General features: G+C 38.8%; 1 protein-coding gene and 1 pseudogene across 1 annotated transcript; both read left to right on the top strand.

Annotated features, from left to right (window-relative positions):
* The first annotated feature begins 16181 nt into the window (after positions 1-16181).
* On the top strand, positions 16182-19582 carry LOC717442 (ribosome-binding protein 1-like; annotated as a pseudogene).
* A 2754-nt stretch (positions 19583-22336) lies between these two features.
* Positions 22337-48523, top strand: POM121L12 (POM121 transmembrane nucleoporin like 12). Its single transcript, XM_077998173.1, has 3 exons — positions 22337-22380; positions 23880-23949; positions 47154-48523. The coding sequence occupies exons 1-3, from the start codon at positions 22337-22339 to the stop codon at positions 48159-48161; spliced, it is 1122 nt and encodes a 373-aa protein (XP_077854299.1). The 3' UTR covers positions 48162-48523.
* The last annotated feature ends 23566 nt before the right edge of the window (positions 48524-72089 follow it).

Below are 72089 nucleotides of genomic sequence, written 5' to 3'. Positions count from 1 at the left end.
ATTCTGATTCAGAGTTGTTCCACTGAAAGGGAGCCTTCTTAGAAGCAGATCACAAGGTCAGGAGATCAAGACCATCCTGGCTAACATGGTGAAACCCCGTTTCTACTAAAAAATATAAAAAATTAGTCAGATGTGGTGGCGGGCACCTGTAGTCTGACCTACTTGGGAGGCTGAGGCAGGAGAATGGGATGAACCCAGGAGACGTAGCTTGCAGTGAGCCGAGATCATGCCACTGCACTCCAGCCTGGGTGACACAGCAAGACTGTCTCAAAAAAAAAAAAAAAGACCTAATCATACTTAACTTACGCATTGAATTAATTTATATCAAACAAGTGCATATTTTACTTTCATTCTACCTACAAGTGTCCACACATCATCATGTAAGATAAGGGCATGGAAAATGAATAATAAAGAGGTCTTATTCACAATGAAAAAGATATAGCTAGGTAACGTTAAAAGGATGTAGAAACTGATGGCTCTCATGACACCCGAATATTAGTATTCCTGATAAATTATGCAAGTCAAAATATTGCACAGAAGACAAAAGCACCAAAGAAAGAAAAATCACTTTTCAGTATGGAAATTCATGAAGGTTCACATTGCCCTATTATTAAAATCTAATAATCAACCAGCAGAAAAATGGAAATGGCCAACCACGAATAGGCAAGCAGTAGGAAGAAGACACAGAGCTCTTAGGGAAAATTCATTGAGAGGTCTACCTGTGGCTATCATGGATTAATTAGTTGTGGGAAAATATTTCTGCTAAGACACAAACATAATGTTGTTTATATATATATATATATATACACACACACATACACTAGAAGGCAGTGGGGACCTGCTGAAGCTTTTGGAACCTTGAGAGACCAAGATCTTTGAGAACTGGGGAGAGACGAGGCTATATTTTGTAGCCATTTTCCCTAAGTATATTTTTTAATTCTGAGCATATAAATCCAGGCAAAACATACAGTTAGAGGATCATCTTTCTGAAACAAAGAAACCAACTAAAATTTTGGCAGTCTGGAAGGCTTCATAGACAAATTTAGTGATTTTGGAAGAGAAAGACAGAGAAATCAATCCAATCCTCAGTTGCTACTTGCCAAAATTTAAAACTGGATGGCATAGGATGACAAAAAGCAAAGCAGAAAAATCTAAAGAACACTGGAATTTATAGCAGTCTTGTGGTACTGGGGAAATAAATATCAGGGTTTGGGATTTACAGCAGTGGGGTCAAGGACTGGAAGCACCCCATGCTCTCAGTTGGAAAATTGAGGAAGCCGCACAATAGCAGAAGAGGCATGGGTGAAAAAAAAAAAAAAAAAAAAAGACAAAAAACAAAAAAAAACAAACAAAAAACCTGTTACTAGAATTGCAGCACAATCTTAACTTAGTTCTATCTAGCCTAATCTTTCTACCAGGCAGAGGACAAGTAAAACATCTTTGGGGAAAGATGAGAGCCTCTTCAATTTGTAAACAATGGTTGTCACTGTACAAATTGTACACAAGGGACATGACATTGTGAAAATTGTGGTTTAGCATGAGCAAAAGTCAGGATCTGGCTTGAGATACTGTAGCTATGTGGAGAATTAACCAAGCAAAGGAAGAGAGTGTCCTGAGGGAGGTAGGAATAATTTTACTGTAAAATGTTTCAAAATAGTTAAGCAGCTGTTAAATGAATGCAAGTTAATAAAGAAGCCACAGAACTATATATAAAGTCTGTCCTCATTATTCATGAATTTTATGTGTAAATTCACCTACTCGCTGAAATTGAGTTGTTACTCCAAAATCAATACTTTCAGTGCATTTGAGGTCATTTGTGAACATGTGCAGAGGAGCGAAAAATTTGGAGCCATTCAATATGCACATTCTCAGCTGAGCCTGAACAAAGTGGACACTGTGTTCTTGTCTCAACTTTCATACTATAAACAAGCATCTGTGCCGGGCACAGTGGCTCACACCTGTAATCCCAACACTTTGGGAGTCCGAGACAGGTGGATGACTTGAGGTCAGGAATTTGAAACCAGCCTGGCTAACATGGTGAAACCTCATTTCTACTAAAAAAAAAAAAAAAAAAAAAAAAAAAAAAAAAAAAAATAGCTGGGCGTGGCGGTGGGCACCTGTAATCCCAACTACTTGGGAGGCTGAGGCACGAGAATTGCTTGAATCTGGGAGGTGAAGGTTGCCATGAGCCAAGATTTTGCCACTGCACTCCAGCCTGGGTGACAGTGGGAGACTCCATCTCAAAAATAAAAAATAAATAAGAATAATAAACAAAGAAACAAGTGTCCACTTTAAGTTCATTTAGTGCCACATTTTAAAAGTTTTGTGCTTCTTCTTGGTCATTTTGCCATTTAAAATGTTCCTATGTATAGTACTGAAGTGTTGTCTAATGTTCCTAAGTGCAAGAAGGTTGTGATGTGCCTTATGGAGAAAATACCTGTGTTAGAAAACACTTCACTTAAGTATAACTTATAGGACGGTTGGCCGTAAGTCCAGTGTTAATGAATTATCAATATATATTAGATACGGTGTCTGTAAACAGAAAAACACAAAAAGCAAGAGAATATCTTGATTAGTTGATAAAAATGTGGTGACCAGAGACTCACAGGAGCTCAATCTTTTCCCCAGGAGCATGACTGTGTTTGGAAGGCTGGGTTCAGTAGCAATGAAGAGGCCCTGGTAAAGTATATAAGGCTGAGTAACACTTTGGAAAATTGAGTAGCCTGTGGCCCAAAGTACAGTTGGTCCCCACATAATTCTAATTCAATGGCAACCACACTAAACCTATTTTTATCAAAATGGCTCAGAATCTACATTTGCATGTTGTCCAGGAAGATAGACCCTGTGCTTTGAATACATAGTCAGGTATTGTTTAATGACAGGAATATGTTCCAGGAAATATATCATTAAGCAATTTCATCATTGTGTGAACACCTTGGAGAATATTTACATAACCATAGATAAGAGAGCCTGCTACACACCTACGCTGTATCATACAGCCTATTGCTCTCAAGGTACAAACTAGTACAGCAATTATAACACAATGTGAAGTATGTGTGTGTCTAAACATACCTAATCATGAAAAAGTACAGTAAAAGTATGTATCATAATCTTATGGGACCATCATAATGTATGTCATCTGGTGACAAAATGTTGTCAAGCAGCACATGACTGTAATTGCTAGCAGGACATTTAAGTTTAAATGGTTACCAGGTGATGAGTTCAAAGAATAAAACATGTAGAAGAAGGGAGAAGACAAAGGGAGTGAACAGCAAGTCAGTCTATGGCTCATTCTAACAGTTGGGAGAAGGATCTCTTTAGCTAAGAACACGCGGGCTTTATAGTTTGTTAAGAATAGAGCGCTTGAGGATCATGGCTGCAGAGCATGTTTTGAACCACAAATAAGGAAAGCAATCTCACCGGAATGGTAATGGCAGAAATGAGATTGTCATTAGTTAAGGATCAAAATAGTAATGAAAAAGGGATATACAGGGAGAGATTAGAATTGTGGGGGCAGGGCAGGGAGCGGTGACTCACGCCTGTAATCCCAGCACTTTGGGAGGCCGAGGCGGGCGGATCACGAGGTCAGGAAATCGAGACCATCCTGGCTAACACGGTGAAACCCCGTCTCTACTAAACATACAACAAAATTAGCCCGGCTTGGTGGTGGGCACCTGTAGTCCCAGATACTCAGGAGGCTGAGGCAGGAGAATGGCATGAACCCAGGAGGCGGAGCCTGCAGTAAGCTGACATCAGGCCACTGCACTCCAGCCTGGGCAATAGAGTGAGACTCTGTCTCAAAAAATAAATAAATAAATAAGTAAATAAATGTTGGGGCAGGAGAGATATTTGAAAGGAAAGCATGGGAAGATCATTTTACCTAGAAGCAGTGTTAAGAAAATATGTTTTCTCAACATGAAAAGAAGGGAAAATATTTTTAGACAAAAAACATAAAGTAGAATGATATGGTATATTATTCCAGAGGTGGAAGTGGATTGAATCAAAAGCAAATTGCACTGCTATAGCAATGAGTAAAGATTTGCCATTTCTACAATGAGAAAGAGGGAAAAGTGCATGGGGGATACAAAAGAAATGGATTAAAAAAGAAAGAAAAAGATAAATGTAGCAGAAATAAAGGAAGTGAGATACTAAAACAATCCGGAAGTTTCAAGGTGGCTGTCAATAACGTTCAGGACATTTATTTTTGAAAATATATTTGTAACAATCTATTTGGCATTTATTGTGTGTTAGGCAGTGTGATTGGCTTGAAGAAAAAAGTTGTTAAGTGGATACTAGTCTTGGCTCTCAAGTTGCTTAAAGCACATTTGACAGATATGTAAGAGAGGTATGTTCAAGTTGGTTTTGGAACAAAAGGGCTGGTGTTACAGGGAGCTGCCCTTAAACTAGCTTGGGGAAGGAGTCCAGAAGAAGGTGAATTTTAAAATGTGTTCAGAAGAGAGATAAATGAAGAAAAGGGCAAATAAAATTCTAGGCAGAGGGTAGGCAGGGGCAAGGATGCATGAGAAAGCAAGGATAAGTTGAGACATTGAAGAAGTTAAAAAAAAAAGGTAGAATCCATGAGTGTCTAAAAATCATCAGCTGGGAAGATATGCTGAAGACAGATAATGGCACTGGAAAGTCATATGATGGGTTTTGTTTTTATTTTAGAAACATCATACAGATGGTAGATTGCAGAATGTCATCTATCTCCAGAATGACAAAGGAACCAGAGCCTTCACCCTAGAGTGGAGTGTGGAAGTAGGTTGGGGATATGAAGGCTGTGGAAAATATTTTCAACAGCTGCTAAAAGAAGAGTTATAATGAGTCAGTCAGAGATGAGGAAAATCATTCCCAAGTATCTCTAAAACCTTGACCAAAGTTGCTTAGCATGAAATTGTGGTGAAGCTAGTAATCACATGTATGGCAACAACAGCCTAGGTTGAGCAGCAAAACAATGAAGAAATAAAATATTGTTGAATAATTGTGAGTGAGATATGTCTCATTGACTTTGTGGACAAAGGACAATGAAAGACATTGACTTAGGGCACAATTAAATTGGTAAACCTTCAATTCTATTATGGGTATGCTTGCAAAAACAAAACCTTGAGTGGACTCAGAACACAAGAGAGAAGAGAAGATGAATGGGATAACTGTCTAACAAGTGTAGAATGAAATAAGAGAGAGAGAGATATGTAAGAATATACGTCAGTCAGTTAAGAGAATCATAGAGTTCAAAAAACTCGGAGGTGGATTAATTCCTGGTAATAATAAGGCTTAGGGTGTAAGTCACTGATAGTCAATGAAGTATGCTGGAGTTGAAGGTCAAAATAAATGAGTCAGAAAAGGTGGATAATTAAACTCAGAATGGGGGAGATAACTCAACAGTGCAATTATTGATTGGAATACTAGAGTCATGTCACCTATCACAAGACCACATGGAGAAATCTTTTTTTATTTTCTTTTTAAAATGAGAGGCTACTTGAAAAAGTGTTTAATGGATGAAAATTTGACTCAGTAAGAAAATAATATGGCAGAACTTGGGGATAATTTTAGACTTTTGAGTTTTAGTAAGTTGGAGACATTGCAGATTTAGTATGAAGTTTATTCTTTAAATTTTCCACATAGAAATTATTGAAAGTGTGAATGAAAGTAAAAGAAAGCCCTCCCCTCATTTTTCCCATTTGTGTGTTTTGTATTATATTAAATATCATTGGCACGATTTATAAGCTCTAAGCTTAAGGAACATCACCCATAGATTGTTGTCTGTCCAAAAATGAAATCTCATTTTCTGGTGTGGACTGTGGCGTACTAAATGCTCAATCAATGCTTGTGGAATAAATCTATTGGTTTTAGAATTAAACTCAAGTAATATGGAATTAAATCTCTATTTTTTCTTTTCCTACCTTGTGATCATTGACAAATTGCTTATTTTCAGTTTTGATTCTTTACATATAATATTGATTGTGTAAAAACAAAACATAAGGCATATTCGGAAGACAGTAAAATAAAATATTAAAATGCCTCATAATTATAATTTTTTTTGTTTCCCATTTTACATCTTATTTTCCTGTATAAAATATTTCAAGTTTAGTTACCTCAATTACATAAGCAAATGCACGTTTTCTTTCCTTCCTTCTTCCCTTCCTTAAAAATGTATTGAATGTCCCACCATTTTATTGAAGACACTATGCTAGATTCAGATAATATAGAGACAGAATGTCCTATAAGGGACCAATTCATTAATTATGATAAAATTAAGTTGATTACTAAGAATATCATTATTTTAAAAATTTTGGCTTGAATGAATGAATAATTTTTAGGTGTTATTTATTGAGTCATTCTGCTCTTTATTTTCTTTTTTTCTTTGTTTAAACTATATTATGAATTTTTATTTATTTTTATTTTTTATTTTTTATTATACTTTAAGTTCTAGGGTACATGTGCACAACATGTAGGTTTGTTACATATGTATGCATGTGTCATGTTGGTGTGCTGCACCCATCAACCGGTCATCACTCATCAACTCATCATTTACATCAGTTATAACTCCCAATGCCATCCCTCCCCCCTCCACCCTCCCCATAATAGGCCCCGGTGTGTGATGTTTCCCTTCTCATGTCCAAGTGATCTCATTGTTCAATTCCCACCTATGAGGGAGAACATGCGGTGTTTGGATTTCTGTTCTTGTGAAAGTTTGCTGAGAATGATGGTTTCCAGCTGCACCCATGTCCCTACAAAGGACACGAACTCATCCTTTTCTATGGCTGCATAGTATTCCATGGTGTATATGTGCCACATTTTCTTAATCCAGTCTGTCACTGATGGACATTTGGGTTGATTCCAAGTCTTTGATATTGTGAATAGTGCCTCAATAAACATACATGTGCATGTGTCTTTATAGCAGCATGATTTATAATCCTTTGGGAATATATCCAGTAATGTGATGCCTGGGTCAGATGGTATTTCTAGCTCTAGATCCTTGAGGAATAGCCATACTGTTTTCCACAATGGTTGAACTAGTTTACAATCCCACCAACAGTGTAAAAGTGTTCCTATTTCTCCACATCCTGTCCAGCACCTGTTGTTTCCTGACTTTTTAATGATTACCATTCTTACTGGTGTCGGATGATATCTCATTGTGGTTTTGATTTGCATTTCTCTGATGGCCAGTGATGATGAGCATTTTTTCATGTGTCTGTTGGCTGTATGAATGTCTTCTTTTGAGAAATGTCTGTTCATATACTTTGCCCACTTTTTGATGGAGTTGTTTATCTTTTTCTTGTAAATTTGTTTGTGGTCTTTGTAGGTTCTGGATATTAGCCCTTTGTCAGATGAGTAGATTGCAAAAATTTTTCCCATTCTGAAGGTTGCCTCTTCACTCTGATAGTAGTTTATTTTGCTATGCAGAAGTTCTTTAGTTCAATTAGATCCCATTTGTCAATTTTGGCTTTTGTTGCTGTTACTTTTGGTGTTTTAGACATGAAGTCCTTACTCATGCCTATGTCCTGAATGGTATTACCTAGGTTTTCTTCTAGGATTTTTATGGTGTTAGGTTTAACATTTAAGTCTCTAATCCATCTTGAATTAATTTTCGTATAAGGAGTAAGGAAAGGATCCAGATTCAGCTTTCTGCTTATGGCTAGCCAATTTTCCCAGCACCATTTATTAAATAGGGAATCCTTACCCCATTTCTTGTTTTTCTCAGGTTTGTCAAAGATCAGATGGTTGTAGATGTGTGGTATTATTTCTGAGGACTCTGTTCTGTTCCATTGGTCTATATCTCTGTTTTGGTACCAGTAACATGCTGTTTTGGTTACTGTAGCCTTGTAGTATACTTTGAAGTCAGGTAGCATGATGCCTCCAGCTTTGTTCTCTTGGCTTAGGATTGTCTTGGCAATGTGGGCTCTTCTTTGGTTCCATATGAACTTTAAAGCAGTTTTTTCCAATTCTGTGAAGAAACTCATTGGTAGCTTGATGGGGATGGCATTGAATCTATAAATAGCCTTGGGCAGTATGGCCATTTTCACGATATTGATTCTTCCTATCCATGAGCATGGTATGTTCTTCCATTTGTTTGTATCCTCTTTTATTTCACTGAGCAGTGGTTTGTAGTTTCCTTGAAGAGGTCTTTTATATTCCCTGTAAGTTGGATTCCTAGGTATTTTATTCTCTTTGAAGCAATTGTGAATGGAAGTTCATTCATGATTTGGCTCTCTGTTTGTCTGTTACTGGTGTATAAGAATGCTTGTGATTTTTGCACATTGATTTTGTATCCTGATACTTTGCTGAAGTTGCTTATCAGCTTAAGGAGATTTTGGTCTGAGATGATGGGGTTTTCTAAATATATATAATCATGTCATCTCCAAACAGGGACAATTTGACTTCTTCTTTTCCTAACTGAATACTCTTTCTTTCTCTCTCTTGCCTGATTGCCCTAGCCAGAACTTCCAACACTATGCTTAATAGGAGTGGTGAGAGAGGGCATCCCTGTCTTGTGCCAGTTTTCAAAAGGAGTGCTTCCAGTTTTTGCCCATTCAGTATGATATTGGCTGTGGGTTTGTCATAAATAGCTCTTATTATTTTGAGATATGTTCCATAAATACTAAATTTATTGAGAGTTTTTAGCATGAAGCGCTGTTGAATTTTGTCAAAGGCCTTTTCTGCATCTATTGAGATAATCATGTGGTTTTTGTCTTTGGTTCTGTTTATATGCTGGATTACATTTATTGATTTGTGTATGTTGAACCAGCCTTGCATCCCAGAGATGAAGCCCACTTGATCATGGTGGATAAGCTTTTGGATGTGCTGCTGGATTCGGTTTACCAGTATTTTATTGAGGATATTTGCATCGATGTTCATCAGGGATATTGGTCTAAAATTCTCTTTTTTTGTTGTGTCTCTATCAAGTTTTGGTATCAAGATGATATTAGCCTCATAAAATGAGTTATGGAGGATTCCCTCTTTTTCTATTGATTGGAATAGTTTCAGAGGGAATGGTACCAGCTCCTCCTTGTGCCTCTGGTAGAATTTGGCTGTTAATCCATCTGGTCCTGGACTTTTTTTGTTTGGTAGGCAAAACTATTGCCTCAATTTCAGAGCCTGCTATTGGTCCATTCAGGGATTCAACTTCTTCCTGGTTTAGTCTTGGGAGAGTGTAAGTGTCCAGGATATTATCCATTTCTTCTAGGTTTTTTAGTTGATTTGCATAGAGGTGTTTATAGTATTCTCTGATGGTAGTTTGTATTTCTGTGGGGTCAGTGTTGATATTCCCTTTATCATTTTTTATTGCGTCTATTTGATTCTTCTCTCTTCTTCTTTATTAGTCTTGCTAGTGGTCTTCTATCAATTTTGTTGATCTTTTCAAAAAAACCAGCTCCTGGATTCATTGATTTTTTGGAGGGTTTTTTGTGTCTCTATCTCCTTCAGTTCTGCTCTGATCTTAGTTATTTCTTGTCTTCTGCTAGCTTTTGAATGTATTTGCTCTTGCTTCTCTAGTTCTTTTAATTGTGATGTTAGGGTGTCAATTTTAGATCTTTCCCACTTTCTCTTGTGGGCATTTAGTGCTATAATTTTCCCTCTACACACTGCTTTAAATGTGTCCCAGAGATTCTGGTATGTTGTATCTTTGTTCTCATTGGTTTCAAAGAACATCTTTATTTCTGCCTTCATTTTGTTATGTACCCAGTAGTCATTCAGGAGCAGGTTGTTCAGTTTCCACGTAGTTGAGCGGTTTTGATTGAGCTTCTTAGTCCTGAGTTCTAGTTTGATTGCACTGTGGTCTGAGAGACAGTTTGTAATAATTTCTGTTCTTGTACATTTGCTGAAGAGTGCTTTACTTCCAACTATGTGGTCGATTTTGGAATAAATGTGATGTGGTGCTGAGAAGAATGTATATTCTGTTGATTTGGGGTGGAGAGTTCTGTAGATGTCTATTAGGTCTGCTTGGTGCATAGTTGAGTTCAATTCCTGGATATCCTTGTTAACTTTCTGTCTCGTTGATCTATCTAATGTTGACAGTGGGATGTTGAAGTCTCCCATTATTATTGTATGGGAATCTAAGTCTCTTTGTAAGTGTCTAAGGACTTGCTTTATGAATCTGGGTGCTCCTATATTGGGTGCATATATATTTAGGATAGTTAGCTCTTCCTGTTGAATTGATCCCTTTACCATTATGTAATGGCCTTCTTTGTCTCTTTTGATCTTTGATGGTTTAAAGTCTGTTTTATCAGAGACTAGGATTGCAAGCCTTGCTTTTTTTTTTTTTTTTTGTTCTCCATTTGCTTGGTAAATCTTCCTCCATCCCTTTATTTTGAGCCTATGTGTGTCTTTGCATGTGAGATGGGTCTCCTGAATAGAGCAAACTGATGGGTCTTGACTATTTATCCAATCTGCCAGTCTGTGTCTTTTAATTGGACGATTTAGTCCATTTACATTTAAGGTTAATATTGCTATGTGTGAACTTGATCCTGTCAACAAGCTGCTTATTTTGCTTGTTAGTTGATGCAGATTTTTTCCTAGCATCAATGGTCTTTACATTTTGGTATGTTTTTGCAATGGCGGCTACCAGTTGTTCCTTTCCATGTTTAGTGCTTTCTTCAGGGTCTCTTGTAGGGCAGGCCTGGTGGTGACAAAATCTCTAAGCATTTGCTTGTCTGTAAAGGATTTTATTTCTCCTTCACTTATGAAACTTAGTTTGGCTGGATATGAAATTCTGGGTTGAAAATTATTTTCCTTAAGAATGTTGAATATTGGCCCCCACTTTCTTCTGGCTTGGAGAGTTTCTGCTGAGAGATCTGCTGTTAGTTTGATGGGCTTTACTTTGTGGGTAACCCCACCTTTCTCTCTGGCTGCCCTTAACATTTTTTCCTTCATTTCAACTTTGGTGAATCTGACAATTATGTGTCTTAGAGTTGCTCTTCTCGAGGAGTATCTTTGTGGTGTTCTCTGTATTTCCTGAATTTGAATGTTGGACTGTCTTACTAGGTTGGAGAAGTTCTCCTGGATGATATCCTGAAGAGTGTTTTCCAACTTAGTTCCATTTTCCCCCTCACTTTCAGGTATACCAATCAGATGTAGATTTGGTCTTTTCACATAATCCCATATTTCTTGGAGGCAGAGCAAGATGGCCGAATAGGAGCAGCTCCAGCCTCCAGCTCCCAGCATGAGCTACACAGAGGATGGGTGATTTCTGCAGTTTCAACTGAAGTACTGGGTTCATCTCACTGGGTAGTGCCAGACAATCGGTGCTGGTCAGCTGGTGCAGCCCGACCAGCAAGAGCTGAAGCAGGGCGAGGCATCACCTCACCTGGGAAGTGCAAGGAGGAAGGGAATCCCTTTTCCTAGCCAAGGGAAACTGAGACACACAACACCTGGAAAATCCCGCTCTAATACTGCGCTTTACCAAGGGTCTTAACAAATGGTACACCAGGAGATTATATCCCACACCTGGACAGGAGGGTCCCATGCCCACGGAGCCTCCCTCATTGCTAGCACAGCAGTCTAAGATCTAACTGCAAGGCAGCCACGAGGCTTGGGGAGGGGTGCCCACCATTGCTGAGGCTTAAGTAGGTAAACAAAGCTGCCAGGAAGCTCGAACTGGGTGGAGCCCACCACAGCTCAAGGAGGCCTGCCTGCCTCTGTGGACTCCACCTCTGGAGACAGGGCGTAGCTAAACAAAAAGAAGCAGAGACCTCTGCAGATGTAAATGTCCCTGTCTGACAGCTTTGAAGAGAGCAGTGGTTCTCCCAGCACGGAAATTGAGATCTGAGAATGGACAGACTGCCTGCTCAAGTGTGTCCCTGACCCCTGAGTAGTCTAACTGGGAGTCATCCCCTACTAGGTGCAGACTGACACTTCACACCTCACATGGTGGGATACGCCCCTGAGACGAAGCTTCCAGAGTGAGAATCAGACAGCAACACTCACTGTTCAGCAATATTCTGTCTTCTGCAACCTCTGCTGCTGATTCCCAGGCAAACAGGGTCTGGAGTGGACCTCAAGCAAACTCCAAAAGACCTACAGCTGAGGGTCCTGACTGTTAGAAGGAAAACTAACAAACAGAAAGGACACCCACACCAAAACCGCATCAGTTTGTCACCATCATCAAAGACCAAATGCAGATAAAACCACAAAGGTGGGAAAAAAGCAGGGCAGAAAAGCTGGAAATTCAAAAAATAAGAGCGCATCTCCCCCTCCAAAGGAATGCAGCTCATCACCAGCAACGGATCAAAGCTGGATGGAGAATGACTTTGAGGAGTTGAGAGAAGAAGGCTTCAGCCGATCAAACTTCTCAGAGCTAAAGGAGGAACTACGTAACCAGTGCAAAGAAAGTAAAAATCTTGAAAAAAGAATGGAAGAATGGATAATTAGAATAATCAATGCAGAGAAGGCCATAAACGAACTGACAGAGATAAAAACCATGACACGAGAAATACGTGACAAATGCACAAGCTTCAGTAACCAACTCGATCAACTGGAAGAAAGAGTATCAATGATTGAAGAGCAAATGAGTGAAATGAAGTGAGAAGAGAAGTCTAGAAAAAAAAAAAGAGGAAAAAGAAATGAATATAATTATAATTATTAAATAAGTTTACCTGAATTTAACACTTCTTTTGTCATGATGTATAGTGTTCAGTATGCTGTTTAGAGATAACTAATATCTGATATTTTTAATGTGATGGCTTTTTCTTCCACACACAGTAATTGGTGATGCAAATTCTTTTCCGGTTTTAATCTTAACCAATCTCTTTTTTGTTCATTGCCTTTAAAAAAAGAAATATAATTTTCAAGTAGTCAGAGTACAAACTGTAAGCATGTATCTCTTAAAATTTTTACATATATTTCTAGAACCATCACTGAGATTATAATATAGAACATTTTTATCTCCCCAGAATAGTTTGCCCTGTGCTTTTCCAGCCAATGGTACCTCAGTCAGAATAGTTTAGCCCTTTATTTACTTTTAATGCCTTTGAGATCCATCCCTGTTGTTAAATTTATCAGTAGTTTGTTCTTTTAAAATTATTCTTTAGTATTGCATTGTAAAAACCATGGACCTTTAGGTATTCTATCGTTGACGGATATTTCAGTAGTCTCCCACAGTGTTTGTTGTAAAGAATGTGCTTTCACCAGTCATTTTGTAAACATATTTACAAAGTAAGTAGAAAATATTTTAAACACAATGGTAGTGAAATTAAGACAGCCTAAAAATTGAGTGTTCCATCTAAACTATGCTGAAAGTTAATGTGTAGCCTTAAATGTAAATATAAAAAAATCAAAGCCTAAAAGTAAGTAATCTAAATACCCAAAGACACAGAAATCAACCATCAGGGCATTAAATATGCAAGAAGTGGTATTAATAGGGTTGCCAAATAAAATACAGGCTACTCTGGTCCAATTGAATATCAGATAAACATATATATTAGAGTAAGCAAGTGTCAAATATTGGAAGGGAATATACTGACACTAAAAAAAAAAAAAAATGGCATATCTGAATTCATATTTACCTGAGCATCCTGTTTTCCTTTTTTCCCCTGTCTTACATTCCTAAGTGGAAAACTGGTCACCATGGTAAGAGTAATAATAATGAAATGAAAAACAAGTCTATAGTATAAGCATCAATAAAGATAAAAATTTGTTCTTTGAAAACACTAATAAAATTTATAACACCTTGACAATATCAGAGATAGCACACACAAAAGTACATAATATAAGACATAAGAAAACAGAACATCACTATAGATATTAATGACATAGAAATTAGAAGGGAATACTATGGTCTACTTTATGCCCATAAATTCAAAATCTTAGATATAATACAAAATTGCTAGAAAAATTATAATAAAAAACAAATAATATAAATGAAAAATTTATATTTCCTTTTTTTAACATAAAACATTAAAATTCAAACCATAATTAAATAAGTTACTCAAAATGTAAAGCACAGATGAATCCTATGAAACATTTAAAACAGAAATAACACAAATCTTAGGCAAACCCTTTCATAAACTAGAAAAAGAAAAGACACTCTAATTTATTTTCTGAGGAAAAAGAGACCTTGATACCAAAATCAGACATGAATACAGGAAAGAAAATTTCCATTTCTGACTCTTTTATGGACTTGGATGAAAACATAAAAAAATAGCAAAAAGAATTAATATATCAATGAAAGGAATATGAAAAGAATACTGCCTTATAATCAAGTTCATTTTACTTTAGGGATTCTAGTTTAGCGGTAGGATATTAGTGTAACAAAACAAAGGGAAACAGGTGACACAACTTTTCATTTTTTTGGACAAGGTCTCACTCTGTTGCCCAGGCTGGAGTACAAGGGCATCATCTCGACTCACTGTAACCTCCACCTCCTGAGTTCAAGCGATTCTCCTGCCTCAGCCTCCTGAGTAGCTGGAACTAGAGAAGCCTGCCACCACACCCAGCTAATTTTTGTACTTTTAGTAGAGACGGGGTTTCACCATGTCGGCCAGGCTGGTCTCGAACTCCTGACCTCACACTTACGGTCAGGAGGTCTGCCTTCCTTGGCCTCCCAAAGTGCTGGGATTACAGACATGAGCCATTGTGCCCCACCATAAGTGATACAATTACCTCAATAGGTGTTAATAAAACTGTCGCAAAACTAGGATGGTAGAAAGAAATATTCAACATTCAAAAAAATAAAAGTAAACCCGTTATTTTAAAAATTTCAATATATTTCTGTTGTAAGCAAAATAATGCTCCCTACAATTATTAGAAGGTCCTGAAAAATATAATAAAGCACAAAATAGGAACACAACAGGACTGAAAATGAAACAATGATGTCCTATTACATAGAACGTGTATTTACCTATTGACAAAAGAATTCGTACATGAATTTTAGACAAGTGACTTCATCCAATGTGCTTCCTGATGGGATTGGTTAAGAACTACAAAATATCACTTCATTTTTAGTTTTTCCAAATATGTTTCTGCTGCATCTAATCACAGACAAATCCAGAACATAGGGCATTCTACAGATAAACATGTCTGCATATTTTTCCAATGTCAGGGAAAAGAAAAAAAAGGAGCCGGAATAACCCATTTTAGACTTTTAAAAAAGCATAAAAAAACATGGAAACCCACTGAAATGAATGAACCAATGTTGGGTGTTGACTAAAAAAAGACAGTCCTAAAACATTTTTGGAACACATGAAGCTATATTAGGTGATGTAATTAATGCTAACATACTTAGGTGTAAAAGTCATCACATGGCTAAATAGGAGGAGATACTCGTTCTTAACAGCTTTTTGAGAATTCTTTCTAAGCAACTTTGGCAAAAATAATTCTATCTTTCTACCTATCTATCTACTCAGAGAGCAGATATAGCAAAATTTACCTATTGGTAATTTAGGAGAATTGAAATTTTTTCAAACTTTTCTAAGAACAATGTTTTAAGAACTCTAAGAACTTGTATGTGATCATAATAAAAATAACAAAATATAACTCGATATTGGGAAGATAGTAAAATGTTAAAATAATTAAATGTTAAATATTAAATAATATTAAAATAATTAAAATATGATCACATAAAAATTCCTTATGATAGTTATATGGCAATTACACCATAATGTTATTAAACATGTGTGACTATTTTTTTTTCCTGTGTCCTCCATTGACACAACTACCATATTAGTGGATTGACAAAAATCTATCAAGAGTTTTGTGCATAATTTAAACTAGCTCAAAAGATTTGAAATATTAGGGCCAACCTCACAAAAGAAAAAAATTGTATATAACATATATTACATATAAAGTATATTAGATGACATATATAATAAAATATATATGTTTATTATACACATATCCATTTATGTATGTAAGTTATATACATAAAAATCACACACTTCTATACAGAAGTACAAAACAACAGAAAATAGTATGTTAAACAATGCTATTTATAATAGTTTCAGAAACATCTTTCAAGAAACAGATACATAACACATGGACAAGATTCCACTCAAAACGCTTTAAAAATATATTGATAGAAACTAAATTAAAACCTATATACATATCAAATTTCATTGATTAAAAGGTTCAGTATTATACACCACACCAAAGCAGATATACAGATGGAAAATAAAGGTAGGAAAAGATGTTTCACATCACATATGGCATCAGGGATGTGGAAATTAAAGTAAAAATGAGGTACCACTATGCACCTATTAGAAAGGCCACAATCCAGAACACTGACCGCACCAAGTTCTGATGAGGATGTGGAGCAACAGGAACTTTCATTCAATGGAGGTGGGAATGAAAATGGCATGACCTCTTTAGAAGATAATTTGGAAATTTCTTATAAAACTAATGTTAACAAAAGACCACAAGGTTTGTAGAGGAAAAATAAAGAAGTGTTTTATTTTCTAATAATAATAACAAATCTGCTGATCAGAGAGATGCTGCTTCCAAAGTAAAACAAGAGTGCACTCTGGAGATAAAGAGGGTGTCTGGCTTTTTTTTTTTTTTTTTTTTTTTTTTTTTTTTTTGAGACGGAGTCTTCGTCCCAGGCTGGAGTGCAGTGGCGCGAACTCGGCTCACTGCAAGCTCCGCCTCCCGGGTTCACGCCATTCTCCTGCTTCAGCCTCCAGAGTAGCTGGGACTACAGGCGCCTGCCACTACGCCTGGCTAATTTTTTTTTTTTTTTTGTATTTGTTTATTTTTTTTTCGTTGTTGTTTTCTTTCTTTCTTTCTTTCTTTTTGAGACGGAGTCTCGCTCTGTCGCCCAGGCTGGAGTGCAGTGGCCGGATCTCAGCTCACTGCAAGCTCCGCCTCCCAGGTTTATGCCATTCTCCTGCCTCAGCCTCCCGATTAGCTGGGACTACAGGCGCCCGCCACCTCGCCCAGCTAGTTTTTTTGTATTTTTTAGTAGACACGGGGTTTCACTGTGTTAGCCAGGAGAGTCTTGATCTCCTGACCTCGTGATCCGCCCGCCTCCGCCTCCCAAAGTGCTGGGATTACAGGCCTGAGCCACCACGCCCAGCCAGGTGTCTGCCTTAAAGAGGGAAAGTTCCTGCTCCACCTCTCAATCAGGTCTGTATATGCAAATGAATAACTCAAATTCATTCAGTCCTGATTGGTTTGGTATTTTCCAACCCCAAACCAGAAGTCTGTTGGAAGCCTTTCAGGAGGCTAGTGGGAGGAGTTTTCTGCCATGTTATTTCAGCTCCAGACACAGGGTTACAGGAACCATCTTAGCTCCGAGGTGCAAATAGGATATTCCTCTGGAGCTGCTCTCCTGGGAATAATGGAAAAAATTAACTCATTGGACACAGTGAGTGACCCTGTGATCACTCACTACAGCCAGTGTGTTCATTTTACTTCACACTAAACATATTCTCATCATGCAATTCAGCAATCACACTCCTTGGTATCTACCCAAAGGAGCTGCAAACATTTATCTACACATAAACCTACACAAGATGTTTACAGCAGCTTTACTCATAATTGCCAAATGCTGGAAGCAATCAAGACGTCCTTCAGTAGACAAATGGATAAACAAACTGCGGTACATTCAAATGATAAAATGTTCCTCGGATTTTAAAATAAGTAAGCTATCAAGCCATGAAAAGAAATGGGGGAAACTCAGATTCATGCTATTAAGTTAAGCCAATCTGAAAAGGATACATACTTTAAAATTCCAACTATATGACATTCTGAAAAGGGAAACTATGGAGACAGTAAAACAATCAGTGCTTGCCAGTGGTCAAGGAAAGGGAGAGATGAGTAAGTGGAGCACAGAAGAGTTTCAGGGCAGTGAAGCTGCTCTGTACAATACTTTAATGGTGGATATATGACCTTATAAGTTTGTCCAAATATACAGAATGACTACAAGAGTGAAACCTACATAACCATGAACGCTGCATGATAATGATGTGTCAGTGTTGATTCACATCAGTTGCGATGAATGTACCACTCTGGTGGAGGATGTTGACAATGGGGAAAGTGTGCATATATGGGGTCAGGAGGTATATGGGCAATTTCTGTAACTTGTCTAAATTTTGTTGTAAACCTAAAACTGCTGCTTATAAAGATGTTTGTTCTCCCAGAATTGATTTGTACACACAATGTCATTCTATGAAAAGTCCAGGATTCTCTTTGTATGTGTGGACACTGGAAACCGATTCTAAAATCTATCTGGAAATCGAAAGGACTAAGAATAGTTAAGACATGCATGAAGAATAAAGACAGAAGATTCAATCACTTGATAGTAAAACTTATTTTAAGCTATGATAATTTACTGTGCTGTTGATTCAAAAAATAAACCAATAAAATCAAAGAAAGTCCAGAAATAAACGCCTCCATGTAAGTACTCTATTTAGGACAAACGTGAAAGTGTGGACCAGTGTAACCAATGTTCTTTTCAACAAATTATGGTGGATTTTCGCACAACAGAATTACACCGAGTGACTGTAGGAGCTCAAAGAGAAAGGCCCAGGCTGCTGAAGATGCCCCCGGCCCCCGCGGGCCCTCCTTGGACCTCGTCTCTAAGTTGAGGGAGGCTGAGGAGACACCGAGCACGCTGCAGGCCAAATGTGACCAGCACCACGGCATCCTGGTGGAGATGGAGGGGATGCTCAGAGACCTGCAGAAGAGCCTGGAGGAGAAGAAGCAGGTGTCCAGGGCCAAAGTAGGCACCACAGAGGAGGTACTCGAGAAGTCACCTGTCAGTGAAACATCTCAAAAATACTGTAGAGAAGCTAAAAGGAGAACTTGAAAGTTCAGACCAGGTGAGGCAGCACAGGTCGCATTTGGAGGCAGAGCTGGAGAAGTACATGGCAGCCCCCAGCTCTGTGCCAGAACTATGCCATGGAAGTGGTGGGGTTGAGGCAACTTCTACTAGAATCTCAATCTCAGCGGGGTGCAGCCAAGAGCGAAGCCCAGAAACAGAAGGATGTGCTCGTCCTGCTCAGGCAGCAGTTGAGTGAAATTAAGAGCCACGTGGGGGATGGTGACCTAGCAGGGGCCCCAGTTGCCTCCCCAGACTTACCCCCAAACCTCCTAGCCGAGCACGACCCCGTTCAGCTAAAGACGCAGCTGGAGCAGACAGAAGCCAACCCGGAGGACAAGCAGAGGCAGCGGCAGAAGCTCACGGTCGAGTTTGAGGCTGCTCAGGCCTCAGTGTGTTGGTTACAAGAAGAGTTGGAAAAGCTCCGCACGGCCTGCCACCTGGAGTCTTCGGAAATGGAGGAGGCCGTGCAGCTGAAGGAGAGATTTGGTGGCGGGCGCCTGTAGTCCCAGCTACTCAGGAGGCTGAGACAGGAGAATGGCCGGAACCCGGGAGGCGGAGCTTGCAGTGAGCTGAGATCCGGCCACTGCACTCCAGCCTGGGCGACAGAGCGAGACTCCGTCTCAAAAAAAAAAAAAAAAAAAAAAAAAAGGGATGTAGTTAACGACTGACCTGGGCTGTACCGCCACCAAGCTGCAGGAGCTTCTGAAGATGACCCAGCTGGCAAGGGATGACCAGCTGGCAAGAGGGAAGGACACAGTAAAGAAGCTGTAGGAACAGTTGGAAAAGACAGAGGACAGCAGCAGCTCAAAGGAGGGCACCTCTGTCTGAGTCTCCTCTGTGGAAAAAGAAGTTACTGTCGGACTTACCAAAATGCCGTACACATTTCTTACATATCAGCCAACCAACCTACAGTGTTATCCAGGCCCAACTTTCCGTAGCTCCGAAAGAATGAATTAGAGACTTGAGAGTGTCTTGAAGTCAGAGAAGTAGACCTTCCTGATCCCCCATTTGTAAACAAACCTGTGTCACATTTGATAAACACGATCTTGGGCACAGCCCAAGGCCACTGCTGAGTGACGCCAAAGCCCTCGTTGACTCTGACAGTCCCTGCAGGGTGTGTGGGAGGCCAGGAGCTCTGGGGTCTGTCTGTTGATGCAATCATTTTGTCTTTTTACAGTGGAGCGGAGTGGGAGGTGGGCAGGACCGGGCAGCGAGTTCTGGAAGTCTGCGGGACTGACTGGAGGCCACAGCCACTCACCCCTAGACATTGCAAACCAGAACTGACCTGCGACCTCCTGAGTGTTGATGCCATTAAAACCAACGTTGGTGACCGTGGTGGCAGGGGGTAGGGGGGGCAGAAAGTAGGAATACTGTGTCCAGAATTGGTGGGTTGTTGGTCTCGCTGACTTCAAAAATGAAGCCACAGACCGTCGCGGTGAGTGTTACAGTTCTTAAGGATGGTGTGTCTGGAGTTTGTTCCTTCAGATGTTCAGATGTGTCTGGAACTTCTTCCTTCTGGGGGGTTCATGGTCTCGCTGTCAGGAGTGAAGCCACAGACCTTCGTGGTCAGTGTTACAGTTCTTAAAGGCAGCACGTCTGGAGTTGTTCATTCTTCCAGGTGGGTTTGTGGTCTTACTGCCTTCGGGAGTGAAGCTACAGACCTTCTGGCACAGCGTTGGGGGTTGCCATGTGCTTCTCCAGCTCTGCCTCAAAATGCACGACGTGTGCTGCCTCACCTGGTCTGAACTTTCAAGTTCTCCTTTTACCTTCTCTGCGAGATCTTTGAGATGTTTCACTGACAGGTGACTTCTCGAGTACCTCCTCTGTGGCGCCTACTTTGGCCCTGGACACCTGCTCCTTCTCCTCCAGGCTCTTCTGCAGGTCTCTGAGCATCCCCTCCATCTCCACCAGGATGCCGTGGTGCTGGTCACATTTGGCCTGCAGCGTGCTCCATGTCTCCTCAGCCTCCCTCAACTTAGAAACGAGGTCCAAGGAGGGCCCGCGGGAGCCGGGGGCATCTTCAGCAGCCTGGGCCTTTCTCTTTGAGCTCCTGCAGTCACTCAGTGTAATTCTGTTGTGCGAAAATCCACCATAATTTGTTGAAAAGAACATTGGTTACCACTGGTCCACACTTTCACGTCTGTCCTAAATAGAGTACTTACATGGAGGCGTTTATTTCTGGACTTTCTTTGATTTTATTGGTTTATTTTTGAATCAACAGCACAGTAAATTATCATAGCTTAAAATAAGTTTTACTATCAAGTGATTAAATCTTCTGTCTTTATTCTTCATGCATGTCTTAACTATTCTTAGTCCTTTCGAGTTCCAGATAGATTTTAAAATCGGTCAGTGTTACAGCTCTTAAAAGCAGCACGTCTGGAGTTATTCATTCTTCCTGGTGAGTTTGTGGTCTTGCTGCCTTGCGGAGTGAAGCTGCAGACCTTCATCGTGAGTGTTATAGCCCTTAAAGGCAGCGTGGACCCAAAGAGTGAGCAGCAGCAAGATTTATTGCACAAAGCAAAAGAACAACCGTTCCACAGTGTGGAATGGGACCCAAGCGTGTTGCCACTGCTGGCTAGGACAGCCTGCTTTATTCCCTTATCTGACCCCACCCACATCCTGCTGACTGGTCTATTTTACAGAGAGCTGATTGGTCCATTTTACAGAGAGCTGATTGGTCCATTTTGAGAGAGTGCTGATTGGTGTATTTACAATCCTTGAGCTAGACAGAGCCACAGAGTGCTAGCTAGCTAGATACAGAGTTAACTAGATACAGAGTACCAATTGCTGTATTTACAAATCTTGAGCTAGACACAGAGTACTGATTGGTGTATTTACAAACCCTGAGCTAGACACAGAGTGCTGATCAGTGCATTTGCAATCCTTGAACTAGACACAGAGTCACAGAGTGCTAGTCCTTCAAGTCTCCACCAGGTTAACTAGATACAGAGTACCAATTGGTGTATTCACAAACCTTGAGCTAGACACAGAGTGCTGATTGGTGTATTTACAAACCCTGAGCTGGACACAGAGTGCTGATTGGTGCATTTATAATCCTTGAGCTACATACAGAGTGCTAGAGGGAAAAGTTCTCCAAGTCCCCACTAAGTTAGCTAGATACAGAGTGCTGATTGGTGCACATACAATCCTCTGGCTAGATATAAAAGCTCTCCAAGTCCTCATCAGGTTCAGGATGTTGGCTTCACCTAGTGGATCCTGCCCCGGGCTGGCAGGCGGAGCTGCCCGCCAGTTTCCAGCCGAGCCTGCACTCCTCAGCCCTTGGGCTGTAGATGAGACTGGGCGTCATGGAACAGAGGGCGGCGCCCTTCTGGGAGGCTCAGGATGCACAGGAGCCCACCACAGCAGGGGAGCTCAGACATGGCGGGCTGTGGTCCCAAGCCCTGCCCGTGGGAAGGCAGCTAAACCCCGCTAGAATTTGAGTGCAGTGCCAGTGGGCCAGCACTGCTGGGGAACCTGGCCTTGCAACCTCAGCAGCTGCTTGCCTGGGTGCTAAGCCCCTTACTGCCCTGGGCAGGTGGTGCCAGGCAGCCGCCCTGTGTGTGGCCCATCAAGCCCAAGCCCATGCCCGTGACTGTGGGAACTCACACTGGCACTGGCACTGGCCGGTGAGAGCCACCTGGAGCCCCGGTTCCGCCTGCACCTCTTGCTCCACACCTCCCGGCAAGCAGAGGGAGGTAGCTCCAGCCTCAGCCAGCCCAGAGAGGGGCTCCCACAGTGCTGTGGCAGGCTGAAGTGCTCCTCAAGCACCACCAGAGTGGATGCAGAGGCCAAGGAGGCACTGAGAGTGCTAGTACATTGTCACCTCTCAATACAGAAAAATTAAAAAAAAAAAAATGACAGTAGATCCCTTACATAATATTGAACACAAAAATCAATTAAACCTGAATTAGTGGCCAGGTGTGGTGGCTCAAGCCTGTAATCCCAGCACTTTGGGAGGCCGAGAGGGGCGGATCAGGAGGTCAGGAGATTGAGACCTCCCTGGCTAACACGGTGAAACCGTGTCTCTACTAAAAATACAAAAAAAAAATTAGCCGAGCATGGTGGCAGGCGCCTGTAGCCCCAGCTACACCGGAGGCTGAGGCAGGAGAATGGCGTGAACCCGGGAGGGCGGGGCTTTCAGTGAGCAGAGATCGGGCCACTGCACTCCAGTCTGGGCGGCAGAGGGAGACTCCATCTCAAAAAACAAAAACAAAAACAAAAACAAAGAAACAAAAAAAACCTGAATTAGTAATCCAAATGTGAAAAGTAAAACAATAAGAAAGATAATATTGGAGCATACCATCATTAATTGTATTAAGGAGTTTTTAAACAGAGTTAAGCATAACAAAATAACCCACCAACTATAAAGAAAAGGAGTAATAAATAAGATTACATTAAAATTAGAAACTTCTGTTAATCAAACTTCATTTTCTAGAGAGTGAAAAGGAAAATTATGGACTTAAAAAAATGGTGAACATGAAACTAACAAAAAATTACATTCAGAGTTTAGAAATGAGCAAGAAATGTGAACAGAAACTTTGCAAAAATAACATACAAATGGTCAATGCCCAGTATCCTCATGCTTACTAAAACTCTTAAAAATACAAATGAAAACCATAACTTAATGTCACTTTATATGCATCAAAATGTCAAAAAGATCGACAGTACCAAATAGGCCAATAATAGGAAGCAACTGAAAGCCCATATATTGCTGGTGACTGTATAAATTGATATAAAATCACTGAGAAAAATCATTTGGCATTATTAATCAAAGTTGACTATAACACAGCAATTTCACTTATTTGTCTACATTTTTTTTAAGAAAACACCATATATGTGTATTTCAAGAGATACATACAGAAATACTCATAGCTCCTTTAGTTCTAATAGTCCCAAGTGAAGATAATCTAAAAGCCATCACCAATAAAATATTTAAATAAGCCGTGGAATATTCATTCAACAAAATTGTATACAGTATTTAAAAGGAACGGATTATTGTTATATGAAATGCCACAAATGAAAGGTACAAACATAATATTAAGCAAAATAAAGTGGACAGAAATGAGTACATGGTATATGATTTCATTTATGTAGAAATATAAAAGAACAATTATTAATGTGATAGGACTCAGAATGATGCTCACATTGTGGAGGGCCAGGGTAATGATCATCACTGTAAATCTGCAGAAGAGCTGGTATGTTTTATTTCTCTACTAAGATGATAATCACATGTTGTTTTCACTTCGTAATCATTTGTCTGTTTTCAATTTGTACATTATCCTTTATGAACATTTTAGTAGGGGTTGAGAGGTCATTTCAAAAAATGCTCTGATACTGCCTGTAATGTCATGCTATGTGTTAAAAACTCAGAACATACACCCAACAACTCTATGAGCTTTCCCAAACAGTTAGTGTTTATTAACCACAAGTACACAGTGGTACAAATTTCTAATAAAAATATGTCTAGATCGCTATTATAAAAACGTATATGTTTTTTAATGAAATCTGCATGCCTTGATTATTTGTTATCTGGGAGTTTCAACAATGAGCCAGTGTTGAAACGGAGGAAGCTGCCTGAAAAATTGATGAAATGATGTAAGATACATGATTTAAAGGGACACCTTAATCACGTTATCAAAACACAGGAGGTTCTGTCTAGGTCCTGCTGCCTGCCACACAGAAAGCTAATCACTGAGAAGTCGAGTATTGCCAAGGAAGAAGGCTTTAATTGGGTGCTGCAGCCAAGGAGATGGGAGTTCAAGTCTCAAATTCATCTCCTTGACCAACTAAAGCTAGAGGTTTGTGTATCAGGCAAGAAATGTAACAACGTGTAAGGAAATAGAAACTCTGGAGGGGCAAGCAAGCAACCATGGTGAGTGAGGGCTCTGGCATCTGGTGTGGTGATCTGGTTTCAGCTCTTTGATACTTTTTAGGAGAGGCCTGAAGGTCATTTCCTGAGGAAGGAACTCAGATAAAACAAATGTAAGTTTCAAGCTTTAACAGCAGAAGGGTCTCTGCAGGATGTACAGGTTTGTTACATAGGTAAACATGTGCCATGGTGGTCATGGCAGTGGTGGCCTAGCTGGAGTAGCCACTGTCATGATGCTGGCTGCAGTGGAGGATGCGTGCCATGGGCTATGTTCTCCATGGAGCCAGAGGGAGCAGAGAACAGGTGGCAGCTGATCCCCTTTCTGAATTGGTGAGTTGGGAGACCCAGCCTCCCAGATGCAGCAGCAGCTGTCTAGCTGTGGCTGCAACTGGGAATCTCTGCACTCTTGGAGACCCGGGAAGTCCTCCTGTCCCACAGGCTCAGAAGTGCCCGCTCCTGCTGCCTGACCTCTCCCTGCTCCGGTGCCTAGTCTGATTTTGGAGCAAAGTTGAGGCCTAGCACAGGTACCGTCATGATCTGCCCAGGCGTGCACACTCTCGGGACAGTGCTGACATGACAGACCCCTGCTCCCTCTGTCCCCCTCCGGACTTTGGGCATTGACAAGCATAGGAGGGAGGCTGAGGTGGGGCTGAGGTAAGCTTGGCGTGAGCCTGAAGGCACCTCTCAGCACCAAGAGCCTGGGCACCATGGACAGCAGCTTGATGGCGGCAGAAGGCAAACAGGGTCCTGGGTGAAAAGAGGCAGGTAACCAGTGAAGCCCAAACCTTTAAAGCAGGAATGGCCTGTAGGCAGCCTGGAGGCTGGGCTGTCAGTTCTGCAGACTGAAGTGAGAACTTATGGTGTTTTTTTCTGGGCCCACCTGTGGCCACCCATGGACCAATCAGCATGCACTTGATCCCCTCTGAATCCCATAAAAATCTGGACTGAGCCAGAATCCTGTAGACAACAGGACAACCTGCTTGCAGATAGGAGCTACCCACTCTGGGTTTCCTCTCTGCTGGGGGTTGTAGAGATGACAGACTGACCTGCCTGCAAATAGGATTTACCTACCCTGGGTCTCCTCTTTGCTGAGGGCTGCAGAAACTTTGAGACCACCTGCCTGCAGAAGGAAGCAAACCGCTGCAGGTCTCCTCATAATTATGCTGCTCAGTGAAGCTCTTCTCTGCCATGTTCACCCTTCAGTTGTCTGTGTACCTCATTCTTCCTGGATGTGGGACAAGAACTCAGGACCAACCAAAGGGCAGGACTAAAGGAGCTGTAACAGAACAGGGCTGAAACATGCCCCCAACACTTGCCACATTGTGGGCGACAAGGAGAGAAGAGTTGCAGCCCTTTCAAGAGCCCAGACCTAGAGGCTCCCTGAGCCAGGGCTTTTGCATTCTCTTTGGGGTTTTACAGTTCCTGATGTCTCCAAGTCTCTGGGAGCCACTGCATTCTCCTCGTCCAGATGTGGGTGCCCACAGCAGATGCTACGTGCAGTACATCTGGTCCACCTGCAGCCTTACATGGAGCTAGCCTGTGTGCCAGCATCTGGAACTGCCTGCCCCACTGCGGCAGCCAGTGTGCCTGGCTTTGTGCAGTGGCGGCACCCCATGCTCAGTTACTCACACACCCCTCACTACTCCGCACATGGCTTATCCTTGGCAGGGGTGAGATCTGGGCCAGTAGTTCAAGCCAAGCACAGCCTGTCAGGCCAAGTAGGTGGAATGGACCCAGGAGGCATAAGCAATACTCAGGCAGAAGGCGCCACTGCCACAGTGGTTTCCAGCTGGTGAAGTGGGGACCTGTGACAGTAGTTTGCTGTACCAATCAACCCATCACCCAGGTATTAAGCTAAGCATGTATTTGCTATTTTTCTTGATGCTCTTCTTTCCCCTGCCCCCTGACAGGACTCATTGTGTGTTGTTCACCTCCCTGTGTTTTTGTGTTCTCACTGTTCAGCTACCACTTATAAGTGAGAACATGTGGTGTTTGGTTTTTTACTCCTGCATTACTTTGGTGAAGATAATGGCTTCCAGCTCCATCCATCTCACTGCAAAGGACATGATCTCATTCCTTGTTTTGGCTGCATAGTATTCCAGGGAATATATGTACCACAATTTCTTTATCCAGTCCACCATTGATGGGCACCTAGGTTCATTCCATGTCTTTGCTATTGTGTATAGTGCTACAATGAACATATATGTGCTTTTATCTTTATAATAGAAATATTTATATTCCTTTGGGTTTATATCCAGTAATGGGATTGCTGGGTCAAATGGTATTTCTAGTTCTTGATCTTTGAGGAATTGCTACACTGTCTTTCACAATAGTTGAAATAATTTACATTCCCACCAACAATGTAAAAGCATTCATCTATTATTTGTTGACTTTTTAATAATCTCCATTCTGACTAGTGAGAGATGGAATGTTGTTGTGGTTTTGATTTGCATTTCTCTAATGATCAGTGATGTTGAGCTTTTCTTCATGTTTCTTGGACACATCTTGATAAGTGTCTGTTCATGTCCTTTGCCCACTTTTTAATGGGGTTATTTGTTTTTTTCTTATAAATTTGTTTATATTCCTTATAGATTTTTGACATTAAACATTTGTCAGATGGATAAATTGCAAATATTTTCTCCCATTCTGTAGGTTGTCTGATCACTCTGATGATAATTTCTTTTGCTGTAGAGAAGCTCTTTAGTTTAATCAGATTCCACTTGTTAATTTTTGCTTTTGTTGCAATTGCTTTTGACATTTTCATCATGAAGTCTTCACCTGTGCCTATGTCCTGAATGATATTGCCCAGATATTTTATAGGGTTTTTATAGTTTTGGGTTTTACATTTAAGTCTTTATTCCATCTTGAGTTAATTTTTATATAAGGTGTAAGAAAGTAGTCTAGTTTCAATTTTCTGCATATAGCTAGCTGGTTTTCCCAGCACCATTTATTCATAGGAAATCCTTTTCTCATTGCTTATTTTTGTCAGGTTTGTCAAAGATCAGATGGTTGTAGATGCATGGTCTTATTGCTGAGTTATCTATTCTATTCCATTGATCTGTGTGTCTGTTTTTGTACCAGGCTATTTTGGTTATTGTAGCCTTGTATTATAGTTTGAAGTCAGGTAGTGTAATACTTCTTGAATTTGCTGAAGAGTGTTATGCTTCCAATTATGTGATCAATTTTAGAGTAAATGCCATGTGGAAATGAGAATAATGTATATTCTCTTGTTAGGTGGAAAGTTCTGCAGTTATCTATCAGGTCCACTTGATCCAGAGCTGAATTCAAGTCCTGAATATCTTTGTTAATTTTCTGTCTCAATGATCTGTCTAATTCTTTGACAGTGAGTTGTTAAAATCTCCCACTATTATTGTGTGTGTGAGTCTATGTCTCTTTACAGGTCTCTAAGAATTTATTTATGAATCTGGGTGTTCCTGTATTTGGTATAAATATACTTAGGATAGTTAGCCCTTCCTGTTGAAATGAACCCTTCATGATTAGATAATGCCCTTCTTTGTCTTTTTTGATCTCTGTTGGTTTGTAGTCTGTTTTGTCAGAAACTAGGATTGCAGCCACTGTTTTTTTTTCTATTTTCCATTTGCTTGGTAAAGTTTCCTCTATCTCTTTATTTTTAGCCTGTCTGTGTTTGCACGTGAGATGGCTCTCTTGAATACAGCATACTGATGGGTCTTGAGTCTTTATCCAGTTTGCCATTCTGTGTATTTTAATTGGGGCGTTTAGCTTATTAGCATTTAAAGTTAACATTGTTGTGTGTGAATTTGATCCTGTCATCATGATGCTAGCTGGTTATTTTGCAGATTTGTTGATGTAGTTGATTAATAGTGTCGTTGGTCTGTGTACTTCAGTGTGTCTTTGTAGTGTCTGGTAATGGTTTTTCCTTCCCATATTTAGTGATTCCTTTGGGAGTTCTTACAAGGAGGCCTGCTGATGACAAATTCTCTCTGCATTTGCCTGTCTGAAAAGGATTTTATTTCTGCTTTGCATATGAAGCTTAGTTTGGCTGGATATGAAATTTTGAATTGGAAATTCTTTTCTTTAAGAATGTTGAATATTGGCCCCCAATCTCTCTGGGATGCTAGGATTTCTGCTGAGAGGTTCACTGTTTATCTAATGAACTTCCCTTTGTAGCTGACCTGGCATTTCTCTGTAGCTGCTCTTAGCCTTATTTCCTTCATTTTTACCTTGGAGAATCTGATGACTAGGTGTCATGGGGTTGATCTTCCTTCTCAAGGAATATCTGATTGAGATTCTCTGTGTGTTCTGAATTTAAATGTTGACCTGTCTTGCTAGGTTGGAGAAGTTGTCCTGCCTTATATCCTGAAGTGTGTTTTCCAACTTGGTTCCATTCTCACCGTCTCTTTTAGGTACTCCAGTCAGTTACAGGTTTGATCTTTCTATGCGATCCCATAGTTTTCAGAGGTTTTGTTTGTTTCTTTTCTTTCTTTTTAAATCTAATCTTGTCTGCCTGCCTTATTTCAGCATGATACTCTTCAAACTCTGACATTCTTTCCTCTGCTAGGTCTATTTGGGTATTGATACTTGTGGTTGCATTGTGAAGTTCTTGTGTTTTCTGGCTCCATCAGATCGTTTATATTTCGCTCTACACTGATTATTCTGGTTACCAGTTCCTGTATTGATTTATCATGGTTCTTAGCTTTTTTGCACTGGGTTAGAACATGCTGCTTTAGCTCAGCAAAGTTTGTTATTACCCACCTTTAGAAGTCTGCTGTTGTCAGTTCATCCATCTCAGTCTCAGTTCAGTTTTCTGCCCTTGCTGGAGAGGTGCTGCAATCATTTGGAGGACAAGAGACACTCTGGGTTTTTGAGTTTTCAGCATTTTTGTGTTGATTCTTTATCATCTTTGTGGATTTATCTACCTTTGATCTTTGAGTCTGCTGACTTTTGGATGAGGTTTTTTCTCAGGTCTTTTTTGTTGATGAGGTTATTGTTGCTGCTTTCTGTTTGTTTTTCTTTTAACAATCAGGCCCCTCTTCTGTAGGGCTTCTCTGGTTTGCTGTGGATCCACTCCAGAGCCTGTTCACTTGGGTCTCTCCTACACCTGGAGGTATCACCAGTAGAGGCTGCAGAATGGTGAAGATGGTTGCCTGCTCCTTCCTCCTGGAGCTCCATCCCAGAGGCGCACTGACATGATGCCAGCTGGAACTCTCCTGTATGATGTGTCTGGCAACTCCTGTTTGGAGGTCTTACATAGTCAGGAGGCAAGGGATCAGGGGCCCACTTAAAGAAGGAAGCTGGCTGCCCCTTGGCAGTGCAGGTGTGCTACAATGCGGGGAATCCCTGTCATCTAGACTGCCCAGACTCTTCATAGCCAGCAGGAAGGAAAGACTAAGTCCACTGATCCACAGAAACCACAGCTACCCTTCCCTCCCAGGGCTCCGTTCCAGCCTCTGTTCATAAACTCCTGGCTGGAGTTGATGAAATTACCTCAGGGAGGCCCCACCCAGTGAGGTGGGATGGATCTGGTCTTACCTGATGAAGCAGTCTGGTCATGATCTGCCACAGTCACTGTGTTGTTCTGTGGGGAACTCCTCTTGGGCCCTATAATTTTAAAAATGAATAAAACATGGACCCTGAGCATGCTAGCCAGTGAGAAGGGAAAAAATAGTATAAGATACAGTAGGAGAAAAAGAGTATTGTAACATCTGCCCTGGTTCTCAGGCTGTGACTATGAGAATAGAACTCATGGGGAGCCCTGGGCAATTGAGTAATAGAGAAAAAAAATTAAATAAAATAATTTTTAAAAAATTCAGGAAAGAGACACATTAGTTTTTTTCTAAGATTTATATAGCATGTTTTTCAGAATATATGTCTATAAATTTTAACCTTATTACTTTTCTTGTACCTAACCAATTAGTGGTAACTTAATCCTGCTGAATGTGTGCCTGTGTGTATGGGGCGGTAGGAAGCAGGGGACACTGAGGAATTGAAAATTTCCTCTATAGAAAGTAACTAGATGCAATCTACTTTAAACTGAAACAGTTCCTGTTTAGTAAGCAAAAATGTCTCCACTTAAGGTAAATAACCCAAACCAGTTGGGAGGTAGAACCAGTTCATATTTGTTCTATCCGTTTCGAGAAAGATTCCATTAGGTGGCTGAAAATTTAGGATAAGATTTATTTCTCAGAGAAAATAGACAATAAGGACATTGGGAGTCAGGGCTTGAGAAAAGCAAATACATGCTCAAGCATAACAAGCTATGAGGTCATATGCTTTCAATATGATTTGTATCTTGTTCAGAAATGGTATGGGAACTGTAGTTGCTTTTTGTTTTGCTTCTTTTGTTTTTTGTATTTTTTTTTTTACTTAATGCACTCTGTGTACCTTTACAGGTTGCCTTGTTTTGTATCTTAATCATAAAAGACCTTTTGTACTATGTATCCCTGATCATTAAATGTGTTTACTGATTTATTATTTTCTCAGGATTTCATTAATCTCTCACTGACTCAGTTCATTAATGAAGATGTGAAATTAGATTTTAATATGTGCTTTTCCTGGCAGCAGCTCCGTGTAGAGCAATGTGTGATGACTTGGTAATAACATTTAATTTTTTGCCCCTATTACAGTTTGTGTATCTAAATCAATTTAAATTAATGTCATAATATTAATATTTCATGAAATAATGTATTAAACTGTGTACTCAGATGCCTAAATACTGCATCTCCTGCTGTTGAATCATGCATTAATTTGGGCAATTCCACTTTCAAATATCAATTTGCAAATGTGTGGTATTTCCTTAAGAATTGGCTGTGAATAAGTTCTTACTTCTTTGATCTTTACTGGTTTTGAATATAATGTAAATTCCATGCATTCCAGTCAGTAGGTGGACCTCAGAAGCAGATCACTAAAAACCAATGCCCTTCTCAGATCTTTCTTAGACAGCCTTCTGTGCCAATCAGAACACAGCCTATTGCCTGGCATGGATTTTATTATCGATGGCCCTCTCCTTGTCCCATCCAGCAAGGTTCAAAATCCATTAGACTGATAACATTGTCTGTTTATCATTGCTACGTTGTTGGTTTTTTTTAAAGGAATCATATCATAACTTTCTTATAGCTTAAGAAAGTTCCATTTTATGAAGGTAAAACTTTCACTCAGTGGCATTTGCAGTTTAACAAGTGCTTTCTCTTCAATGTTTTCGTTTGGCCCTACAGTGAATATCAAAGCCATGTGCAAACTGGAAAATTTAATGCAGATACCATTTAAGATTGGTGTTATCCCCACTTAATTATAAAATCTGAGTTTAAAAATGTGACTCTTACAACATGAAATAATGACAGGAGATACCATTTGACTCTGAAATCTCTGACCATGTCTCAGAATTCTTTCATGCTTGGAACATTGAATCAAATTCCAAACATCTTGGTCTCATTGCTGACATAAACAGAATCCTGAAGCAAAACGTATTCCTTCCTTGATACTTTCAGCTTCCTTTCTTTCTTTTCTTTTCTTTCTCTCTCTCCCTCCCCTCCCCTCCCCTCCCCTCCCCTTCCCTTCCCTCTTTTCTTTTTTCCTTTCATCTCCCTCTATCACCAAGCTGCAGTGCAGTGCCATGATCTTGGCTCACTGCAGTCTCTGCCTCCTGGGTTCAAGTGATTCTCCTGCCTCAGCCTCCCAAGTAGCTGGGACTCCAGGCGTGCACCACCATGCCTGGCTAACTGTTTTGTATTTTTAGTAGAGACGGGGTTTCACCGTATTGGCCAGGATGGTCTTGATCTCCTGACCTCATTATCCGCCCACCTCGGCTTCCCAAAGTGCTCGGATTACAGGCATGAGCCAGCACGCCCGGCCAGCTTTCATTATTTTGTATGTCCCCTATTTAAGTAAAAAAAAAAAAAAAAATTATAACTTATCCAACTGACCCAAGCCAAGAATGTAAGCATTCTCTTTGACTGTTTCATCTCTTATCTCTTCCTCCATCCTGTGCAATCTACTATAAGGTTAAGCTTATCTTTTTTTCTTCTTTCCAACTTTTATTTTAGGTTCAAGAGGTACATGTGAAAGTTAATGACATGGGTAAATTGTGTGTCGTAGGGGTTATCTTATCTCTTAAGTCTAGTCACTTAGCACCATCCCCACCATTACCTGCACAGTTTATTTGGTTGTATCAGTGAGAGTTCTCCAGAGAAACAGTACCAGTAGTATGTGTAAATGTATAGAAATACATTTACAGAATTGTTTCATGTGATTATGGCGGGTGGCAAGTGCAGAATCTTCAGGATGGGCCAGCCAGTTAGAGACTGAGGAAGAGCTCATATTGGAGCTCAAAGCAAAAGGCAATCTGATGGCAACATTTCCATTACTGGAGTATGTCAATCTTTTGTTCTGTTCAGGCCTTCACCTGATTGGTTAAGGCCCACCCATATTGTAGAGGGCAGTTTTCTTTACTCAAAGTCTACCAACTTAAATGTTAATCTCATCCAAAAGCACCTTCAGAGAAACATCCAGAAGAATCTTTGACCACAGAGCTGGGCACTTTTAATTTTATTGACACATAAAATTAATCATCACATTGGTCATGATCTCATTGGAATAGTTTCATTTGAATAACTCAAATAACCTCACTAAATATTCTCTCCCCTCTCTTTAAAATTTTGATGATAATTCAGAACCACCTTAATTGTCATTTCCTTGAAGAAATCTCTGAACTACTTAGAGGCGATATTATCGCATGTGTTTCCATAGCAATTTGATTGTTCCCTTTAAAGTCATCAATTTTTCTCCCATGTAATTTCTAATTTCCTTGTCTTGCTCTCTCATGATAATTAATACCCAGGAAGGCAGTGTGTTCTCTAATGCATCATTGTAGGCATCACCAATAACTAAGTTTGGATCACAATTTGCATTTGTTCACAAAATTCATTTCTGAATGAAAGAATGAATGATATTCTAAATAATTGCTGGGTGAGAGTTCAAGCATAACACTTAGGACTCTAAAATTAGTGATGTTTACAAATATACCATATTACCTCTATTTAATTCTATAGAACAAATAAATTAAGGATATCTAGAGCAGAGGTATATGTTTGAAAACAAGATATATTTTATGAGCTAGAGTACATATTCAAACACATATGACCATCTGAAAAAGTATACCTCTGATCAGAAGCAACTTGCATTATTAAGCTGTAAAGAGTGGTATGGGCATTTTTAACTATTTTCTTTTCTATTGGTTTTCTGATATTACTTTTAAATTCCTCAGATGTGTCGTGTCAGAAAATGTGATCTTAGCCAATCTTAGTTTTATTTTTTCTCCAGTCATTTCTGATTTAAACTCAGTCATTTTATCTAGCATGCCCCTCCACCCTCCCAAGCCACCATATATATTCTTTGGTCTTGGGTAAAATCATGCTATTGGGAGAGAAATTAGGTTTCCAGTTCCAGACAATTGTCAACTCTCATCCAATTCGATTCACCTAATTCCAAGTGACAGCTGGCCCTCAACAAGTCTGCTCATTGTCACTCACTCAGCTCTCCTTAATGTCATCACCGTTTCTGGGCCATCGTTGTTGGTCACTTTTTTTTTATCTGTATCATTCTCATCCCAATTAGTTTTTATTGGTCCACAGGCCCCCTCTCACAAATACAACGTATCTAACTTGATATACAAAGTGAAAATCTTTTTTTTTTGAGATGGAGTCTCACTCTGCCTCTAGGGGGCTAGAGTGCAATGGCGCAATCTCTGCTCACTACAAGCTCCGCCTTGGGTTCACGCCGTTCTTCTGCCTCAGCCTCCTGAGTAGCTGGGACTACAGGTGCCTGCCACTAGGCCCGGCTAATTTTTTGTATTTTTAGTTGAGACCGGGTTTCACCGTGTTAGCCAGGATGGTCTCCATCTCCTAACCTCGTGATCCACCCACCTTGGCCTCCCAAAGTGCTAGGATTACAAAGTGAAAATCTTAAAAATCAGTGACAAAAGGCACATTGAGTACAAAAAAAAAAATCAATTGAATGGGCTCAGCAATCTGATGCCTGTTTTTGTGAACAAGATTTTATTGGCTGGTTGTTTTTGTGCTGCAAAGGCAGATTTGGGTAGTTGTGGAAGAAACCATTAGACCTGCAAAACCTAAAATATTTACTGTTTATGTCTTTATGAGAGGTGTTGCTAGCTGGACTTCCCAGTCCCAGGGGGACTTAGAGAGCTTTTCTGTCTAGCTCCAATCAGCGCTCTGTGTCTCCAATACTCCAATCAGCGCTCTGTGTCTAGCTAAAGCTTTGTAAACCCACCAATCAGCACTCTGTCAAAACGGACCAATCAGCACTCTGTAAAATGGACCAATCAGCACTCTGTAAAATGGACCAATCAGCTGTCTGTAAAATGGACCAATCAGCAGGATGTAGGTGGGGCCAAATAAGGCAATAAAAGCAGGCCACTTGTGGCAGAGGGGGGCGGGGGCGTCTTTCCAAAATAAGAATAAGTTTGTTTTTTTCCTTTTCTAAGTAAATCTTGATGCTGGGGATTTTTGGGGTTTCTAGGGAGATGATTAGGAGCCGTAACATTCACCACGGAGGTCTGCATTTTAACTTCTGAAGCTAACGAGACCACGAACACGCTTGAAGCAAGAAACTCCGGATACACTTGAATATCTGAAGGAATAAACCTCGGCCGCACTATCTTTAAGAACTGTAACGCTCACCGCGAGTGTCCGCAGCTTCATTCTTGAGGTCAGCCAGACCAAGAACCCAGCAATTCCAGAGACTTTTACACAAAGTTTGCTGACCCCTGAATTAGACTGATAGAATACTCCTCAAGAGAGTAGTAGCAGAAGAAATGGAACTTTTTTTTTTTTTTTGGAGACAGAGTCTGATTCTTGTCCAGGCTGGAGTGCAACGGCATGATCTAGGCTCACTGCAGCCTCTGCTTCTTGGGTTCAAGCAACTCTCTTCTGCCTCAGCCTCATGAGTAGCTGGTACTATAGGTATGTGCCACCACACCAAGCTATTTTTATTTTTAGTAGAGACAAGGTTTCACCATGTTGGCCAGGCTGGTCTCGAAGTCCTGACTTCAGGTGATCCACTTGCTTAGGCCTCCCACAGTGTTGGGATTACAGGTGTGAGCCACTACGCTTGGCCGGAGGAAAAAGTTTGTGTTCAAGAGAGAGAATGCTGTTTTATGAATTTATGACTGCATAAATTATCTTTGAATAGAACAAGTATAATAAAAGCATTTTTAGATAACAAACACTAAGAAAATTCATTACACACATACATATGCTTGCTAAAATAAGGAGACAAGGATTTATCTAAGAAAACAGAAAAGTAAACCCAGATTGGAATGAACTGAAATAAGCAATGAACTATTAAATAGTAAAAACTGTAAGTACAATTAAGAATTGACTGCATAAGTAACATGATGCATAATTTTTGGTTAATTATATTATAAAGAAAGAAAATACTTGACAATAAAATGTAAGGTGGATGGTAAAGTATTAGCTTTATTCTGGAAAAAACACTAGAAATGTTGGTTTGCTTAAAATTTATTTTTCTGGTGAAGTAATGTTTAAATTTAAGATTCACCTTGGACAAGGAAAAGTATACTTAAGAACAAGGTGAGGAGAAGTATAATTTTTATTAAAAATGAAAGTATAAGTATATTGCAAATAAATACAAATATATTATCAATAAAATGTGCAAAGAAATCAGTGAATCAGAATAGAAAGCTCAGATATAGATACATACAAATAGAGTAAATTTATCATTAAGCAGCAAAGGCAACTCAGGACAGTCATTTCAACAAGTGATGCTGGAACAACTGGCATCCACTTCCAAGAAAGTGAATCTAACACAAAAATTTCTAAAAGAAAAATTAACAGTCTCAAAATTAACAAATTTACAAAAAGTAAAGTTAATTACAAAAATTAAAAACAAATTGAATCATAGAACTAAAAGTAAGGCACAATATTGTAAAACTTCTAGTAGATAACATAGGGGAAATTGTAGGTGACCAGTAGGTATGATGCTGACTTTTAAGGTACAACACAATAATAATAAGATACAATACAAGCAATAATAATCTCTGAAAGAAAAAAGGTTGATTTTATTCAAACTAAAAACTACTCTGTGAAAAACTGTTAAGAGAATGAAAAGGCAAGTCACAGAGTGGAAGAAAATCTGTGCAAATATAAAATATTAAAAGAACGCTTAAAAGTCTAATTTAAAATTGAGCAAAAGTTCTGAGCACACACTAAAGACCATACACAGATCAAAGGTACACAGATCACAAGCACATGAAAGGATTCTCAAGTCATATTTAATTAGGAATTGGCAAATTGAAACAATGAAGTGCCACTATATGCCTATTAGATTGGATAAAATCCAAAACATGAATACCACCAAATATTGGTGAGGATGGTGAGCAGCAGGATCCCTCATCATGGGTGTAGGAGTGCAGATGACGCAGGTCCTTTAGAAACAGTCTTACCATTCAGCAACCATACTCTTAGGTATTTATACAAATGAGTTGAAAACAGATGTGTCCATGTGAAAACCTGTGAATAAATGTTTATAGTTGCTTTATTCATAATTGCTAAAAATTGGAAGCAACGAAGGTATCCTTCAGTAGGTGAGTAAGCAAAGTGTAGCACACCCATAAAATGTAATATTATTTATTGTTAAAAAGAAGTGAGCAATTAACCCATGGAACACATGGAGGAACCCCAAATGCATAGTGCTGTGTGAAGGAAGCCAGTTTGAAAAGGCTACACTCTGTTTGATTTCAACTAAAAAAGCAAAACTATAGAGAGTAAAAAGATTAGTGGTTGCCAGGGTCTAGGGGCAGGGAGAGATGAAGAATAAGTGGAGCATAGGGAGACTTTAGAGCAGTGAAATTATCTGTATGATTTTGAAATGGTTGATATACAACATTATATATTTGAAAAAACCCATCCTTGTACAACAGAAAGTATGAACCCTGGTGAATACTATGAGCATCAGTTAATAATTTATCAGTATTGGTTCATCAGTTGTCACGAATGTACTGCACTCTTGCAAGATGTTAATAAACGGAAAAATTACATATAGAGAGAGTGCATATGAGAACTCTACCCAACATTACATTTAACTTAAATACATTTAAAACAAGAAAAAATTTTGTGAGAGAGCATTTGAATGACACTATTGGCAATCCGAATTTGAGGGGTAATACATTTTTTATGCAAATAAACAGTATTTACCAAAAACTCACCACATGAAAACTACAGATTAAGTTCTCAACAAAAAAGGAAACAAAATTATAGAACATGTTTCTGCCAACAATACAATAAAATTAGAACTCAATAAAAATGAGACAGCTAAAATAAAAAGAAAAATAACCCATTTTTTAAAGTTTAAAGTCTTTTTTGTTTGTTTGTTTTAAACAGGATCTTACTCTGTCACCTCAGTTGCAGTGCAGTGGCATGATTATAACTCACTGCAGCCTCAAAATCCCAGGCTCAGTGAGGAGTCCTGCCTCAGCCTCCTAAGTTGCTGGGACTACAGGCACACGCTCCTGTACCTCGCTAATTTTTGGATTTTTAGTTTTTAGAGAGACTTGAGTCTCACTTTGTTCCTCAGGTTATGCCAATCATTCTTAAGAGAACAAGAAATGTGATTGACCCTGAGAAACAAAACATGTATTACAGTATATTTTTAACATACTGATACAGACATGTATTAAAAAGTGTAGATGAAAGTGCTCATATCAGGCCGGGCGCAGTGGCTCATGCCTGTAATCCCAGCACTTTGGGAGGCCGAGATGGGCGGATCACGAGGTCAGGAGATCGAGACCATCCTGGCTAACACTGTGAAACCCCGTCTCTACTAAAAATACAAAAAAAAAAAAAAAAAAGGGGGGGGGGCGGGCGCGTGTAGTCCCAGCTGCACAGGAGGCTGAGGCAGGAGAATGGCGAGAACCCAGGGGGCGGAGCTTGCAGTGAGTGGAGACCGCGCCACTGCACTCCAGCCTGGGCGACAAAGCAAGACTCCGTCTCAAAAAAAAAAAAAAAAAAAAAAAAATTGCTCATATCATTAGAGTATAGGAAGACAGGTTCACAATTCAATTTAGAAAGTTAGAAAAGCAATTAAGCAAATATAAAGTTAGAGAAAACAAAAATGCCACAATATGTAAAATATAAAAGATCAAAATCAAATGCAAAGCTTTAGATAACACTTTTAAAATAATATTTTTCAACATTATAAATAGACAAACCATAAATTATTAGAGAATGAAAAATATATCACAATTATGAACTTTAAGATCATGCTAAATGCTGTAATCTGCTTACTTTTATTAAATTTGAAATTATTAAAAAACGGGAGTCTAGAAAGGTATACATTATTAGAATTTATTCATGAGGAATAAAAATATGACTAAGCCTCTATATATTTTTCAAATATGATTCAAATTTTGATATATGCAATGTTTCAGAAAATGGAAAAAGAATGAGAGCTCTCTGGCTTATTTGATTGTGCTAGGGTAACTTCGTCACCAAATCTCGAGGTTTCTGAGTCAATTTTGAGGTTGACTTAAGGATAGTATAAAGGAGAAAACACTCAAGGATAATACAAGAAAGAAAAAACAAAAAGTTGATATTTACTTATAATTTACATGCAAATATTTTTGTTAAAGTATTAATAGTCCAGTGAATTAATTAAAACAATCCAAGGATCAATCTTGTTCTTCAGAAACATGTAAAGATGATTCAGCAGGGGCATATCTGCATTAAGTATGGCCTAGTGTAGGAGTACCACATAACTCTGCTCAGAGATCAAGATTTCATTCAAAGTGCTCAATAATTTTTGAGATAATTATTTTTTGAACAAAATAAATCAATTTTTTAAAGTTTGATTTCAAGATGTAATTTATCAACAAATTACTGTTTAGAATATATTAATGTATACTTCCTGGTAGATTTTCATAAAATGTATTTGTTGTAAGACACATTTTAATTCACTCAAAACATATTGTAGGAGTTTGGTTGAAACTCAGTATACTATTTTTTTACTTAATGTACTTTCCAGTAATAATTCGAAGTCAAATAGATTTTACAAATACTGTAATTCTAAGTTATAGCTATATTTTATCATTTTTATTTTGAATCAGGAGTCAGACACTTTCACTACATATCTTCCAAAATGTATAAAAATGCCTCTCTTTTTTACATAAATATATAAACATGCTTCTTTCTCTGTTGAAATAACAAAAGTTAACCTGCAAACGTGATGCAAATAATTTATCTGCTAATCAAACTAGTATGGTGATCAAACTAGTATTCTGATGAGCTTGGAAAAAAAGAAAAGTGATTGCATGAAGTTACGTGTTAAATGGAATTATTTTTCCTAATGCATTTGTTCTGGTCAACAAAGGTTGATGTTTCCTAACAAATAACACTGGCCTGAAATTGCTGAATGAATTGTTTTCAGTAAAGAATACAAAATTAAGTATGTAGGCATTCAGGATGACTTGTAAACTGAATCAGCATAGCCGATACCTCCATATTCAGTCACCTATTTAGTTACATTTAGACATAACCATAAACTCATAAAGTTTTGCATGTATTTATTCTTTTGTCTTTGTCATCATTAACCTGATAATGACAAAACACTACCTGGCACAGATTCTTGAACCTTCACATTTTTACATGATCTAATCTGTTAATTTCCATCATCTTTTCAGTAGAGAGCGACTTTATTGATGTAATACTTAGATGTGGTCCAGGAAGACACCATGCTGCGTTCTGAATGGTAGGATTGTTTTCAAATCGAATGAGTCATTCATGAGGATGCTTATTAAAAGCCGGAACAACAAGAAACATGCTTGCTTTGTAAGGGTTAATCTTTCTTCATTTTCATTATTTTTAATACATTTTAGAATAACTTTCCAATTTCATTTGAACCCAAGACTACCTGAAATGTCCTAATAAAAGAAGATCTGGTTGCCAAAGAGAACACGCCATCATGCCAGTTACCTGTGGCGTTCATCCTTCTTAAAAGCTACAAAAATATGTTTCCTACTGTGTCATCCAGTACACCAAAGAGCTTTCCCTGGAAATCACTCTTTCATTATGTTTTTGTAATTACTGTTTCCTGTCTGATAAATCTTATGCAAGCTGTGAGACTTTGAATTATGGATCTGGGAGAGTTACAAGAACATAACTAGATGCAGCTCAGTCAGCTGTGCATGTCGATCCTTGCTTTCCAGGCAGAGCCTGTGCGGCTATCCACTCTGTCATCTGTATTCATTTTCAGTGAGTTGATCAAAATCCTAACTTACAGAACCTTGGGGTGAATTTCTCATTTAACAAGTGTTGAGCATCCATGGCAGGAAAGTTATTGTATACAGCAGCACTCAAGAGACATAATCTTTGCCCTTAAAACTTTCATTTTCGAGAGGAAATAGTGCAGCATAAAAATGTCACCTCTATTTTCATTTTATGGCCTTAAAGTTTTGATTATAGAATTATATCTGAACAGGACTGGAGCAACTACACATTTTGTCTCATATGTATGTAACAAAACATTGGAGACGTTGTAGGAGCTCCATCCAGAAAGAATGCAATAACATGAAATTATTCTCTCAAACACTCACCAGAAGTGTAAGTCTAAAAGAAAATTTTCTTACGGAAGCAGAGTTTATTTATGAAGGGTGAAAGCTGAATGATTCCACACTACAGGAAATATTCTGTCAATAAGCATTTGACTGCCAACACATACACCACCTACTGTGTTCTTCAGTGCTGGCTTTATGGTCTGGTAATAGGAGCTTCACTTTGAGTTATATTACATTTTTGAGATTTAATCACCTTATCTAGTAGAAAAGCAGACAGATGTTATTTTCTTGATGAAAGGTGTGGTCTTTTCCAAAAGGAGCATAATTCTCTGAGAGAGCCGACTCGTAGAAAGGGGAACATGGGGAAGAATGGAAGGAAGCAATTGCACACTGGGCATATGGACTCAACCAGTGCGGGCTAAATGGCATGTTAGAGTCTGCAAAAGGCTGTGCGCACAGGCTGTGCGCACATGCCAGCCCAGCTAGCCCAGTGCTTCTCTACCAGGCTGACAATCACATCCACTGGAGAGCTCTAAAGATTATTTAAATGAGAATAGCAGGGCACGGGGCACGTCATTCTAACGTGCAATTTTGTTTCTAGACCTGTGCATCCTAAACTTTAAAATGCATGTGAACCACCTGGGAATCTTAGTAAAATGCAGCAGCTGATTTAATTAGTCTCGGTGCCTGAGGTCCTGCATTTTTGACTTACACCCAGGTTATGACCAAAATTGCTGGTACTTTGTCACCTTTTGAGCTGCTAGAAATGCAGAATTTGGGGCCACATGTCAGACCTACTGAATCAATATTGGCATCTTACCACCGCCGGTTGATTTGAATGAACATGAAATATTGTGAAATGGTCCTCAAAAATCTTCACTTTTTTTTCCAAATAAGGAAAACGATATTAAATATAACGTAGATGTCAAATGATATTCTGTTCCTTTAAGATCTAAATTAAATTTGTTCAGTTCCCACAAATTTCAGATCGTAACCAGAAGATAGACAATCCTATAGCAGTGGTTCTCATTGTTTGGTTCCCAGGTAGGCATCATGGCATTACCTGGAAAGATGTTAGAAATGAAGGTTGTTGGGACCAACCCACACCTAGTAGGCGTGAGTCTCAATAGTTTGTTTAGAAATTCCTCCAGGTGACTGTGGTGCCACATAAGCAAGTTTGAGAATTACTGGCCTATAAAATTATTGTAATACTGTAACCAATTACAATATAGAAGCTAAAATATTTTAAAAGGACACACAAACTGAACTCATATTGACTATAATACTCTTAAAATGAAGTGTGAGAAATTTAAGGAAATAGTATATCGATAGCAGTATTGGAAAATGACATGGGATCATAAGTGGATCAGATATTTTATGGAATTCCCAGATGAGAGAAAAAGAATAGGATGAATTGTTACAAATGTGCATTCATGCATGGGCATATAGGAGAACACACAGGAGTCAATATCACAGTAAAATCTAGAAAAATCTCAGAGTGAACAAATAAAAAGTTGTCGGATGTTTTATGACAAACTTTAGAACAATAAGCATATTTATTCCTAGCTGCAGAACCAGTTGGAATTTTCTTACCAGATCCCTTAAAATAAAGAGAGGAGTTGGGATAGATACATAGGTTCATCTCCTAGATAGACAGTAGTTCAGATAGATTTCTGAAGTTTCTCGTCTAAACAGTAAACGACCTATGAGGACAGAGTGGAGATATATATATATACACACACACACACACAACACACACACGCACATCAACACACTGATAAACATAATTTTATTACATTTTTAAGGAACGCACAAGTCATAGTCATAATGTACCCCTGCTTTGGTTCTCAGACATACTTTTTTTTTTTGATAAATATGGTAGATAAAGGAGCTCAGAAATAACTGAATATCGGTACTTCTTATCTAACACTGACTTCATAACCTCCAAGACAAGCCCTCCCAAATAAGTAATTATATCTATCTCTTTTTCTATCTATTTATCTATCTATCTATCTATCTATCTATCTACCTACCTATCTCATGACCAAAAATTTTAAATTGGATTTTATTAAAATAAAAAAACACATTTTTGCTTTAAAGAAAATGACCAGACAATCCACAGAACAGGAAAAAGTATTTGCAATCCCGCGTATCTCATAAGAAACTTGTAAGCAGAATATTTAATGAACATTTAAACCTCAAAAATAAAAAGACAAATAACTCCATTAAAAATGAATAAAGAATCTGACTAGACATTTCTCCAAGGAAGGGATGCCAATGGCCAGTAAACACATGAAAAGATGTTCCACATCATTAGCCATTAGCAAAATGCAAATCAAAACCACAATGAGATACCACTTCACACAAACTAGAATTGCTAGAATCAAACAGTCAGATAATAATCAGCATTGGTGAGAATGTGGAGAAACTGGAAGTCTCATACATGTGGTGGGAATGTAAATGGTATCCCCAGTATGGAAAACAGTCTGGCAGTTTCTTCAGTGATTAAATATAGTTATCAAATGACCCAGAAGTTTTACTACTATGTATAATTCAAACATAAATAAAAACATTTATCTACAAAAATTTCATACATGAATATTTAGAATATCATTGTTCATAATAGCCCAAATGTCTATCAGCTGACAAAAGGATAAACAAAATATGATATAACCATGAATTGAAGCATATTTCGCATATCAAAAGGAATGAAGTACATGCTGTAACACAGATAACCTTAAAAATAGCATACTAAATGAAAGAAACCAGTCACAAAATAATGCATATTATATAATTCCATTTATATAAAAGTGCACCATATGGAAATCTAGAGACAAGGTGTAGATTAGTGGTTCCTGGGGCTGAGAATGGGGTGGAGAGGTAGGAGGTCATGACTATAGGGTCCAGGGTTTCTTTTTGAAATGATGAAATATTACAATTTACTGGGCTGATAGCTGCCCATATCTGTGAATACACTAAAAGTGATTGAATTGTGCACTTTAAGTGTGTAAATTACATGGTATAAGATTTATCTCAAAGTTGTTTTTAGAGAGTTTACTGACAAATAGTCTTGAATAAAAAATAGATCAGAAGGAAAGAAAACCATGATCAAAATTTAGCACCAAGTTATTGAAAATAATGAAGCTATCAGCTCTACAAACATGAGAAAATGTAAAGATCTCAGAGCTCAGGCAAAACAGAGCAACAGAGGACAGAAAGAGCTAATGTATAGGTAGCAGTGCTCAGGGAAAGAAAATCAGCTTAAAAAATGGAAAACCATGAAACCAGATTTCTCTGGGTAATAAAATAGGATAAATGGCGTATCTTTTCAATAAGAATTCTAGAGTGGTTTAGCACTTTAAGCTATCTGAATGGATAATTTGGTTGACAGGTAAATAATAATTAAAGTGCTAAAAATAAGTTTTAAAAAATTGAGCATTTCTAGAAAATACTTTGTCCAGTATTGTTCAAAAGTATCAAGATCATGGGACATATGAAAAGACAGAGCAAGTCTCACAGACTACAAGAGACTAAAGAGGATTAATTCTTAGAAAAGAAAAGTGAGTTAAAAGAGAAACCAGTGAAATTTAAATACAGTCTGGAGTTTACTTAATAGATGGAACCAATGTTAATTTATTAGTTTTGATAAACATAACATAAGTATTATGTAATTTAGTAACTTTAGGAGAAGGGTATGAAGCAGGGTTTCTCAGTCTCCATAGTGCTCACATTTTTGGGCAGGTCACTCTGTGTTGTGGGAGTGTGTTTCAGCGCTGTAGGCTGTTTAGCAGGGCTACTGGCGACCTCACTTACAGACATTCTCCAATGTCCTCAGATGGGTAGGTGGGGGTGAGAGGGTACAGGTACAGCAAAGTCATCTCTAATTGAAAACTACTGTTCTACCTTAATCTCTAATATTATCTAACCAAAAGAAATCAGTTGTCTCTTAGTGTGTGAGAAGGAAAAGAAACAGACATGTTCAATGTTTATGAAAATAACTTTTTACTCACCTTTGCCTTTGAAGGTATAATTAGACTTGACTACTAACCTATGGCTGCCTGCACTTCACCAGCAGGAAGAATGTGATTTTTTGAAGGGTCTTTAACCAAAAACAAACCAAAATGGCACCCATTGGGTTGTACTTCAAATAGGACATGGAAAACTGTGTAGATACTAAGAAAACATACATTTAAAAAAAATATAGACCCCTCACTGCATTAACTGTCCACTCCAATGATAATACCATCTAAAGAGGCTTTTTAGCTATAAAAATTATTGTCATCTTTATCAAGAAATGAATTATTAAGAAAAAAGTTATAGCATAGGAGATTTGTTTTTAAATTTTATACTGGAGGATTCTTAAGAAATCTGGGGAAATGAAAATGAATGACTGACTGAGCGGAAAGTCCTGGGGCTGTCATCCTGCTGCTCCCCTTGGCTGACAGTGCCTTTGATAATCAGCCCCTTTCTGAACCACAGAACTTTCATGAAGACTTCTTATTAAACATTTTTTTCAGTGTCCTCACCATTCACTTCTTTGTCTCTCAAATCCCGAAAGAAAACCTGTTGTGGATTATTGGCTTTGGTATTTTGTTAGTCTCTACTTTTTGCCCCTATGATTGGACCCACTCAGGTGTTGCCTTCTGCAATGCTCTTGAGAGGCTTTCCAGAGCAGTTTGTCTTACACCTCCTTGAACAGACCTTCAAATGAGATGGCTGTAATCAATTGCCCAATAGCCTTCAGATAATGTTTTTATAAGCAGATCTTTTCACCTGGTAGCTACAGTAGTGAATCATTCTACTCCATATACACATATTAGGAGAAAATGGAAAAAAGAAAAACTACTTTAATGTCTGAAGGGAAGAAATCTATATACGAATGTATAAAAGCTTAAAATTACAGGAGTCTACATAAAATCATCGTCAGTTCTCAAACATAAGTTGTGGTGTACAACCACCATTTCCTTAAAAGGTAAATTGCAGGATGTAACATTAATAACCATTCTAGAAGAATAAAACATGTATCTTGTTTACTAAAACTAGCTGTTTTTCTTAAAAGTATTTCAGTGAGTTATGTTTGTTTTTATGATAATGAAAGAGAGGGTCCTTCTGTCAGTAGTCTATCTGCAGTTTTCTGCAGGTATTATTATACATTCTCTTTCTAAATGTCAAGTATAAAATAGAGCAACATTACTGGTGAGGACACAACACCCTACAGAGGCAGAGGAGAACAGTTTGGTGGTTCCCCTTAAACATGGACTAACCACAGACCCAGAAATTCTACTCCCAGCTACATACTACATAGAGATGAAAATATTTGTCTGCACAAAATCTTGCCCCACCAATGTCTATGACAAAATTCTTCATGATATCCCAAACATTCAGACAACCCAAATGTCCATCAGCTGATGAAAGGCCAAACCGATGTGTTATATCCATGCAATGGAATAGGTTTTTGGACATGAAAAGGAAGGATGTGCAGGTCCCAGCAAGGATGAACCTAGAAATCATCATGCTAAGTGATGTCATAGGAGAGCCCACAGGAGGGAAATCTACAGAGACAGAAAGTGCATTCCTGGTTGTCGCAGCTGGGGAGACCGGTGGATAGGAAGGTGACAGCTACAGGGTACAGAGCTTCTTCCTGAGGTGATGAAATTTTTTTCTCATTTACTGTGCTGATGGGTGCACATGTGTGGCTGTACCATAAAACCCACTGAATTCTACACTTCAACTTGCTGAATTATTTGGTATATGTACGACATCACAAGAAGAGGAGGAAGGAGAGCGGAGGAGGGGAGGGAGAGTGAGGTGGAAGAGGAGCTGAGAGGAGAGGGAGGGGGAGAGGGAGCAGAGAGAAGGGGGAGAGGAAGGGAGGAGGAGAGAACAGCAGACCGTGGTAGCTCCTAGGCCCTTCTCTCCAGAGCGAAACTTGCTGGCTGCACCTGGAAGGAGGCTTATGCCTCCAGTGTCTTCCTGCAGTCTGGGCGTCTGGGCACGTGGCCTGCGCGTGGCGCCATTGTGGGGTGTCCCGTGACCACGCCCCGCGTGCCTTCCAAGCGCCCAGAGGCCAACGGTCCGCCAGCCTTGGGCGCTGCAGCCCGGCGAAGTCCGCAGATGTCAGGAACTTCTGGAAGGCGGGCGAACCCCTGCTGCAAGGCCCCGACGCCCTGGCGGCTCCCATGGGCAGGTCACCCAGCGCGCCCCAGACCGCGCTGTCTCCCCGGGGTCACCAGAGCCCGTGGTCCCCGAGGTCCCCGACTCAGAGCTATATTCAGTACGTCCAGTGGGGGCGCCCGGCGCCCAGCACCCACCTCACCGACGTGCGGCTCAGCCAGGACCCCCACAAGTTCCGGCGGGTGGGCTCCGAGGCCTGGAGGCGCCCCGCCCTGCCCGGGGAGACCGCCCTGGGGCGAAACCTCTCCTGCGCCTGGGAGGGTTGCATGAAAAGGGGGCTGTGTCGTGCCCGGAACCCAGGACGGACCTGGAGCCCGATGACCATCAGGATCGCCCCTCCCGAGCGTCAGGAGAGCCCCTGGGGATCCCCAGGACAGCGAAGCCGCCCCGCAAGCCGCCCCGCCGCCCAGGAGCTCCCGGACTTCTGCACCCGGAAGACTCTGCTGAGGGCTCTCAGCCAGTGTCGCAAGGGAAGCGCCAGGTTCGAAGGGCCATTGTGGTTCGAGGTCTTAGACAGCAAGGGCGGCAGATGGAACCTGGAGCCCCGGCCCTCTGCTTTCAAGCCCCTGAGCAAAAATGGAGCGGTTGCTTCCTTCGTGCCCAGGCCAGGGCCTCTGAAGCCGAGCGTCGGCCCCTGGAACCTCAGTGTTTGTGATGATACTTGGCCTTTCGTTCTGGTCCAGCCCGCCCCGTCCGCCATCTGGGACTTCTGGGAGGCTACAACACCTTCCTGCGGCAGCTGCAGTAGGGTCTCCTTCACTCTCCAGGACACCCAGTCTGCTGGCTCCTTTGGCTCCTAAGAATCTGGGCCCTGCTACCCACCTCCGGAGACTTAAGCCCATGTATCTACTTTCACTTGCTCATCCTTGCTGTACCTCGAAAGTGGGGCCCTGACACCAGGTTATCAAACATGCAGCCCCCACACCCCTCATGGGCATATCCCCAGATCTTCCCTCTGTGCTCCCTCCCACCCTAACAGCTGTTGATTTCAGAACGACCTTCGCCCTGCTGGCCCTCTCCTCCCTGCCCTTCTTCCTGCCCTTCCTCTGAAAAGAAGCATTTTGGGAAGGCTTGCTTTTTCTCCATGTCTCCCAGTTTGTATAGTTAAATTGTCCAGTTTGTGTAGTTAAATATTTGATCTTATTAAAAATATTTGTTTGCAGAAACTCTCTCTACATATAATAACAACAATCAAAAAAGCTTTTTATGCCAAAACAAAGGGGAAACTGTGTTCCAGGCAGGGGCAAGGGCAAAGATTCTGTATGGGGAATAATTCCTATTTATTTGAAGTCCAAATATAAGTCCAGTAGAGCTGGAGACCAGTGAGAGAGAAGATATGAGGTTAGAGAAATAGACTGTGATGAAGTACTTACTATAAGGCATGGGGACCAGAGTACCGGGTTTATTCTAAAGCCACGAGTGTTAAGCAGTGCACAGTCTATGATCTGGTTGATATTTTTAAAAACACGATTCTGGCTACAGCAATGGAAATGAAAACCACAGGAGATCAATACAGGATTTCAAGCAATCCATGGGGATGGTTTGGTCTAAGAGGCAAATCGTGCATCTGGAAGGATACAGATAAGTTTGGGGTTGACCTAGAAGATAGTGTGGAACCTACTGATGCCCTAGATGTTAGCACTGGGAAAGGGGAAGGATCCCAACAGTTTTAGCATATCGGCTTAAGAAACTGGATGATGATAGTGTCATTTATTGGGATGGGCACTACCAATAGGAGAAAATATTTGAAGAAATCAAGAGTTTTGTTCAGGGTGTGTTTTCTACAACAACAAAAACACTTGCTATGCTGTGGTCCTGTTAACCATGCTATTGAAAATAATAATCCTGGAACTCATTGGAGGGTTTGAACCTGGCAAAATAAATTTGGGAGTCATGAACATATAAATTCCTCATGACATAGAAATGGTCCTTAAAGCCACAGGCTACATGAGATCACTTATGCAGAAAATACAGAGAAGGGCAAGGGTGAAGCCTAGGGTACTCCGACATTTAGAACATGAAAGAAAGGAGAATGGAAAAAGAAGAACCCTCAAAACCAAGAACCATGAGAGAGAAGGAAATCCAGAAGCAGCAAGGACACTGAGGATTCCAGAGCATGGAATTTACCCACCACGGTGGCTGCCTTTGAGAAGAGATGTTCCTTGCCTGATTTCAGAAGAGAAGTTCAGATTGTTGGAAGTGGGACGCCTCAACTGCATGGGAGATGGAAAGAAGGCAGGGTGTGTTAGTCCGTTTGCATTGCCATGAAGGAATACCTGAGACTGGGTAATTTAGAAAGAAAAGAGTTTAATTTTTGTTCTGCAAGTTACACAGGAAGTGTGGTGCCAGCACTGGCTTCTGGTGAGGCCTTCGGAAGCTTCCAGTCATGGCGGAAGGCCAAGGGTGAGCAGGCGCCTCACATGGAGACAGCTATCAAGCAAGGAGAGAACAGGGAAGTCCCAGAGTCTTTATAAACCACCAGCTGGCATGTGTCACCAAGGGGATGGCCCCAAGTCATTCATTAGGATCCAACACGTCCCACCAGACCCATCTCCAACATCAGTGGTTACATTTCAACATGAGATTTGGAGGGGACACACATCCAAACTCTATCAGTGGGCCTGGAGGCAGGGACTGTAGAAGCCACTAGGAGATATTAGGTTGTTAAGTGAAGCAAGCAATAAAATTGCTGGAGGAATTTTACTTTGTCTTTAGATTTTCTTTTAAGAAAGGATAGGGGACAAATGTGAATAAGAATGGTATCTACACTGTTGTCCAAGCCATGGAGGTCTTGGAAGTCAAGATAAAGTGTGGCTTTGCTTTCAGGTGAGGGGCAGTGCACATGAAAAATGAGTTAAGGGTAGGAAGGTGAAGAGAACATTTGTAGAAGTTAAGGTTTGTGGGATTTTCTGATGACTCCTCATGAGTTTCAGAGGGGATTGTGTGAGGTTTGAGAAGACAGGATGTGAGGTTGAGTCGGAAATGGAATGGCCTGGGAAGGACTCATTAGTCTAGAAAGAGATTGCTCACCTGGTAATTCAAAGCACTATCTCAGCATAATGTGGTTGATCAATTACATTACGGAACAGAGTATTTATCTGGAATGTAGGGACACATTTTAGCAAGAGGGCAAGGACTCTTTACTGTGCACCAGCATTGCAGTAGCTAAGGAACAGTGATTCCCCTATTAACAGTAGCAAAGGAAGCCTCCTTCCTTGTAGCCAGCACAAGGCTCTGGCAATGGGATGTGAATAGACATATACCTAGGAGTGAACAGAGATTCTGAAACAGATATGCAAGAACTTAACATACGAAAATGGTGACATTCAAAATCTCTGTGAAAATAATTAATTGCTGAAGAAATTGGATTGCAACTATTGGACACCCAATTAGGAATAAGAATATATGTATATAATTATTACATTCAAATATCTTGTGGCCCAGGATCTCTTTAGTAGCCCAATACCTTCATACTTCTATCAATTTAATTGCGCTTTTACCACAAATTCACTTAAATGTGTTACCAAACCAGTTCATGAAAAACTTTTTAGTTACGTAGGTGATCTATTTCATAGAAGAATGAAATGTAACTGCAGAAAGAGAGTTATTTATTTCCATGTAAGCTTAATAATTTGGAAACACTTAAGTAGAGTTAAACAAAACAGTTCTTCTGAATTAGGTGTGAGCCAGTTATAATACACTGGGAAATATCTACAAGTAATAAAACTTGAAAGACAAGCGACAGGAGAGGTGACTACTTTTATAACCCACATAGCAGGGTTACTATTCCACAGTAGTAAGACATCACTAAATATCAATGATAAAAAAATAGAGAATACATAGAATTACTAAAAACATAACTACACAGTTCATGTAATAAATAGCTCAAATTATTAACAAACTTATAAAATACTCAAAAGTGTTCTATATATTCAGAGAAATAAATATATATAGAATTTTCACTCATCATTGCCAAAAACAAGGTCTGCTAATACTCTTCCTTTGTAGGAGAAACAGAAAATATCATGTAAATTTGATAAATTGATCAGAATGAGAGTCTGCAAATTATCTTTGCATGTAACTTTTTAATTATTCTTCCATTTTGGCAGTGTCATTTAATTTTAATAAAGGATTTAATATGCAATAAAGATATGAGCCATGAACTGGGCCAAATAGCATAGCTTTGAAATACATTAAGAAAACAAGAAAGAAAAGAAAAATAGAAAAAAATAGGAGGCATTTTTATGACTTAGACATTGGCACAAAAATGTCTAACATGGTACAGAAATAGTTACAGCTGATAACAAGTTTGTGATTTAAAAAGCTTGATTATATTTCTCACATGGGAGCCAAAAGGACTCTTTTTGTCCCTACTATTAATTTCTAAGTCACTTGGCTTAATTTCCCTTCAAAACCACATGCTGATTTTGTCTTTTTTGTTTTGTTTGGTTTTGTTTTTTAGAGACAGGGTCTAACTCTGACTGTTGCCCAGGCTGGAGTAAAGTGGCGACCTCATGGCTCATGGCAACCTTGAACTCCTGGGCTCAAGCAATCCTCTTGCTTCAGGCCTGAGCCACTATGCCTTGCTAAATTTTAGTTAATGTTTTGTAGAGATGGAGTCTTGTTACATTGCCTTGACCTTCTGAAGTGCTGGGATTACTGGCAAAGCCACTAGCCTAGTGTTAATCTTTGACAGTACCGATAAAGGAAAGGGACAAAGACACAGAGACCAAAGGAAATGGAACATTTTTCCAAAACCTACCATGACCATGACATCTATTTCTTTCTCCTTTTTCTCCTAAATGCCACTCTTAGTTGGCTGTGATTTCAGAGGGCAGGGGACCTCCTTTCAAATAAGAGTTCCACTTCTATTTTACTTTATCTAATATTTAATAAAATATTATATACAACTGCATGAATAATACATGTAACATAAAATTATATTAAAGCAATTACACAACAAATTGATAAAGTACTACAGAAAACAATGGAGCTTGAAGTGTGTGTGTAAACTTATATTATATATACACACATATAAATTATATATGATAAACACAAACATAATTATTTTGCCTGTTACTGTCAATATTTTGGATAAACTGAACATTTTGCTTAAAAGGAGGTATCACAAAGAAACATATTGTTTTAACTTTTAATATAAAGTTATAGTTATCAAATTTTAAATAAGAGATCCAGGTTTTGTGATACGAAGGAGTCTGCTAATCAAAGTTCTGCATAACCCATACCCCCTATATGACACCTTTTAAATCCTAGTTTGATTTATTTTAAAGTGAGACAAGAATTTAAGTATTTACAAAACAATATGAATGCAGATTACTTATAGATTTTTTCCCCCCAGTGTTTTATAGGTAACTTGCTCACATGTAATTCAGAATTGTTTTTGGCAACTCTACGTAAGTTATCCCAAATTGTTAAACTAATTTAAAGGAACAACAACTCTTTCTGCATTTATATTCTATTCTTCTACAAAATAATTAACTAAAAGTTTTGTCACGGACCGGTTTGATGGAACATTTAACTGAATTTCTGTTAAAAGTGTAATTAAATTGATAGAAGCATAAGAGTAGCTAGATACTAAAGAGAGCCTGTCACAAAGGAGAAATGAGTGTCTAATTAGATACTTTGATTCTCATATGTGTAAATAGATTGTGATCTTGATGCATATGTGTGTGTGTGTATATATAATACTTTTGAAGTAGAGGTACACTTAGACATGTGTAAACAGAACATGTACCTGTTACGTATATATGAGGGATCTTCAAAAAATTCATGAAAAATGAATAATTGTGGAAAACTATGCATGCATTTCAATTTTGTTTTGCACCAAAATGAATGCATACTAACTTATTGGAACATGTCTGTACAAGATCTAGTTTGAAGCACTGAGTAGGATAAAATATCGGTTTTAAAAGAGCCCCTATCAGAGTAACATGAGTTCTGCTATTAATTGAAATAAGTATAAACATCCAATGTATGATGAACCTTTAGTAGAAGAATGGTGAAATCGCTAACGCTTTATGAGAAGTTTGTGTGAACAATGTCCTGCAAAATGGCAGTTTACAAATGGAGAACTTATCTTAAGAAGGGAGGAGATGATGCTGAAGATGAAGCCTAAAGTGGCAGTTCACCCACATCAGTTTGCAAGGAAAAAATTTGCTTTGTTCATACCCTAATTGAAGAGGACCAGTGATTAACAGCAGAAACAATAGCCAACACTATGGACATCTCAACTGGTTTAGCTTACACAGTTCTGACTTAAAAATTAAAATTGAGCAAACTTTCCACTCAGTGGTGCCGAAACCACTGAGCCCAGATTAGCTGCAGACAAGAGCAGAGCTTTCAATGGAAATTGTAAACAAGTGGGATCAAGATCCTCAAGTATTTCTTCAAAGAATTGTTACAGGAGATGAAATGTGGCTTTACCAGTATAGTCCTGAAGACAAAGCACAAACCAGTGTGCTGGCTGCCAAGAGGTGGAAATGGTCTTAGTCAAAGCAAAAGTGGACTTGTCAAGAGCAAGCTCAGGGCAACGGATTTTGGGAATGCTCAAGGCATTTTCCTTGTCGACCTTCTGGAGGACCAAAGAACAGTAACTGTTGCTTATTATGGAAGTGTTTTCAGAAAGTAAGCCAAAACTTTCTTTTTTTTTTTTTTTTTTGAGACGGAGTCTCGCTCTGCCGCCCAGGCTGGAGTGCAGTGGTCGGGTCTCAGCTCACTGCAAGCTCCGCCTCCCGGGTTCACGCCATTCTCCTGCCTCAGCCTCCCGAGTAGTTGGGACTACAGGCGCCCGCCGCGCCCGGCTAGTTTTTTGTATTTTTTAGTAGAGACGGAGTTTCACCGTGTTAGCCAGGATGGTCTCGATCTCCTGACCTCATGATCCGCCCGTCTCGGCCTCCCAAAGTGCTGGGATTACAGGCTTGAGCCACCGCGCCCGGCCAAGCCAAAACTTTTAACAGAAAAATGCCCAGGAAAACTTCACCAGAGAGCCCTTCACCATCAGGGCAATGCTCCTGCTCATTCCTTTTATCACACAAGGGCCGTTTTGCAAGTTTCCATGGGAAATTTAGCTTATGGTCCTGATTTGGCTTCTTCTGACTTCATTGTGTTTCCTAATCTTAAAAAGTCTTTAAAGGACACTCATTTTTCTTCATTTAATAATGTAAAATGATAGCATTGACATAAATTCCCAAAAGTCTCAGTTCTTTAAGGACTGCTGTCATCACTTATAGAAGTGTCTTGACCTTGACAAAGCTTATGTTAAAAAATAAAGTCTCTATTTTTTAAAGTTTTTATCTTTTAGTTCCATATTTCCCAGGAACTTTTTGAAGTCTCGTCATGTATGTGAATAAGTTAATATAGCAGTATGTATTTACAAACATACTTACACATACACATAATATATTATGGATGTTAATATAGTTTGAAAGCCAGCACATTAGCTTAAGAAGAAATTTCAGAATCCTCATGTAATGAATGAGAGTTATATTCACAGAATTAAATAAGTTAGTAAAGGAAAGAGTGAAGTTGATCAACAGGAAAAAAAAAAAACTTAAAACCAATTAAAGTAGCTAGAATACAGTTCCAGGGATTAATTCATAGCTATTAATAAAGAATAACTAATAGAATTTCTTACAGAAAATGCAACATCACAATTTAAAGTTGTGTTCTGAAGATTACTTGGGGTTTCACGTGTTTGCTAGGACAAAATATTTCTCAGATATGTAATGTTTTAAATATAATTGCAATGAAATCAGCAAAAAGTATCATCTTAATATTAGATTATGCTGTTAACTCAAAATTAGTTTTATTGGTTACGAGTTTTTTTTCAAATACAAGTGAAAGATTTAGTATAATTTTATTGGTATATTCAATCATTCCACCAGTGACCATAGAGCAAATCTCAATTTTACTTATGAAAAATAGGCACACTTTTGTAGCTGTATTTTAAAAGTGTACTTAAAGTTGTAGTTCTTTTTCCTTTGCAGAATTTTTATATCCAATTTTAGCACTCTCTAGAAAAACAGAAGTTCTAAAAAGTAGCATTATTATATTTTAGAAAAATGTAAAAATGTTTTTTATCAAAAATGATTTCTCTCACATGCTCTTAAAATGTGCTATCCTTAGCTAAATGTATGACATTTCTCCATGATGTGAAATAATTCTATTGAACAGCAAAAGCAATAAAAATTCTTTAAGTAATAATAATCCTCCACATTTCGTGATTGGGAAAAATAATAATTATGACAACAGGTCACATCACAAGCTTGAAATCTTATGCTATAATAATTTATATATTTTACATTAAACTTTCAAAAAAGCATTATTTGAAGTAATATAATAAACTGTTTGAAGTGCACTGTTTTTGAAGGTAGAATTAAATTTAAGTCAATGGTCCTTTGATAGAACACGGCCTTGCTTTCTCTTGTTTCTGTCTTTCCCAATCCATGCCAGCAGCAGCAGCCCTGCACTAATATCTGTTGATAAGCGTGAGTAAACGAGGAGAGGGTCCAGCCCAGCCTCACCAGCGCGGAGAGCTCAACAATATATTTGTCTTTGCAGTTAGTCTACTCAAAATTCACAAAGAGTAAGTGCTAAGTGTTGTTGAGACAGAGACATGCAGACAAACAGATGGTCAAATCATAAACTATATAAAAAAGGGACAAGGAGTGCGTGCTCTGAAGGAAAAGGAAGATCCTTTAAGATAAGCATTTGTCCCCCAGAATTAGAGCTCAACTCTTCACTAGAAAGACACTATCAGAAACAAACCCTATCTAAGGGCATTGCTTTCAAAATGCCTGCTTTTCAATTCTCATTTCTGTCTCAGGTCTGATCATTTGCTCTTGACGTTTTGAGTCCAGATTGTCCGAAATATTCTCCTGCTGGGCCTGGGTGTTGCTGTCTTCCTTCCCGGTCACGGCCCACTCATGGCCTTGACCTGTTCACAAGCAGACTCCGTGCTTACAGCACAGGCTCCTCGATTTTGCCCGAGGCCTCTTAGGTAGTTTTCTACTCTATTTTTCTTAGTCCAGTTATGACAGCCCATAGCTTGAAACAAAAATGATAACTTAATATTTATTAACTTTATATTTTAAAATAATTTTAGGTTTATAGGAGAGTTTCCACATATCTTTTTTTTTTTTAAGAGGAAGAAGAATTTTATTTTTTAGAAATTCAGCAGGACTGTTACCTGACCCTGAGACAAATGGAAACCTAGAAAAGATCACACAATAGGGGGCAGCTAGGATGTGGCTTCTGAGATGTCTGAGCCACTCTGCACAGTGTGGTTAGGGAGAGCTTCTGACAACCTCCTTTGGACAAGCAACAAACCACAGGGAAAGGTGACTGGAGCTACCAAGAGTCACATTCTTCAGAGGGTAGATGCTAGAAATTACTCAGTAATATCTGCGTTTTGTGTTTTATCAGTTCTGGGTTTTCTCTTTTTTTGTGTGGTGTCTTCTTTTTTGTTTTTTCCTTTTTTTTTAATCATAATTTTAAGTTCTAGGGCACATGTGCACAACGTGCAGGTTTGTTACATATGTATACATGTGCCATGTTGGTGTGCTGCACCCACTAACTCGTCATTTACATTAGATATATCTCCTAATGCTATCCCTTCCTCCTCCCCTCCCCACAATAGGACCCGGTGTGTGATGTTCCCCTTCCTGTGTCCAAGTGATGTCATTGTTCAATTCTTTTACTCAGTTTCCCCTAATGTCAGCCTTTTCCAGCACCATGGGATATTTATCAAAAGTTAAGAAATTAACCAGCCATACCCTAAAGTGGTAATAACTATAAATGACATCAAGACACCCTTTAGGTGCCACAGAAAAACTACAATGAAGAAAATATTATATGAAAGTGAAAATGTAAAGAAAGCTGAGCAGCAATATTTTCAGAAAATGTCAATTTTAAAATATGAGATAGTTAAATTGATCATAGGTAGATTAGTATAATGAATGAAATTACCAAATAACGAACGTATATTATTATCAACATGTACAGAATATCACAGCATTCCAACAGAGAAACTAACAATGATTAGCTGGAGAATGTATCCAGAAACATGAAAAGAAAATATAAAAAATAAAACATAACCAAATAAAAAGATAAGTAAATAAAAACAATTTAAAAGACTGCAGTAGAAACACTGGAGATGCTTTTTCTTCTACTAGATTAATAAAGATAAAAAACTGCTGATCCACAATGTATTTAAGGATATGGTGAAATGCACCCTTCCAAGTACTTCAAACATTTAAAATCTTCCCAGTAGGCAATTTAGCAGTATGCATCAAACATCTTTAAAAGGCCAATACTTTTAATGTATTCTTTCTAATTCTAGGAAATTATCGTAGGAAAAATAATGGGGATTAAACAGCTACAAGAGTATTTTTAAAATCCTATTCTCATGACAAATGTATTGGTTTGAATCAAAGATTTAAATGCAAAAATTGAGGCTGGATGGGGTGGTTCAATCCCAGCACTTTGGGAGGCCAAGGGGGATGGAACACTTGAGGTCAGGAGTCCGAAAGCAGCCTGGCCAACATGGTGAAACCCCGTCTCTACTAAAAATACAAAATTAGCTGGGTGGGATGGTGTGTGCCTGTAGTTCCAGCTACTAGGGAGGCTGAGGTGGGAGAATTGCTTGAAGCCCCAGAGGTGGAGGTTGCAATGAGCCTAGATGGCACCACCACACTCCATCCTGGGCGACAGAGCAGAGCAAGACTCTGTCTCAAAAACTAAACTAAACTAAACTAAACTAAAATAAAATAAAATAAAATAAAACAAAATAAATGAATCTTACTCTCGAAATGCTAGAGAAAGATATAGGAGAAACTTGACATAATCTTTAAGAGTATATGAAAAAAATGAAATGCCTGAAATATCTAATAAAAGAAACTTATTTCTCTTAAGCACTTTTCCATTTTCTGTTTTCTTTCCTGGAACTCTGCCTCCCTATCTCTACATAGCTCACTCACACTTAACTCAAGTCTCTGCTCAGAGATCAGCTTCCGTGCCCACCTGGTCTGAAACCCTGGCCCCTCCTCTACGCTGCCTTGCTGCACAACAACCCCTCACCTTGCTCTCTTTTTCTTCATAGGGTTTGTCCATGCTTTGGTGTATAATTGATATTTACTTGTGTGTTGCTCTCCCACTAGAAAATAAACCATTGAGAGAAGGGATATTTTTATTCATGATTATGTCCCCAGAGTCCAGAACAGACACCTGAATATTTGTTGAATGTGTGCATGAATCAAGTAATGAAACACAGTATTAAATAGTGATCAAAAATGAGAATGTGGTTACACATTTACAGACAAAGCACAATATATAAAATGCATTACAATTAGAAAATATAGAAAATTGTTACGATAAAATAAAACTTTACACATAAGAGATATAAACTCATTCTCATAAAGGCAACATTTATTTTATTTATATATAACAAACTTCAAAAAAGTAATTGTGACTTAATAATAAGAAAGCAAACAACTTGATTAAAAATGGGCCTTCATCAGAGAAATGCAAATCTAAACTACAGTGAAATATCATCTCACCCCAGTTAAAATGGCTTTTAACCAAAAATGTAGGCAATAACAATTGCTGGCAAAGACGTGGAGAAAAGGGAACCCTCATACACTGTTGATGGGAATGTAAATTAGTACAACCTCTATGGAGAAGAGTTTGGGGCTCCTTATAAAACTAAAAATAGAACTAACATGTAATCTAGCAATCCCACTGCTGAGTATATACCTAAAAGAAAGGAAATCAGTATATGGAAGAAATATCTGCACTCCTGTTCTTTTTTCAGCACTATTCACAATAGCAAAGATTTGGAAGCAGCCTAATTCATCCATCAATAGACGGATGCATAAAGAAAATGTGGTACATACACAAAGTGGAATACTCTTCAGCCATAGGAAGAATGAGATCCTGTTGTTTGCAACAACATGAGTGGAACTGAACATCATTATATTAAGTGAAATAAGCCAGGCATAGAAAGAGAAGTATATTTTCACTCATTTGTGGGAACTAAAAATTAAAACAATTGAAGTCATGGAAACAGAGACTAGAGTAATGGTTACCAAAGGCTGCGAATGGTAGTGGGGATTAGAGGGTTGGTTAATGGGTACAAAAATATAGTTACATAGAATGAATAAGATACAGTATTTGATAGCATAACAGGGTGGCTATAGTGAACAATAATTTATTGTACATTTTAAAACAACCTTAAGAGCATAATTGGATTGTTTGTAATGTAAAGAAAGGATAAATACTTGAGGTGATGGATACTTCATTTCCAGGATGTGATTATTATGCATTGCATACCTGTATCAAAATATCTCATGTACCCCATAAATGTATACACCTATTATGTTCCCACAAAAATTAAAAATTAAAAAAGTGCCAAAATCTTAACAGACTGCTCACCAAAGAAGATACGCAGATAGTAAACAAGCACATGAAACAATGCTCCACATCATATGGCATTAGAAAAATGCAAATTAAAATAACGATAAGCTATTACTACACATGCATAAGCATGACTATAATCCAGTACTGTCAGTACCAAATGCTGGCAAGGATGTGGTTCAAAAAGAACTTTTATCATTGCTGGTGGGAATGCAATAGGGTACAGCCATTTAGGAAGGCAGTTTGTCAGTTTCACAGAAAATGAAACATAGTTTTATCACAATCCAACAATCATATTCCTTGTAATTCCTTTCCTTTCCATATTCCTTTCCCAAATATCAAATTTATCCCCAAAAAGCGTGAAAATCTATGTCTGCACAAAGACTGCACAAGTATGTTTATTTGTAATTGTCAAAATTTTGAAGCAACCAAATTCTCCTTTAGCAGGTGAATCGATAAACCTTGGTGCATCCAGACAATGGAACATTCTTCAGCATTAAAAAGAAATTATCTGTCAAGTCATAAAGAGACATGGAGGAAACCTAAATGCATATTTCTAAATGAAAGAAACCAATCTGAAAAGGTTACATACTGAATAATTCCAACTGACATTCTGGAAAAGCCAAAACTATGTGGACAGTTAAAACATTAGTGGTTGCCAAGGGATGGAGAAAAGGAGGGATGAATACGCAGAGCACAGAGGATTTTTAGGGCAGTGAAAATACTCCGTATGATACCATAATGGTGTATACATGTCATTATACCTTTGTCCAAACCCATAGAATCCACACCACCAAGAGTGAACACTAATGTAAGCTGTGGACTTGGGCTGATGGCGATATGTCAGTGCAGGCCCATCAGCTGTGATCGATGGAGCACTCTGGTGGGAAATGTTGACAATGGGGGAGGCTGTGTTTACAGGGGAGCAGAGGACTATAATCCAGTACTGTCAGTACCAAATGCTGGCAAGGATGTGGTTCAAAAAGAACCTTTATCATTGCTGGTGGGAATGCAATAGGGTACAGCCATTTAAGAAGGCAGTTTGCCAGTTTCACAGAAAATGGGATATCCCCGTATTACACAAATCTCTGTACAATATTTCTCTCAATTTCCCAGAGAACCTAAACTGCTCTAACAAAATAAAAGTCCTAAACAGTTTAAAAAAAAAAAAAAGGTAACATGGGTACAGTATTGTAACCTAAGCTACAGATTTGATTTGGATTTTTTTCCTTTTATTTTCTTTCTTTCTTTCTTTCTTTTTTTTTCTTAAATGGAGTCTCGCTCTGTCACCCAGGCTGGAGTGCAGTGGGACAATCTTGGCTCACTGCAAACTCCGCCTCCTGGGTTCAAGCCATTCTCCTGCCTCAGCCTCCCAAGTAGCTGGGACTGCAGGCGCCCACCACAATGACCAGCTAATTTTTTGTATTTTTAGTAGAGACGGGGTTTCTCCGTGTTAGCCAGGATGGTCTCGATCTCCTGACCTCATGATCCGCCCGCCTCAGCCTCCCAAAGTACTGGGATTACAGGCGTGAGCCACTGCTCCCAGCCTTGATTTGGATTTTACCAGTTTTTGCCTTAATATCTTTTCCTTCTTCAGCATTCAACTCAATATTCCTTTGTTGCATTAAATCATCACCTCTCTTTACACTCCTGCAAGCTGTGACAGTTTCTCAGTTTTATCCTGTTTTTCACGACCTTCGCACTTTTGTAAAATGTCTCTGTATTTGGGTAAAACAACGTTTAAAAAATTTAAAATGAATGAAATATATCTTGGAGGTGGAAGATTATATAAAAGGTCGTTCATTGTTTAAAGTTTTTGGTTAAGGTACGCTTTTAAAAATTATAGTCACATCTATATGAGTGGTTTTGTTATGCATATTAAGTGTGGCTCTATTTCAGTGAGAATCCTACCCCACTTCATGAGTGACGCTGCTAAATGAGAAGGGAAGTGGAAAGAGTGAGAACAATGCATTACCATTGACAGCACAGCACAAAAGCTGGCTAGGATAGCATTGTATTGAGTCGAGTAAAGGAATTGAAATTTAATTAGGTTGAAAAAGAATTTAAGTATCTGGGCAATTGTATCACTCCGATCTCTGTCAGTATCACATTCATTTAACATTCCTAAAGTAATTTTTTGAGAGTCTATATTGACCCAAGTATTTTGCTAGACACCAGGGATATGATGGTGACAGAGACACCAAGGAAATTAAAGATTAGTGGGAAGATAGCTAAAAGAAGAGAATTCAACACAATTAGATAAATTCTGTTGTAAGGGCTAAAACAAATTTCTATGTGAACATATAAAAGACATGAGAAAGTTTTTTGCTGTAGATAATTTAGAAAAATAAACCCTGAAACTTTTAAGAAAAGTAAAAGTTGACTGGAGAGGAAAAGAGGGGAACAGAAAGAAGCTAATTTTGGAAGACACCATGTTTAAATGGCTGTGGGGCAGGGTTGGGCAGTGCTGGGCTTCGGAAGTACAGGTCTAGAAATCTGAGCACAGACCAGTTTAACATGTGATGGCTTGTATGGGACAGTCTCAGTTGGCCTTCCTCGTGCCTAGCTGATCTGTGCCCGTTTTCCTTCAAGTGTCCTGGTGTGAATGAGAGACTGCACAACCCTCTGGAGAGAATACAGGTTATTCTTTGTGCATATTATGGGGATATGGACTTGATTGGGTGAGCACAACTAGAAGTAGAAGGAGGTGCAGGAGTCTCCTGACATCTTCATTTTGGTTGGTTGAGCTTGAGGCTCTTATGAGACATTCATGCAGAAATAACCACTAGATAATTCAATATAGGACAATATTGAGAAATATGTGGATGTGTGTGTATATATGTATACAGAAAGAGACAGGTAGAATCAATTAAAAGTAGGGTGCATTCCAGAGAACACTGTGATATATAATGATTTAGCAAACATATTTCTATTCTGTTTAATTGCATCTCTGGTTCCTCATCTATAACTAGGGCTAATATGACTCACTTCTCAGTGTTATGAAGATGAAATAAAATAGTACATAGTATATAAGCACCTATATCCAGCAATGTCCATATATAGAGAGATATATAGCTATTACAATTTATTCATATTTATGTATTTTTTGCTAAACATACATGGCTACCATTCATTTTCCTGTGTCACTGCAGTAGAAGAAAAAGGGAAGCTCTCATAACAACACTTTACTTGAGGGCTATATTATGACATCAGGTAACTAGGTATGTGAAGTGATGTACTTCTTCCTTTTAAATTCCCATAGGATAGTTTAGGGCAGGCCAGTTTGCCTGAAAGCAGAATGACAAGAGGAGAATAATAGACCCATGAAATTGTGTTTTCCTTTTTATTTGTGAGAAGTTAGAATTCTGCCTTTGATTATGCCCTATCTGTGTGGCTGGCCTTCAGGGATCTTGAAGATTCTGGGTCTTCATAGTGGCCGTAACACCTTGTGCTAGCTAAGCCTGTAATAGCATGCTTAATAAGGCTTAAAAAGAATGACCTGAATTCCTCAAACAAAACAAGCTCTATTCAGAGGTGGCATATGGATTTTTCTTTCAAAAGATAAGCCAAGAAGAAGTAGATGATTAAAGGCAAAATAGATCCACAGGTCACTAATGGTGTAGAGACATACAGAATTACAAAAAGCAAGAACTAGTTAACAGAATTTATATCTAAAGGAAATAAAACAGGGACACATAGCCACACAAAGGTTGAGCAAAAAGAGCCCGTGTCTTCCTTTGGTTACTCACTAACAAGGGAGCCTGGTGTTGGATGCTGACTCAGCAACTGCAGAACTTGGGGAAACTGGGTCAGGTGTGCCTTCCCTAGCAGCTATGATGATTCCACAAAAATTAAACCTGAAGAAGTCGAATTAAGAATTCAGACGTTTCTATAGGTAAGCTTGAGCATTCTTTCTAACAGTAATTTGCTAAGAAGTAATTTATTTAACCCTAGGAATTTGTTAGTCTCATTTTGGGACCAAATATCTTTTCTGTGAAAACTTCACGATGAGCGTCTTCTCGCTGGTGCCTCTCCCTAGAGAATCAGGGCTGGGAGCCATGAGGCAGGGAAGCTAGATCAAAACAGCCAGTGTTCCTTGGAGGAATGCTCCAAATTTATCCTTTCCAAATGTATTTATCTATTTCATACCGCTAGGAAGGGTAACAGATGCGCAAAGTTTGGGAAAGTTTCAGCCAAGTCTGTCTCTCTGCCTGTGTTTATAAAATAATAAAGAAATAAAAGAGGTGTCATTGGGACAACGCCCTGCACATTGATTACACATTTTCTATCGATGTTTTGGTGCTGCTGCCATGGGGGAACTGATCTTGCAGCCTCTACTGCCTGAAGTGTTCACTTTCTGTCCCTTTACAGAAGTCTGAGGATCCTCAAACTACACCAACTAGTTTATTAAAAAAGATATGTGGGCCATGAAGCCAACCCAGTTTCTTTCACCTTCATCAAAATGAAGATGTCAGGAGACTCCTGTACCTTCTTCTACTTCTAGTTGTGCTCATCCAATCAAGTCCATATCCCCTTAATATGCACAAAGGGTAACCTGTATTCTCTCAAGAGTGTTGTGCAATCTCTCATTCACACCAGGACACTTGACGGGAAATGGGTACGGATCAGCCAGGCACGAGGAAGGCCAACTGAGACTCTCCCAGATAAGCCATCACATGTTAAGTGTTTAGGAAAATGAATGACAGAAGGACTGGGGAATCAAAAGCCAAGTGACTATTTTTTTCTTATGACTGGGAGACCCTTCCATGAGGAAAACATGGGGGGAGAAAATTCATTCTCAACTTTAAAATGTTAAACTAATTTTAAACTAATTTATGCAAACTTGTGTAGCATAAAAATCAAAAGATAAAAAGGTCCTACACTAAATTATTCTTCTGAGTCTGTCCCCAGCTCCCCAGAGACATTCAGAGTTGTATGTTATTTATGTTTCTTCCAGAGTTAATGTATGGCATGCCACACACACACACACACACACACTCATATGCAATTATATATGCATACATCTGAAAACAAACACATTTTAGGCTACTTGATATTTTGCTGTAATAAAGTCCAATTTTCACTGCCCCATAATGATGTATTTTTAGATTTTTCTAATATATTTATCTTACAAAAAATGATGAATGGGGTATTTTTGTTCATATAACATTCTGCTCATATGTGAGTATAGCTGTAGGATAAATTTCTAGAAGTGGAATTGCTGAGGCAAAGGGCATGGCATTTGCATTTATAATTTAAAGATATTACCAAATTGCCTGCAAGTTTTCCGCAATTCAAGCTATCACCCAGTCTGTAGGAAAGTGGATATTTCCCTGCACACTCACCAACACGGCATCTCGCCACAGATGTGAATCAATACCAACATGAACGATGAGCAGAGGCCCCTTTCCTGCTGCTGCGAAGGCAGTGTGCCTCCATCTTCCATGCTTTTATCTATCATAGGAAAAAAACAGGATTTAAATGTAAAAGTTGGACAAAATCACCCATCACAGACTATTTTAACCCAGCTTAGGAGGTTGTTAAAATTGGTATGGACAGAATGTCTGGATGGAAAGAAATTTTGAATAAAACTTTAAAAACCCTGAAGAAGTAGTCCTTGAAAAGTTTAAGTGTGCCCTGAAACGCATCTGGGTTATAATAAATGATAGAGCATCCAAGAGAATGTAGAAGGCACATTTTTATTGAATGTCTGTGTTTTAGTATGATTATATTTGCAATCCTGATATCATCAGGGTTTGAACCGTAAAATAGAGGCCACTCTTTGTGTACAAGGAATGAATGATTTTAAAGAAGGGACTCAAAAATTTGTACAACAACTGGAAGGGCTGTAGAACTGCAGGTCAGGAGGTCATCACCAAAGTAGGTGACTCTGCAGAGCTGGCCTTAAACCACCCTGGACAGTTCACCAGCTCAGGCCAAAGCACTCATACATAGCATTGTCAAGAAACTCAGCTGGGCTGCTTTAAGATTTAGGCCTGTCCCATCTGCTTGCAAGTGTCTCTGTAAAATGAGTCTCTTCTCCTCCATCTTCCACACTGGGTGTAAGAGCTTCTCATTGGACATACCAACCTTAACCCATATGGCGAGTGGAATTCAGGAACTGTTGTTCTCAACTTTGGGGTAATACGATTTTTGAACCATACTGTGAAACTGATTTTTTTTCTCTTAACATTGTATCATGAACATCTCCCATAGCTTTTAATATATCATAAATATTTTATAAACACGATTTTTATAGGCTCTTTTATTCTATGCAATATTGTCAGACTTTTTTTCTACTATAAATAGTTTTGCAAAGTATATTCTGATACATGAAGTTTTTATATCCCTGATGATGTCCTTCTTGGCTATTCCTAAAATTGAAATTAAGGAATTAAAAAGAAGATATCTTTTATAGGGAGAAAATAATTCAAAGATTTGGATCAGAATAATTTATAATTCCCTAACATGTATCTGTAAATGATTGTTATCCTTTTAGAAACACTATATATTTTCATCAAAATAATTTAAAACACATACATATAAACACACAAGAAATGCTGCCAACTTGATAGAGAAATAATGGCATCCCATGTTGATTGAAATGTTTATTAATGAAGTTGAGCAAATTTCTTATACATGTTGCTTCCACTGCTCCAATATCTTAAAAGTGCTCTGCCTTCGAGGAACCTCCATCCCAATTTGTGTAATGACTTTACTAATTTATATTCCCACCAACGGTATATAAAATTTCCCTTTTATTCATATCCTCATCAACATTTGTTACTTTTTGTCTTTTTGGTAATAATTATTCTAACAAACGTGAGGTTGTATTTCACTGTGATTTTGAATTCCATTTATCTGATGATTAGTAACATTGAATATGCTTCGTATACATGTTGGCCATTTGTATGTCTTTTCTGAAATGTCTATTTAGGTATTTTGTTCATTTTTAAATCTGATTTTTGAAGTCGTTGCTTTATTTCTTAGTTATTTGTGTTTCTGTATATTCTGGATAGTAACCCGTGCAAATGCATAGTTTGCAAATGCTTTCTCTCACGCCGTAGGTTGTCTCTTCATTTCATTCCTTGTATTGATTGTTTTAGTTTCTGTGCAGAAGCTTTCTGGTTTGATATAAAGCTTTTTCTTTGTTTAGTTTTTTTTTCTTTTTTATTTTGTTGACTGTGCTTCTGAGATGCTATTCAAAAATCTTTGCCCTGTCCAATTTCATGAAGCATTCCCCTGTTTTCTTCTAGTAGTTTCAAAATTTCTGACCTTACACATGTCTTTAATCATTTAGATTAATTTTTGTATATGGTGAGAGCTAGGGGTCTAGTTAAATTCTTCTGCATATGTATATTCAGTTTTTCTTACATCTTTTTTTTTTGAGACTGAGTCTCACTCTGCTGCCTAGGCTGGACTGCAGTGGGGCGATCATGGCTCACTGCAACCTCCGTCTCCCGGGTTCAAGTGAATCCCTTGCGTCAGCGTCCCAAGTAGCTGGGATTACAGGCACCTGCCACCACGCCTGGGTAACATTTTTTATTTTTTATCTTTTAGTAGATGTGGGGTTTTGCCATGTTGGCCAGGCTGGTCTCGAACTCCTGACGTCAGGTGATCAGCCCACCTCGGCCTCCCAGAGTGCTGGGATTACAGGCATGAGCCACCGTGCCTGGCCCTCTACATATTTTTTCTTTTAAAAAAGACTGCCCTTTTCATAACGTTAGTTCTTTGAGCCTTTGTAACAATCTCATTACTGGTTATATATCCATAGGAAAAGAAATCAGTGTGTCAAAGAGATACCTGTACACCCATGTTTATTACAGTGCTATTTACAATAGTCAAGATATGGAATCAACCTAAATGCCTATCTACAGATAAATGAATAAAAAATTATACACACACACACACACTAGAATACTATCCAGCCATAAAACAGGATGGAATCCTGTCATTACAACAACATGAATGAACCTTGAGGGCAACTATGTTAAGCGAAATAAACCAGGCACAGACAAATACCACGTGATCTTAGTTATATGTGAAATCTAAAAAAATGTTGATTTCGTAGAAATAGTAGCATAGTAGTTACCATAGGCTGGGGATGGGAGGCTGGGGGAACTGGGAGAAATTGGTTAATGGATACACAGTTACAGTTAGACAGGAAAAATAAATTCTGGTATTCTATTACAAGGTAAGGTGACCATAGTAAATAACAATGAATAATGCATATTTCAAAATGGCTAGAAGAGAAGATTTTGAATGTTGTCACCACAAAGAAGTAATAAATGTTTAAAGTGACGAAGGTGGTAATCATCTTGACTTCATCATTATACTAAGTATACCTTTGAAACATCACATCATAGCCCACCAATATCCAGAATTGTTTCCTGTCAAAAAATCAATATAAAACATGCTGTACTATAAATATTATCATGAAGTGTTGGGATAATTAGTAATGAAATTGGATTTTTAAATGTCTGTTTCTGTTTTTTTGTGAAATGCTTTTCTTGCACACAATTCTCAAGCTGTTCCTTCTATTGAAAGTGATAGTGACAAGGGCATAATCCCATTTCATCACTGATGCTGGAAAAACATGGCAGTTATTCTCAATGTGTGGGTGGAACTACAGTAGTGAAGAAACATATCTGTCCTCCCCCAAGAGAATCTGGGGTGCATTTCAAGGGAGTGTACACCCTCAGGGTTACATATCGTAGCTCCACAGCTTTGTATAGTAGCAGGTGTGCCTTGCAGGCTGTGTGCCTAAGAGTGCGAGCATGTGTTCCCACTACCATAAACAAAAATAAGATGTATATTTTATACGGCTCCACCTTCTTTTTGAGGCATGATAGCTTTGTACATTTACTTATGTATATTCATTCAGTTGTTATTCATTCATTAGATCCAACATGATCAGATTCAGTTGTTGAGCAATTAGCAGGAACACTTTTCAATATAGTTCAATTAAAGCTGTAAAATTCTTTGATCTCAGAAATGTGTCTATTAATGTAATATTCTTATTCCTGTAAGGAAATTTGGGATAAGCCAAAAACATTACTGGGTGTCTCCAGTGGAAAATCATACATTGTTTAGAACACACACTTTCACATTGCCTTTTAATACCTTTGAGCTATTATACTTTTGTAAGTTGTAAATAATTGCTAGCAGTGAGAAAGAATTCTTGCCTATAGATCTGCAAATTAATTCTGTTTTCTGGAGGTCCATTAACTTCCCACTCAGGTATCCTGCCACCTCATCCTCCCTGACTCCTATGCCAAAAAAGGCAGTTGTGAGTCTACCTAAAATTGCATTTCCTCATCTTTCCTCTCTCTGTCTCTCTCTCTCTCTCTCTAGATATATATATATACACGTATATATACACATATATACATATACACATATATGTATGTACACATACATGTATGTACATACATATGTATATATATGTATATGTATATATAGAGAGAGAGAGACAGACAGAGAGAGGAGAGATGAGGAAATGCAATATATATAGGTACATATATATGGTTATATTTATATATACATATGGCTATATTTACATATATAAAGATTTCTTTGAACCTATTATAACATTTTCCTGATTCCTTCCTTAATATAGAGTTAAAGTCTCTCTGCTTTGTGTGTGTATATATGTGTGTGTGTATATATATTTAAGTCATAATTTATCACTTTTGCAAATTGTATTTTAGAATTCTATTTTATTATTATTTTTTTTTTTGGTCTTGTGATAAAGTTGTGAGTATGGTCATATGTCAGGAAAAGATTCAAATCTGTCTTTTGGGAAAGAGTTTCTTATTAACATTATCTATGCCACAGGTTATTATTAAGGTAAATGCAAATCAATAATTACAAAACAGTTAAAATTATCCCATAAGCCAGTGTGGTGACACGTGTCAGTAGTCCCACCTACTCAGGAGACTGAAGCAGGAGGACTGCTTGAGCCCAGGAGTTCAAGACCAGCTGGAGCAACATAGGTGACACCTTGACTGTAAAAAAAAAAAAAAAAAGAAAAGAAAAACCCATAATGAAGATTTATCTAGGATCTCCCTCTGTACTGTTTCCTAACTATATTCGTGTATAATCAAAAACTAGATACTATTTTATGGACTCTCCCAAAATTGCCCCAAAACTTACCATTTTCTATAGACTCCTACAAGAGTCATGGACAAGTATTTCCTAAAGTGAATTAAACAAGTGAGTTCACAGAATACAGATATTTTAAGACATTGAGGTAGAACCAAAGAACAAAAGAGAGTATACATACTCTTTAAGAGAGGGGTATATACAGAAAGATCTTCATAAATAAGAACTATGTGGGAGACGCTCCATTCAGGAGGGGGATGCTTGAAAGGAACTTCACCAGCAGGGACTAGCCTCTTACGGTGGCAGGACAAGAAGACTGCCAAGGGTGCACGGTGAAAGGCAGGCCTTTTGTTAGAACTATTATATGGGAAGGAGAGGCTTTGGGTCCCATACCTATTAATAATAGCTGACACTTCATTATGTAAACAATTAAGAGAAGTAAATTTAAAATAACCTGTTGGTGAGACAACAGATTGGCAAAATGATTGAGGAAACCAAGACAAGAGCAAAAAGAAAAAATTACTTAGGAGAATTTGTAGAAAGATGCACAGACAAATCGGGAAGATTTGGGGGTAAAAATATAATCAGATTAGGTGAGAGAGAGTGACATTTGGCATGGAATTTGAAATTGGTCAATTTTATTTAGAGAAGGAGAAAGCCCAGAGTCCTCTGGCAGAGTCTTGTTCCTCTAGGCCAAAGGTCAAGGCCTCAAGCAGCGACAAGTCCCAACTCCACTACCTGGGGCTGACCCTGTCCAGGTTACTCATCAGACCCTATGCAGCACACTGATTCCCCTTGGCCAACCTCTCCAGGGACAGGCAGGGCTGGTGCTTCATTTTCATGTAGCTCAGAAAACTGCAAGACAGTATCCTCACCATGAAGGTGGACAATGCTGTCCTCTGTCCTCTGAGAGCTTTCTCTCTCTCTCTCTGTCTGTCTCTCCGCTACTCCCTTCCCTCTTCCTCTCGCCTCTCTGTCTCTCCCTCCACCTTCTCTCTTTCTGTTTTTACTTTTCAGATAAAGTGACAAACCAAGGTTAATTCAAATCCCTTATTATGCAAATGTGTTAAGAACAACACCTTGCTTGTTTGTTGTTTAGCTCACCTTTTGTTTTGATAGGACTTCCAGGACATTTTCATTTGATCTTTCAGTAACACTAACTTATGAGGCAACATTTAGATGCATTCAGGTCTTGAACAAGATTACCATTTTCTGCCGGGTGCGGTGGCTCAAGCCTGTAATCCCAGCACTTTGGAAGGCTGAGGCGGGCGGGTCATGAGGTCAGGAGATGGAGACCATTCTGGCTAACACGATGAAACCTTGTCTCATACAAAAAATTAGCCAGGCATGGTGGCAGGCACCTGTAGTCCCAGCTACTCAGGAGGCTGAGGCAGGAGAATGGCGTGAACCTGGGAGGCGGAGCCTGCAGTGAGCCGAGATGGCGCCACTGCACGCTAGCCTGGGCAACAGAGTGAGATTTTGTCTTAAAAAAAAAAAAATTGCCATTTTTTATGTCTCTCTCAATAATCAAAACACAGGGATATTTTGGAGATTACTCTATTTTTTCTACTTCTGAACACGTCAGTATTTCCAATGAAAATAAATTGGAAATACTTTCTTAAAAGATGCAATTGTTCTTAAATTTATCCATTAATGTAAAAATAGTTATTCAGCACATATTTTGTGTTGGCATCCCAACACACTATAAGTAAATTAAGCAAAATAGACACTGTTTCTCAAGAAATTTATATTCTTAATGATGCAAAAATAATGAAGTAGTTACACAAATTAAAAACATAATTATAAGATGCTCTCAGAGTTAGTTGGAAGTGGGAGAGGCATAATGATACCACATAGCTTAAAACAGTTTCTATGTTATGTAACAAATTTCTTGGGAGACTTCCAGATAGGACAGGAACTCCATTTCTAACCCAAGCTTATTTCTGCATGGCTGTATGGAAAAATGAGTACAAACAGCTATAGGGAAAAATCAACTCATTACAAAAGCATTTTATAAGTATATTCGGAGGGGAAGAGTAGTTGATAAAGATAACTGTATTAGTCCATTCTCACACTGCTATGAAGGCATACCCAATACTGAGTAATTTAAAAAGAAAAGAGGTTTAATTGGCTCATGGTTCTGCAGGCTGTATAGGCTTCTGCTTCTGTGGAGGCCTCAGGAAACTTACAAT

This window comes from Macaca mulatta, chromosome 3, assembly GCF_049350105.2.
Source record: "Macaca mulatta isolate MMU2019108-1 chromosome 3, T2T-MMU8v2.0, whole genome shotgun sequence".
Taxonomy (NCBI): Eukaryota; Metazoa; Chordata; class Mammalia; order Primates; family Cercopithecidae; genus Macaca; species Macaca mulatta.
Note: the sequence above shows the minus strand (reverse complement) of the source record. Positions and strands in the feature narration are given on the sequence as shown.

Coding starts and splice junctions, on each gene's coding strand:
- POM121L12 (XM_077998173.1), top strand. CDS start 22,337: ATGCCCGTGACTGTGGGAACTCACACTGGCACTGGCACTGGCCG. Junction 22,381..23,879: donor ACTGGCACTGGCACTGGCCG/GTGAGAGCCACC, acceptor TTAATGTGATAG/GACTCAGAATGATGCTCACA. Junction 23,950..47,153: donor GTAAATCTGCAGAAGAGCTG/GTATGTTTTATT, acceptor TTATGCCTCCAG/TGTCTTCCTGCAGTCTGGGC.